The 60,948-nt window shown below is 42.1% G+C and overlaps 1 protein-coding gene across 1 annotated transcript; it reads left to right on the top strand.

Annotated features, from left to right (window-relative positions):
• The first annotated feature begins 15,161 nt into the window (after positions 1–15,161).
• On the top strand, positions 15,162–28,081 carry TMEM38B (transmembrane protein 38B). The gene is made up of 6 exons (XM_032676388.1): positions 15,162–15,345; positions 20,028–20,184; positions 22,774–22,958; positions 23,980–24,067; positions 26,057–26,174; positions 27,360–28,081. Exons 1-6 carry the CDS (start codon positions 15,240–15,242, stop codon positions 27,564–27,566), a joined length of 861 nt encoding a protein of 286 aa, XP_032532279.1. The 5' UTR covers positions 15,162–15,239; the 3' UTR covers positions 27,567–28,081.
• Positions 28,082–60,948: the final 32,867 nt, after the last annotated feature.

The raw sequence follows: 60,948 nt of genomic DNA, 5'->3' as shown, positions 1-60,948 counted from the left end.
TGCTAAGGCAGTTTGTAATACCTTACAGTACACAATGTTTCAAAATGAATGGCATAGCTTGATTAGAAAACATGCTCAAGATGTATTAGCAATGAAGTGAGTACCGGTCCAAGAAACCATTAACAGATTGTTTGGGGAGGGCCCATATGCTAGTAATCATGCACAAGCCCACATACCCCTGGACTACCTGGACCGTGCTAAAACTCTGGCACTTTCTGCTATAAAAATAGTTGCTGACGCTTCCACGTCTACCCAATCTTTTTCAAAAATCCAACAAGGACAAAGAGAGTCCTTTTTTGATTTTGCCACCTGACTGAAGGAAGCTATCACCAAACAAGCTGCTGAAGCCCAAGAGGCATTGTTCTTAAAATTAGCTGTAGAAAATGCTAACAATGACTGCCAAAGAGTTCTGAAAACTCTTAAAGATCCTACAGCTACTGAAATGATGCAAGAGTGTAGAGACGTTGGCTCTTATCAATTAAAAATGAAAGCCTTAGCAAATGCGATCATACAAGGGAACAAATATGAAAGAAAATGTTTTTTAGGTGTGGCAGAAATGGGCATTACCAAGAAGACTGCACACAGGACGTTCCAACCTACTGTGAAAAGTGTAACAGAGGCCCACAATTAGATCCACCACCCAGCCCATGTCTAAAATGTCGCAAGGGTCACCATTGGACACATTATTGTAGAGTAAAATATGATGCCAATAACTGACTAATCGTTGATTCTCCGAAACTCCATAAAAAGCAGGGAAACTGGATGCTGAGCGCTCGGGGGAGAGCTCAGACAGAAGAGCCCCCAAGGAAAACTCATTGCCACAAAAACCCAGTTCTCCTGGAGAGAGAGGAAGTAAATTGACACCCTCTCCAATAGAACTTGTCCCTGTCACTTTGTCAACAATATAGGACAATAGAATCTATGACATTTTAACTTACCCTTCTATGTTTGTTTCACCTTTGGAAACTTATTTACTCTCTGGAACCTCAGAAGTAGCAGAAGCAGGTTTAATAGTAATTCCTCAGATAATACATCAGCCTAAGAAAGATCACGTTTCAGCAAAAGTACAAGCTTCCTCCCCACCTGTTGAAATCAATAGTGAAGATCCAATTGCCAAATTATAATCTATAGAAGAATTAAAGGAAAAAATGGGAATCAAACCACCACTAGTCAACTGGTCCCAAGACATTCTCAACCAGTGCCCTATGTTAACCTGTTCAGTTTTTTCTTCCTCTGCAGGACAAGAGGTGAAAATAGAGGGTTTAATAGACACTGGGGCGGACGTAACCATTGTAGCTGAAAAGGATTGGCCTGAATCTTGGTATACGATACAGGCTTTTGCAGAAATCACAGGTGTAGGAGGAGCCCAGATTCCACGACAATCTCAGGATCTCCTGGTGGTGACAGGACCAGAGAAACAAAATGCAACAGTAAGACCCTTTATCCTGGATCTCCCTTTAACCCTTTGGGGTCGTGGTCTATTGAGGGAGTGGGGAATTCTCCTTACTTCGAGTTTTCATTAGGGGCCACTGGTGCGCAGCACCTCCCCCGCCTAAACTGGCTCTCTAATGGACCACTCTGGGTGGACAAGTGGCCTCTAAGAGGGGACAGGCTTCAGGTTTTAAAGCAATTAGTTGAAGAAAAATTACATTTGGGTCATATTGAGCAATCTACCAGCCCGTGGAATTCCCCTATCTTTTGTATTAAAAAATCATCTGGCAAGTGGAGACTCCTGCATAACCTTCGGAAGGTTAACAAAGTTATTGAACCCATAGGAGCTCTCCAGCTGGGGATGCTGTCACCAACCATAATTCCACAGGACTGGCCTATAATAGTAACTGATATAAAAGAGTGCTTTTTTAGTATCCCATTACATCCAGAAGACCGACCCAAATTTGCTTTCTCAGTTCCCTCCATCAGTGTGGCAGAACCCCATCAGAGACACCAGTGGAAGGTTCTGCCGCAAGGAATGAAACACAGCCCCTTGCTTTGTCAACGCTTTGCAGCAGATCTCCTGTCTCCACTCAGAAGACAATTTTCCAAAATGCTTTGTTACCATTATATGGATGATTTTCTCCTGGCAGTGTCAACTACAGAGGAATTAATGGAACTTTTGCAAGCAACCATTTCAGCTCTGTCAAGAAAAGGACTTAAGATGGTGGAGGACAAAATCCAAATATCCTCACCATGGAGACATCTGGGATGGCAAATTTTTCTGAGAAGTATCTCCCCACAACAAGTCGTTATAACTCCAAAAATGTAGAGTATTTGCAGGAAAATGGACTCATTATGAACAATCCACATTTTTAAGAAGCACTAGGCCTCGCTTGACAAAACTTTGGAGGTTACAAGCTGTGTGAAAACTCTTTGTTTATACTTGCAATCTGTGTGAAACTATGCAATGTTTATAGTTGTTAGCTGTGTGAACATTGTATGTTTATAGTTAAGGTATGAGAAAATCATGTGTTTATAGTTGAAAGTTATGGGAAAACTGGAGATAAAGGGACACCTGGAAAATCTTGGAAAGCCCCTAAAGGTGGATCGATGGGAGGGACTTTGGGTGGCACGAATGATGTCAGACCATGCGGACAGAGCACCAGAACCAATGAACTGAAGGCATGAGATGTGTGTACAGTCTGAGCTATCCAATCACCTTATTGTGATCACGTACCTGGAAAAAACTAAACTGTATAAAAGTTAACTCATTTAAATAATAAATTGAACATTGCCTGATCATATTGATTGTCTGTGTGTGTTTCCTGAACTCCTGTCGTCCATAAAAAAATTTCAAATTTGAACAATTTACAGAAGGTATTGGGTGTAATAAACTGGTTGGGTCCTGTAAATGGAATTTCAAAAGATGATCTCCACCCTTTGTTTCAACTCCTGAGTGGAGATCCAGGCCTGACCTCCCCCCAGAGACTCACTCCGGAAGCATGGAAGTCCTTACAGATTGTTAACCACAAACTCTCTTCCTTTCAGATCCAAAGGCACCTCCCGGGAATACCGTCCGTACAAGTCATGCTTCAGGGTCTGACACAGCCTTTCAGGCTGTTGGGCCAATTCCATCAGAACCAGACACAATTTGCACTATGGGAATGGATTTTCCTCCCTCATCAGTTTGGTAAAACTATTGTATCATTACCTGAGTTAATTTCTAAATTATGTGTAAAAGGCAGAACTAGGTGTTGGGAACTCTTAGGCGCCAATCCAGAAAAAAATTATCTGCCCTTGACTTCCCAACTCCTAGAACAAATGTGGACAATCCACTTGGAATTTCAAATTGCCCTGTCAGATTACAAAGGCCAGATCAAAATCCATCTGCCTGTATGCAAATTTGTTCAAAAAAATCCATCAAATTCCATTGAGTTATCAATCTAATTGGTCACAAGATCCAATTCCAGAGGCACGCACAGTTTTTACAGATGGCTCTGGCTGGACAGGGAACACTGTGATAGTCTGGAATGAGGATGGCACTTGGCACCAAGATGTCCATAAAGTTCCAGGCTCACCACAGCTAGAGGAATTGTCTGCAGTTGTTAGAGCCTTGATCCTTTTTTTCAGACAAATTAGTATTGTTTCAGATTCAAATTATGTTGTGGGCGTTGTAAAGAGATGTGAGTATGTCTACCTTAAAGAAATTCAGAATGAACAAATATTTACCTTATTTAAACAGTTAATTTTTTCATTAATCATCATTCTTCCCCAATTTTTATAATGCATGTCCGTTCCCATATGGCACTCCCTGGCCAATAGCTGAGGGGAATCACCTTGCTGACCATCTGGCAGGAGTAGCAGTGGTCCCCCAGTGCATGGAGCAGGCAAGACTGTCCCATTTCATCAGAATGTGAGAGTCCTTCAAAAGGAATTTGGACTTACTAAACTACAAGTGAAAGATATAGTGGCATCCTGTCCAGACTGCCAGTTACTCACACTTTTACCAACAGAAGGAGTTAATCCTCGACGCTTAGAGCCTCTTCAGATCTGGCAGACAGATGTCACACATATTGTCTCATTTGGTAAATTTAAATTTGTGCATGTGTCTGTTGACACCTTTTTGGGCTTTGTGGTAGCAACAGCATATTCTGGTAAAAAAAGCCAAGATGTTCAAAGACATTTCCTTGCTGCCTTTGCCCACATGGGAGTTCCTAAACAAGTCAAGACTGACAATGGACCATCCTATGTGGCAAAGAGAACACAGGAGTTCTTTGCACTGTGGGGAATTGAACACTGCACTGACATTCCCCACTCTCCAACAGGTCAAGCTATAGTAGAAAGAGCCCATGGGACTATTAAGACCATGTTGGAGAGGCAAAGGAAGGCAAGTGTCGGACTCACCCCCCAAGAGCGCTTACATAAAGTTACAAATGTTTTAAATTTTCTGAACAGGATGGAGAGTGAGAAAACACCAGCTAATAGACATTTTTCTTCTTCAGGACCTACCAGTCCCACACAAGCTAAAGTATTGTACAAAGACTTAGTAACTGGAAAATGGGTGGCACTCTTTCCCCTAATAACTTGGGGGAGGGGCCACACCTGTGTTTTCACAGATAAAGGACCTACCTGTGTGCCATCAAGATGGGTACGGCCTTTCAAAGAACCTTCTACGCAGCAGCCATCATCTCCACCATCATGAGAATCGTCTATCCCATGCTGCTACCAGTCTGGATGGAGCAACCCCAAGAAAACCTTTGGGTATCACTGGCTAAGGCCACTGGTACAGATACTATGTGCCTGGCCTTAGTTAGTGTTCCTAACCCATTGCAGACGTGTCTTGTGAGAATTCCAATAACCCCTGGAGAAACATGGAAACTGTTTCTGAGTCATATTTCCGGAATCGTTCCTCTAAATCCCGTTACTTTGTCACAGAGTATCTCAAGGCAGATCTTTGGCACAGCAGAGCCACAAGAGTTAGACCTCCTTGGGTCTATTCCTGCTAGCTCTTGTGTGACTTCTCATAAATACACAAATAATAAGCTCTTTAAACCTCATGATGTATCTTCCGCTGTGAAAATCTACCAAAATGCCACCATGTGGTACAACTATTCCAGCCCAGGAATAGTTGCCACAGAACATATTCCAAACCCCATGAAACTACCAGAGGGATTTTTTCTTCTCTGTGGAAATAGAGCCTGGCAGGGAATTCCTGCTTACCCAGAGGGAGGCCCTTGCACAGTGGGAAAATTATCCCTCTTCAACCCTGCCAAATTCAAACTATTGGACCAAATTAAATCTAATTATGAGCATTCTACACAGAATAGAGTTAAGAGACAGGGAGTAATTCCCTATATTGCCCTTAGATTTCCTTCCCCCAAAGAATCAAAATCAAAAGAATCGAAACCACAAGAATTGAAACCTAAAAAAGAAACTCCTACAATTTTAGGAACCCAAACAGTGCCTCCGATAATTTCTAAACAACAATTACCAGAAAAAACTTTCACCCCCCTACCACCATTACCCTTTCTGAAAGACTGTGACTCTAAAATTGAAATATGGTCGCAAATGAAAAATTTTTGGGCCTCATTCCCTATTCCAGGTATAAGTATGGCCCAGGTTTTAACCCACCTCAGCTGTTGGCTTACAAAAGAGGCTAATGCCACTACAACAGCCATCGAGGGATTGTTAGCTGACACCCAAAAGTTAAAAGAAGTAAGTCTTCAAAATAGAGCAGCCATAGACTTTCTGTTCCCGGCCCATGGCCATGGGTGCCAGGAGTTTGAAAGTCTACGCTGTATGAATCTTAGTGACCATTCACAATCATACATAAAAGTATTCACACCCTGAAAGGTTTAATTTCAGACATCTTTAAGGAAAGGGACAAGGGACTGAATGGCATTTTTAATTGGTTCCATTTTCCCCAGTTACCAAATTGGGCAAACAAAATTATTGCCATTCTTGTTGTTTCTCTGTTTACCTTTATTTCTATTATAACTTTTATACCTTGCATAATACTGTGTATTCGTAAAATGATCTTGAAAAGTTTTTTGCAGGCATTTCCCATGTTAAACAAGAAAGGGGGAGATGTGAGAGACCAAGGGAGGTTTGATTATGAGCAGTGGAAAAAAGAAATAAAGATATGTGAAGAGATCTGCGGGACCCCCGAGGACAACACCTTCTCTACATTCAGATGATGGACGGGATTGTTGAGACTCTGCAACTGTGTTCATGTTCAATGCTCATTGTATTTTTACCCTTTATTGTACCCTCTTCCCCGCTTTTTTATAAAAAATTCTCAGTGTTCTGTACTCTGGTTTATGCCCTTCTCCCTGATTGGCTTGCAAGTGTCGCATTGCAGTAACTTGTTATTTAGTAATCCCTTATTTGGTTATCACCTCCCCTTTTCCTCCTTATATGGTCTGCATTAGCATTCTCATCCCTAACTCCTTCCTAACTCCTCCCTAGCTCCTCCCTAACTCCTCCCACTTTTCCAGTACCTTCTAGCCCTACCCTTTTGTAAGTCAGCTTCTCCCCTCAATAAAGGTCCATTTCATCCTCTATCTCCAAAGTGGAAGAACCCTTATTCTCCCAGGCTGTGTCAAGAGAGGATGCCCAGTGTTGTTGGAACTAAACCACAAGTCAATAGAATGGATAAAAGTTCACCGAGGAAACATCACAGGACAGTGACACTAGGGCACTCCTGCATCCCGTGTGTCTGCTGAAGGAAATTCAAGACTGCAAGGAAAGGCATCTTTGAACACTGGCTGGATCAAAAGAATGCTGGAACTTGTTTCAGACCTGTCAACTAAGCAGCTAATGATATATCTAATGATGCAGTAGGGAGATAAAGAAGGCAATGAGAGTTCAAACCCACATTATAAATCAGCACTGCTCAAAAAGAATACTGTTAAGGAACAAGCTGAGCTAAGGAGAGGCTTAACCCAACACTGAAACCTAAGCAGAGAAGAAAAGAGATGAGCATTCAGGAGTCCAGTGACCATATCTAGAAGAGCCACAGACCTGTAGCCAAGTTCATAACTTTTGTACGGTACCTGAATTCAGCTCTATGCAAAGTCATGATTGAGTTTACTACTGCAATAGAGATACAAAGTACGTGGAGTATGTATTTTGTAGACATACAAGCTTGTATTCTGTACATACAGTCTGCACCTAAGAATGAAGACAATGATGCTGCTTTAGAGGTTGTAGAGAAGAGAAATTTTAAATGTATTCTTAAATATTTGTGAGAATCTAATCTGGTGCGAGGAAGGAGGGATCTGAGATGGATGTAAGTCAAAATGCCACTGCTCAGTTTAAAAGATACTTCAATTTCTCCACTTTGCAATCCAGATTGGCACTAACCAGCACATAAGGAAAATAAGCCAGAGTAATGTTGTGTTAAGAGATGAATGGCCACATGAACTTCCTATGATTTGTTCTCTCACCTCATTGTTTTTCGAAGTACTTTAGCAACACAGGTCATAGAAAAAACCAAAAGGAGACAAGCTGTGACCTTCTGGAGGAAGATTGTGAAAAAGAAGGAGGGTAACATTAGTGAAACACAAAGTTGGAAGGTATGCAAAGGTAAAGGCGAAGGCTGAGTATATGAGTATTGACTGAAAGGTGACAAAGATGCGATGAATAGTCAGATCCTCAGAGAGAGACAGGAGACTGAGGTGTACTAAGCCATGACTAAATGCTGAGGATGGCATGGAGAAAGCAAGAAAATTGGGGGAAAAGCAAGGAGTGACACTGAAAGAAATAGGCAGGGTTGGTGAATATATGGTGCTAGGGAGAGATGAAACAGAAGAAAATGTACTAGAAGATCAAAGTAAGCAGCGTGAGGGGGATAAAAGACTGTTGGAAAATGAGAAAACTGTGTGGCAAACAGTACAAACCACAAACATGGCAGGATGAGAGAAGACAGTAGGAATGTCCATTTCCATATGTGACAAAGATTACTATTTTCACATGACTTGATTTTGATGCATAGAGTTAAGTTTGAGAGATCTTCTTCTTAGAAGATAAATAATCTAATAATTCCTAAAACAGGAATGTTTCTAATTTCCTAATTTTGGGAAGTAGAGCACGGTTTTGAGACATACTGATGACTAAAGAAGTCCTCCTTTTTTTTTCCCCTAAGGCATCATTTTTGAATTCCAGGCCACTGTCTGCAGAATCCCACAGATCACAAAATAAAACACAAAATAAACATATCTCACATATAGCAGCAACTTCACCAGCCATACTTCCACTCTAGGTACACAGACCTTTTTTTTCCAAACACTAAATTAGCATAATCCTGCTGAAAAGTACTTTGGAGCATGTGCAAATCGGGTAGCTATTCAGCAGGTGTTTACAGTGTGGTTTTTAAAGGTCACGATAACATTCCATGGGCAAGAGAGACAGTTCAGGCTTGTGCTTTGATTTCACGTTGAGCTTTACACCCATACAACAAAGCAGTCTACTAAACAGGCCATCTTTAAATTTCTTATATGCATAGTGTGTTCAGCTCTTTTATTAGCCTACTCCCAAGAAATGAAGAAAAGGGCATCTGTTCTTCTTGTTAAAAATCAGCAAAACACAAGAAATTGTGTCATGAACACAAGTGTACCTAGCTTACACTCTAATGCCATCTGCTCACAATGTCACAGTTCTCTCAGCATCAGTAAATTTGGCTCAAGGATGAACAGGATTATTTCAGAGGTTTTTATCCTCTGCTATCTTTAAATTATTCTTGAAATATCTGGGACAGCTGGAAAATCAATGACCAATTTTAAGTTTTCTTATTTGTTACTCTATTTTTATTACACAGACTGGGTTCCCTGATCTGATTTCTCCCTGGTGGCTGTTCTGTGCTCTGCTAAGATGCCATCCTCAATGCACAGGAATCTTTCCTTGGTTACCAGCAAACTTAGAGAAACTGTTGTTCTTATCTCCTGCTGATGCTGGAGGTGGAAAACCCACCAAAACTTCTTTCTTCTTTAACTGCATGGCTTAACATGCATTTACCACTCCGGTGCTGTGAGATCCACCTCCACACTCCCTATATCTGTGTCATACTTTAACCCCAGTCAGTCCAGCCCAGCCACTCACTCACTCTCCCACCAGTGGGATGTGGGAGAAAATTGGAAGGGTAAAAGCTGGAAAACTCATGGGTTGGGATAAAGATAGTTTAATAAGGAAAGCAAAAGCCATGCAAACAAGCAAAGTAAAACAAGAAATTAATTCACTGCTTTCCATGGGGCAGGCAGGTGCTCAGCCATCTCCAGGAGAGCAGAGACCTATCGCATATAGCGGTTACTTGGGAAGACAAACCCCGTCACTCCAAACTTGCCCCCGTTCTTCCTTCTTCCCCCCACTTTATGCACTGAGCATGATGTCATATGGTCTGGAATATCCCTTTGGTCAGTTGGGGTCACCTGTCCTGTCTGTGTCTCCTCCCAGCCTCTCATGAACTCCCAACTTCCTCACCAGTGAGGCAATACAGAAAACCAGAAAAGGCCCTCTGTACAAGCCCTGCTCAGCAATAACAAAAACATCTCTATATTATCAACCCTGTGTTCAGCACAAACCTAAACCTCAGCTCCATACCAGGAACTGGGAAGAAAATTAACTCTACCCCAGCCAAAATCAGCACACACTGCTTTGGAGAGCAACACTTCGGGTGCAGTGAAGACCTCCTGACAGAGGACAGAGTACTATGTATTCGAGGACCTGACTAGAAATTCAAAATTCAGGTGGCTATTGCTGATCTGCTGTGAGATAGCACCAGTAGAGGTATCACTGCTGGCATGTTAGAGAATTTGCGTAAATCTACATGAGTTGTAGGCACAGCAGTAGCTGCAGTGTAGATGTTGTGATCAAGCACAACATGTTGCTGGCCCAAATTGTGACTTTTTTTGTGTCACTATAGATTTGTTGTGGTCACTGTCATTTTTATTTCTCTCCCTCTCCTTCTATGATCACATATGAGATAGTCTGAGTAGTTTTCACTGTATAGCAGTGAAAAGAATGCCACTCTGTGGGAATAAAACAGTACTGCAAGGAGTGAAAATGGACTGGGCTCTGTCGTTTAAAATCCTTCTAGTAACTCAGTTGCTGCATGGGCACATAGCCCTGTTCAGCGGGAAACAAAATGATGTCGAACTGATTTCTGCCACAGAATGCAGCTTACTGATGTATTATGTCTTATAATACATAAATTATCATTCTGCTCTAGAAAACAAACTGTGGTTTCTATGTCTGTACATAAGCACAACAGAAAATAAGAATTAGAATTGTTAAGGATAAGACTAGTAAGAGATCACTATGGCTAAATTAAGATCTCTTCACATAAATGACATGCAAATGGAAATGTTCAGAAAACATAAATGAGCTACAAGCACAGAGCTCAAGTGTTAGTGAGAAAAAAGGAGTCACTGAATACACAGAAGGGAAGAGGTATTAAGAATAAGAACTTATACTATGAACATGGTACTGATAAGAGGAAACTCAATGAAAAGAATGGCTTGCTATTCATGGTGAGCTGAAATTATTCTGGGAAAAGTTCAAGTGTTTGCTATCTCACCCTGCATAAACTTGTTCCCCAGAATGATTCTACAATTCCAGTTATTTCCTGAAATTAGTTCTTGGTAGGTAAAGATCAAGTTTAAGAACACCTGTGAAAGTTGTATGTTTTCAGACTGCTCTGCTTAACTTCACCACACAGTAGGGAAAACTTAGAGCCATTAATAGTTCTTTTCACCAGCATGTGGAAGTTGAATGGAAAAGACAAAAATGGTGTCTTTTTTCAGTAGGGAAACCCAGCCAAAACCTCAGAAACAAGTAAACTTAAGTTCCGTCTCCAAGGGAAAAAAAAAGTTAATATGCTGAAAAGATGAGAACAACAAACCTTAATATGGCTACATCATGAACAGTGTCAAGTTAATGTAATTTGACTTTGGACTGACCTAACTGTAGCCTTCCAATGCCTGAAGGGAGACTACAAGAAAGATGAAGAGGGACTATTTACAAGGGCATGAAGTGACAGGACAAAGGGTTTAGTTTAGATATGAGATAAAAATTCTTCCCTGTGAGGGTGGTGAGGCCCTGGCACAGGTTGCCCAGAGAAGTTGTGGCTGCCCCATCCCTGGAAGTGTTCAAGGCCAAGGTTGGATGGGGCTCTGAGCAATCTGGGATAGTGGAAGGTGTCCACCCAGGGAGTGGAACAAGATGAGCTTTAGGTCCCTTCCAACCCAAACCATTCTACAGATTTCCTTCAGCTCCTTCAAGGTAGGTAGTTTGGTGAGCAAAGAAAAGGCAAATGTCATGAGCAAAGAAAAGGCAAATGTCTTGTATCTGGGAGCTGGCAGATCTTTGACAACATTTCACTTGGGAAGCTCAGGAGCGAATCATAGAATCATAGAATCAGACGGGTTGGAAAGGACCTCTGAGATCATCAAGTCCAACCCTTGATCCACTACCACCACAGTTGCTAGACCATGGCACTAAGTGCCACGTCCAGCCTCATCTTAAAAACCGCCAGGGACGGAGAATCCACCACTTCCCTGGGCAGCCCATTCCAATGCCTGATTACCCTCTCTGTAAAGAATTTCTTTCTAATGTCTAACCTAAACCTCCCCTGGCGCAGCTTAAGGCCATGCCCTCTTGTCCTACTGCTGGCTGCCTGGGAGAAGAGACCAACCCCCACCTGCCTACAACCTCCTCTCAGGTAGTTGTAGAGAGTGATGAGGTCTCCCCTGAGCCTCCTCTTCTCAAGGCTAAACAATCCCAGCTCCCTCAGCCTCTCCTCATAGGACTTGTGCTCCAGTCCCTTCACCAGCATCGTTGCCCTTCTCTGGACCTGCTCCAGCACCTCAACATCTTTCCTGAACTGAGGGGCCCAGAACTGGACACAGCACTCCAGGTGAGGCCTCACCAGTGCTGAGTACAGGGGCAGAATCACTTCCCAGGTCCTGCTGGCCCCACTGTTCCTGATCCAGGCCAGGATGCCATTGGCCTTCTTGGCCACCTGGGCACACTGCTGGCTCATGTTCAGCCTCCTGTCAATCCAAACTCCCAGGTCCCTTTCTGCCTGGCTGCTCTCCGGCCACTCTGTGCCCAGCCTGTAGCGCTGAATGGTGTTGTTGTGGCCAAAGTGCAGGACCCGGTACTTGGCCTTGTTGAACCTCATCCCGTTGGAACCAGCCCAACTCTCCAGTCTGTCCAGGTCCCTCTGCAGAGCCCTCCTGCCTTCCAGCAGGTCGACATTCCCTCCCAACTTGGTATTGTCTGCGAATTTGCTAATGATGGACTCAATCCCCTCATCTAAATCATCGATAAAGATATTAAACAAAACTGGGCCCAACACTGATCCCTGGGGGACACCACTGGTGACCAGTCGCCAGCTGGATGCAGCCCCGTTCACCACCACTCTCTGGGCCCGGCCATCAGCCAGTTCCTAACCCAGCACAGAGTGCCCCTGCCCAAGCCATGGGCTGCCAGTTTTTTCAGGAGTATATTATGGGAGACAGTGTCAAAGGCTTTGCTGAAGTCCAGATAGACTACATCCACAGCCTTCTCCTCATCCACCAGGCAGGTCACCTGATCGTAGAAGGAGATCAGGTTGGTCAGACAGGACCTGCCCTTCCTAAACCCGTGCTGGTTGGGTCTGATCCCTTGTCCATCCTGTAGGTGCTGTGTGATTGCACCCAGGATGATCTGCTCCATAACCTTGCCAGGCACTGAGGTCAGACTGACGGGCCTGTAGTTTCCTGGGTCCTCCTTCCGGCCCTTTTTGTGGATTGGTGTGACATTTGCCAACTTCCAATCATCTGGGACCTCCCCAGTGAGCCAGGACTGTTGGTAAATGATGGAGAGCGGCTTGGCGAGCTCTTCTGCCAGCTCCCTCATCACCCTTCGGTGGATCCCATCTGGTCCCATAGACTTGTGAGGATCCAAGTGGCTCAGCAGGTCGCTGATTGTTTCCTCCTTGATTACAGGGGGACTATTCAGCTTCATATTCCTATCTACATGCTCCAGAAACCAGCTGTCCTCAGAGAGACCTGTCCTACCGTTGAAGACTGAGGTAAAGAAGGTGTTAAATACCTCAGCCTTTTCCTCATCTTTAATAACTATGTTCCCCTCCATGTCCACTAAAGAATGGAGGTTTTCCTTGTCCCTCTTTTTGCTACTGATGTATCTGAAGAAAGACTTTTTATTTTCCTTAACAGAAGTGGTGAGTTCAAATCTTGCCTTCGTCTCTCTGATTTTCTTTCTACATGATCTAACTAATTTCCTGAACTCTTCCTGAGTAGCCAGTCCTTTTCTCCATAATCGGTAGGCTCTCTTTTTCATCCTAATTTCCCTCAAGATCTCCCTGTTCAGCCAGGCTGGCTGTCTTCCCTGCTAGCTTGCCTTTCGGCACACTGGGACAGCCTGCTCTTGTGCATTTAAGACTTCCTTCTTGAAGTATGCCCATCCCTCCTGGACCCCTTTGTTTTCAAGGGCTGTTTCCCACGGTACCCTCTGAACCAGTCTCTTGAACAGGCTGAAATCTGCCCTCCGGAAGTCCAGCGTTGAGGTTTTATTGATGGCCCTTCTTGCATCCCTGAGTATTGAGAATTCTGTTATTTCATGGTCACTGTGCCCCAGATGGACTCCGACCACCACATCTCCCACCAGCCCCTCTCTGTTTGTGAACAGCAGGTCTAGCAGGGCCCCACCCCTGGTAGGGTCATTTACCAGCTGGAGCAGGAAATTATCCTCTATATGCTCTAGGAATCTCCTAGACTGCCTCTTCTCTGCCATGTGGAGTTCCCAGCAGACATCCGGCAGGTTAAAGTCACCCACAAGAACAAGGGTTGGCACTTTTGAGACATCTGCCAGCTGCTTGTAGAAAAATTCATCATCCTCATCATCCTGGTTGGGTGGTCTGTAACAGACTCCCACCAGAATGTCAGCCTTGTTGGCCTTCCCCCTGATTTTGATCCACAGGCACTCAACCTTATTGTTACTGACTTCAAGTTCTAAAGAGTCAAGAGACTCTCTAACATACAGAGCCACCCCTCCACCTCTCCTACCTTGTCTGTCCCTTCTGAAGAGCTTGTAGCCACTCATGGCAGCACTCCAGTCATGTGAGTCATCCCACCATGTTTCTGTGATGGCAACTACATCATAGTTTTCTTGTTGCACGATGGCTTCCAGCTCCTCTTGTTTGTTGCCCATGCTGCGTGCATTGGTGTACATGCACTTCAGCTGGGCTGCTGATTTCGTTCTTAACTCGGGCTTTCTGTCCTTAGGCTGATCACTGGAGAGCCCGGTTTCAATCCCTTCCCCCTTCAAACCTAGTTTAAAGCCCTCCTGATCAGCCTTGCCAACTTATGTGCTACAGTCCTCTTGCTCTTCCTAGAAAGATGAATCCCATCTGATTTTAGGAGACTAGGTACCATGGAGTTTGCCCCATGGTCAAAAAAACCAAAATTCTGACGGTGGCACCAGTCCTTTAGCCATCTGTTGATGAGTTGGGCTTTTCTACTCCTCTCTTTATTTAACTCCTCATCCATCCCAGATAGTACAGGAACTGAGGCAAATATCACCTGTGTTCCTCTCCCATGAACTGACCAACCCAGCGCTTTAAAGTCTTTTTTAATTGTCCTGACACTTCTTCCATTAATGTCCTCACTGCCAGCCTGGACTACTACCAGAACTAGTTTTGCTGAAAATACTGAAAGGACTGATGCAGAACTGGTTACAGATCTGCTCTGAGAAGGCAAAGTTAGCACAGGACTTCAAAATCAGAATAGATGTAAAGATGCATTAAAGAGTTTCTGCTGAGCCCTGACCAGGATCTAGTGTACATTCATGCCCTCAGCGACTGATAAATAACCCTCAGTGACAGCCTACGTACACATTGGTAATCCCAACTACTGATGAACTTCAGTAATGAAATACTGAAAAAGGGGGGGGGGAAGAGAGAGATAAAAGGTATCAGGGCCTGTGCGTAAGGTCTGCCAGGGAAGCAGCACCAGTGTAGGAAAGGCTCTGGGGGATTCCAAACTGTACATGGAGCAGGACTATCAGTATTTTGACCCAAAAAAAAAAAGGCAAACAAAGGACATATTGAAGATGTCTAGTGTTCTGACAGGCACAATTCAGACAGACTGTTCAGACGGGCCATGCCGGGGAGGGTAATCCCCCGTATGGCGCTGTCCCCTCGCCGCCCCGCCCCGGCGCTGACGGCGGCCGGGAGCGGCCAAGCCGCTTCATCCGGGCGCACCCGCCTTCTTTTCCTCCTCCTTCCCGGTGCTCAGTGCCTGGCCATGGACCTGTGGCAGGTGCCGCTGCTCTTCTCCCGCCTGCCTATGTTCCCTTTCTTCGACCTGGCGCACTATGTCGCCTCCGTGGTGGCGTTGAAGGAGCAGCGGGGTGAGCGGGGAGGGGGGGACGGGACGGGCACCTCCCACTCCTTCATCCCAACCCCGGTGTTCTTCCGTCGTGTCCCTGTGTTTCCCTGTGTCTCTCCACCGTGTTTGTGTGTGTCCCCTGTATCACCCGGTATCCCCAGCCCCGGCAGGTTGACGGTGGGCGCCGCTCAAGTGCCGGGGGGTCCCCGAGGGAAGCTGGATAGTCCAGGACGGTGCAAATGGGATTGTGTTCCCTCTGCATTAGTCCGTCAGTAAATTATGTCTAATTGTCTGCAGAAGGCACCGAACCAAGGTTTTCTTCCTTCCCCGAACTCCTGACGAAATCAGCCAGGAGTTTGTTGAAAACCATTTTCTTGAAGTGCTAAGGCTTTCAAAGTGTCGTGAATTAAAGAAAAAGGGCTGAAACTCGTTGAAATTAAGGTGCAGAGAAGGGGTGTGGAACACAGGTCAGTGTGTCCCTCTGTCCAGAACTGCATCAGAGGGGTGAGAGGAGGAATGCTTAACTTGTATCCTTATATCGTTCACACACCCGATGTGTGCAGGAAGTTGTGAAGGCAGTTCTGCCTTCTAGGAAACATAGTTCTGGAATCTAATGTCACTGTGCTTGTGACTTTTCATGTAGTGCCCCATAGATTGTAAAGTGAATTTGGGGAAGCTTTTCAGTCTCAGGACTTTCAGTAACAGGACTTTCTGTGAGTGCTCTCTTCTAGAAAATCTTTTGCACAATGGCTGTTAACCCCAAGCCTGGTTTTTTGTTGTCACAAATATAAGAGATTAGCCTTGTTTTAATGTTTAGAATTAAACTACTTGTGGTGTGCCTTTGGTTAGCTATAGTAACTGTGTATCCGAGACAATAACTAGGAAACTAAACTGGCTTTCAGGATTATAGTGCAAATTTGGGAGTTTCTACTTGCCTCAGATTTCTAAGGCTCTGGTTCGTTTATTGAGAGCTTGTTCTTTAGTCCCTTACTAAATGTGTCAAGGTGAATTTTGACTTCCTGCTGAGGAATTGCACTTAGTAGACTGTGAAGACTGATACAAAATGCTTAGGTACTCTAGAGTCTTCACCAAATTTCATTATTACTGCTAAAATTTTTTAAGGGTGCTGCCTTATGGCATTATGTAATGTATCTATTCCATTCAGAAAGGGACTTTCTAACATTATCATGCACTACTTTTAAACTTTCCTCTTGAATGGACACACCTAAAGACCAGGTTGAGGAGCTCTCCAGTTTGCATCAGCATATTTTTAGTGAGACAGCACTTAAGAGCAGTAGAACTGCTGTCAAAAATCTGATCAGATCCATGCCAGTAATTTATTTTTTTTTATTCTCCAATTTTGATTTAATAGCTGGGTAGTTCAGAACTTTTGAGTATTTTCTAATACTTTGAATTAATAACTGTAATCCAGGTGTCTGCATGCCGCTCTGTTTCTCACTTGTAAGCAGTTTGAACTGAGTATTAAATCATAAATAGCAGTCATTATGAAATAGGATGGATATATTATTGTGGATTAATGTTCTCTAGGCATTACCATATGTTCTTTTTGGAAACTTACAACAGTAACTATATTTGATAGGGAAATAACAGGGCAGCCCTTAAGTGCCTGGTGATGTAAGAATTATGTGGTCAAGTTACAGCCACGTTTATTTTATCCCAGATTACTGACTCATTAAAATACCAACCCATCCCCACTGCTTAAAATCAGGCTCAGTGTGGGCATTTGTACCATGGATGGGTGCACAATAACTGGGACTTTTCCAGCCCTCCTAATTAGATTTTCTTGCTCACTTTTGAGTGCTGGCAAACTACAGCAGTGACAACCAACATGTTGCTTTCCACATGTTTTAAAATAAGAGTTCTTGGTTGGTGTATTTGGGATGGCTTAGGAGTTTCTAGTTTGTGACTCCAGTCAGTTGTAGAACTGGCAATTTTCTCTCTTTGGGATGGAGGGGCAGCAAGAGGTGTTGAGGGTTGAGAATATCTCATATTTGGAAGCAATGTGCTGGTTTTGTTCTTGCCATTTTTCTATGACATGTTTCAAGTGACTTGAAAAGAACTAATTTTTTTTGCGTAGGTTTTGCTAAATCAAGTCTGACTATGTAAACCCTTTATCTTAATTAATGTTATTATGTATAGTTGAATGGGGTACTAGAAAAACTTGTAAAAATCCTCCTGGTCTGCTCTCTAGATGTGTATGTGGTATTTATTCCTGATTGCCTATTTGGAACATGTTGGAAAGGTTAAAGCAGATCTTCTCCTACTGACAGAAGTAGTTAGCTGGCAAGGGTTCTTGGTTCTTTTTTTTTGTTACTGTCGTCTAGAAACAAGATTTAAAACTATATTCAAAAATAGTCCTTGTGTTTTGAAGCCTTATCTTTACTTTCTAAAGTGTACCTTTGCAGAACTCTGCAAAGAAGTGGCTTTCTGGCAGATGAACCTTTGCATGGTTGTATGATGCCTCATTAATTCTGCAGGATGCATCAGAGGACAAATATAAATGACCACTTGTTTAAAAACATGTGACCTACTTAAAACTGAGTTTGTCTTTTGAAACGTTACACCCCAGTTGTAATTTAGGTGGCAATGCTAAGATGATCTTTAAATTAGTGTCAGCATTTTTTGCCTCATTTGCTTTTATGGTGGGTATATTCCTTGTTAGAAAGTGGGTGTGAATTGTTACATACTGGCACTTGAGCCGAGAAAATTCTAATGTTGACCTGCAGAAAAATCTTGAAGTCCAGTAGCATTTCCAGTCTCTTGTAAAATGAAAAAAAATTACCTGCTTTGTTGTGGACTTTACTCATAGAGGGCAGTCTGGTAATAATAGTAGTAATTCTTATATGTGTCCTCAAAAGTGAAAAACACTTGCTGCTAGTCGTGGGGAAGAGTGCAGAAGTGGTGATTGCTGAAAGGCAGGACAATGGATTTGGAAAGAGAACAGATACCTAATTAATTTTAAAACAACTCTGACATTTCATTAATTTTTTGGTATTTTCTTGTCGTTGCAAGAAAAGGAATTTGGTCTTTTCATGCTACATTAACGTGGCTGTGTCATCAGACAAGAACAGTTACATGTGAAGCTACTGTAGTTCTTTTGGACCAACGTATGTCCACTTAATATAATTTGTGTCTGTTTGTTTTTCTGAATGGAATGGTTGTCCGTATTTTTACTTTTTTTTTTTAATTGAGGAAATCTTAATGTAGTAAGGACAAGCCATTCATATTTTGCAAGTGTCTTACCCTTTTCAAATATGTTGGTGAAAATAGATCTACATTCAGTTATATGGGATCTGGGTGTAATGGCCCACTTTATATTTTTACTTTTGCTCTTAAGTAACATTATCAGATTTTCTCCTGTGTTAATTTTTTGCACATGAACACGATTGAAGAAGTGGTCATATGCAATACCAAACCTGAGCACAACAGATTTGGAGCACCAGGTATGAAAAATAACATGCAAAATAGTGAAACATATAACAGATGTTATTTTATATTCAGATATTCTGAAATACATAGGAGTGCTCATTTTTATAAGTTGGCTGTTACATAGGAATTTAGATAGTGCCACAATACATGATATCTGTGCCAGCACTAAAACTATAAAAATCTTGTTAATATGTTAAATGAACTGTATTGAGAGTGCTGTATGGTCTTTTATATGTTTGAGCATCTCCTTTTGGGCAAGAAGCTTCTTTTCCCGCAGAAATGCCTGAAAAATCCAGAGTTTCCCCTCTGAATTGGGAACAGATGCGAGATTTCATTTTGGGGCAGACAGAGGTGCTTTTGTGAACTTCAGCCTTTGGACTATGGAAAGTTAAACTTGTTCAGGCAAACAGAGCTCACCAGCAGTGAGTGTAAAGGGGAAGCTTTAACATTGGACTTTTGAAGTGGAAAAAAACAACTACTTGAGAATATTTTTATCTTTGATAAAGTGGTGTTTCCCCCTGAAACTGCTTAATGCTTCCCATTACCTCCAGCATAACCCTTTAATATTGAATACTGTTTTGGCATATTTCTGTTGCAATTTAAAAGGGATAATTTATTTCAAAATAACAAAATAAACCAAACTGTCAACCTTTTAATAACAAGGGAAACTTACATTTATTATTATGGCTTCAGGTAACCTGTTTTCAACTCTTCAGGAGTCAGGTGAAACTATTTAATAATTGTTTTGGATACTGTTTTCATTTTTGTCAGCAAACACAGCAAGGCATTATGAGGGAAAAGGAAAACAGTGACCCTGAATTCTTGGAACACTCAGAAGCAGAAATGGAATTTGTAGAATAACCCTCAAAATGTTACCTATCCTGTGCAGTTCAGCAAAGCCACTTCTGTGTTTTTAATACAAATTTGAAAGCAAGTGTATATCTATGCCAAGCTATTAACAATGAGACCTCTCAGCCATGCTCTGAAAGCTTTTTTTTCTTGGTAGCCAAAATTATAACAAACCAATGCACAAAAGATGTTCAGAGAGCACATTCTGTTTAGATAGCGAATGTTAAAGCCAGTGTGCTTTAACTTTGTATTTCTGAAGAGTTTTCCTGTGAAACCCTACAAATTGCTGGAGGATTTTTTCATTACCTAAAGGAGCAATGTTGGACTGAATGGTTGAAAAATACTGCCTTTTAGAAGGTGATGTGAGTCTCAAATGTTCATTTCTGTTTTTGCATCTTTTCACAGGAGCTGTGGAGGTGTCAGTCCGGAGTCCATTTGCCTGCTGGTTTAGTGCTATGCTTCATTGCTTTGGTGGTTCACTTTTGTCCTCGTTGATGCTTGCAGAACCTCCAGTTGCATTTCTGGCCAAGGGCGCAAATATTCTGCTGGCGTCTTCAGTCTGGTAAGCAGCCACAATTGAGTTGGATGGGTAACATTGGTTCTGAGGAAGATACATGTAAGCTGATACTACACCATTGAGGTTCCATGAAAATCAGTGCCTTGACTTAAAAGTGTTATGGATTTGGATCCTATCTCTTCATCCAGAGTCACTGCAACAAAATAGCTGTTAGGATCCTTCTTCTGTGGGAATAGAATGCTTGTAAGGGAGCAGTTCTTATGGGCTGTTGTATAACAAAGTGCTCTGTTGCTAGACTAGACTTGTCTTAGGTTTTTATAGTTTTCCTGGTCAAACAGCTGAAAACATTATTTTGTAATAAAGTGATTTTCATTTGCTGGTTTTTGGACACAGGTAAGTCATAGATGCAATCTAGTTTTATAAAAGTAGCTCTTGAAGGGTACATGCAAAAATTCTGGACTTTTCTGTAGCTGCGGATCCAAGACAGATCTTTTTTCTCCTCCGGTTTCTGCCACCAGACATGACTTTTTTTTTTTCTGTGTTTTGTCCCTTCCCAAGTGGATGGGTGTTGTAGTTGAAGACAGAGCTGAATGGGAAGTCAGGTATGTGGCAATTTGGCCTGTTTTGAAATTCAAAAAAAGAGCTGGAGCTATTGTCATATAAATGTGGCCTTTCAGTGAATTTAATTTATTCCAGAAAGTGATCTTTGAAGAAAAACTCAAACTTAACAAAAATTATGATCAGCACTGGAGTTTTGAATTTTAAAAGCTCAATTCCTGCCTAAGAAAGAGTCTGACCTGCTTAGAATCCTTTAGCTCCTAGTAGCTCCTTAGGTTTTATAATTGCAAATGAATTAAAATGAAAGTGTTTCTGTCTGTCTGTATATGTTTTATTAGTTTTCTGGCCTTTGTGTTGCAGTGAAAGATGACAGATTTTATTTAGACAGGGGAGTGAAATGAAAAATGTGCAATAATTAGTGCATTATTAACAAAGCTTATAGAATCTGCCTATGGTTGCTTAACAAGTGATGTGATTACAAGTACACTTGAAGAGAACATGATTTCTCTTGAACTTTACATGGTCAAATGTGATTTGCTGTGCACAAACAAAACAGAGCTTTAATGACGAGCTGTGAATGTTATGAAACCTTCTAAGCTCCTACTTTTACAAAGTTCTCTCTTCATGACTACAACGACCTTAATTCTCGGTCCCGGATCGTGCAAAATGAAATTCCCCAAGCCAGACATAAAATAAGGGGGGTTGTGCTACACTTGAGAAGTGCTCCTAAATAGTCTGTAGGACAGCGGCATCTACTGTTGGCAGAGGTTACAGCAGAAGTGCCGTGGTCGGTCTGCAGGGTCAGGTTCAATCCTATTATCAGTGCTTCAGGGTCCTAATCTCACCTCCTACAGCTGTAAATTAATTCTGATGAGGGTTGTCTGTTGAGTAGGTGGCTTAAATGGCTGTTTGCAGTAGTCTCTAAAATACATGCTTTGTACATGTCTTTGGCTTCCTATCAGCTGAAGCTTGGTTGCATACAAAGGCATCTGACTTTACAGTGAGAGAAAAAGGGACAGGAAAGGCCTTAGGAAGTCTTGGTAGAGAGGACTGAGCTCAAAAGCCTCAAGAAAAGCCCCCGTGTCTCTTTTAGAAAATGGAAAGATATCCTTCCCATTTTTAAATACTTTCTCTGCTTTTACTTAATTATTACTCTCTTATTCCTGTGCTGAAATAATCTACTTAACATAACTGAATCAAGTTACTTAGTCTTGGTTGTTCGTTTTTAATTTAATTCAGTTCTCTGTAAGAACTAAATTTCGTTTATTAAGAGATACAATAAAACAACACATAATCTAATCTTTTAAAATATACTGTCATACTAGGATTTCATTGTTAGCCATCTTTACTTTGTTCTAAAAGCAGAGATGATTGTTAAATTTTGAGTTGATCAAAGATATTGTTAAATTTTGAGTACTGTGCTTTCAGTGCTTTGAATAAAGAAATGTGCTTCTTACTGGCAAGCTGGAAAAGCTAGAATTGGTGATTACTAAGATGTTAAATGTGTTTGAAAAGAGCTGTGCATTTCACTTGGCATGACACTAACTAGTAGAGGCATTCTTGCTGAGGTTACATAATTCCATGTACCTGCAGTATGAAAGCACAGGTCAACATTTAATTTACCACCCTGTTGTAATCCTATTAAAAAAACCCCAACAAACAAAACCAAAAACAAACCCCAAAACAAAACAAAACAAAAAAAAACCCCAAAAAACCCCAAACAAAACCAAACCCCCAACCAAACATAAAATAACTCACAAAATAAACAGAAGGTTAGTCAGACACAAATTTAATAATTTGAATCATAAAAACATGGTATGCAAACTATAGAACAGGTGGTAAAATTTAACACTGTTTCTCATGTACTTTAAGAGATTCTTCTCTAGGACAATGAGGCGGTAAGGTAATGTTTGATTTTTGGTGCAAGAGCTCAAGTGTGCTTAGAAGCTTTCCAAATTTGTCCCAACATGTGTATCACAAGACAGTGAGTTATGCATTACTAATCATATTCCAAAAAATAGCTTTAAAGATTATTAAAAGGTAATTCCTTAGCAAAAATGTTCTCATGATTTCCAGGTATCTGGTGTTTTACTGCCCACAAGACATTTTCTGCCGGTGCTTTTCCTTTCTGCCTCTTCGTCTCCTGGTTGCAGGAATGAAGGAAGTGACTAGGACTTGGAAGATAACAGCTGGAGTTGCACATGCAGACAGTCACTTCAAAGATGCCTGGCTTGTCATGGTGGCTGTGGGCTGGGCCAGAGGTAACGTACACCACGTCTTGTTCTGACGGCTTGTGATTTTTTGAAGTGGTGTTTAAGTGTCTGGCCTGCCAGCATTAACTGTAGCACCATCCTTGCTGTGATGGATGTGATGGTCCTGATGAAGTCTGTTATCCCCTCAAGGAAAAAGCCTATGCAACAGTTTTTCTGTCTGGATTAAGGATGACATTGAGTGACTTGGAGGGACCTTTGTTTTATCCCTTCAGGTCTTATGAGAACTTGTAGGATGGGCAGTTGATGACAATAAAGAAGTAGATCTTCTGTGTAGCTGTTGCTAAACTTATAAACAGCATTATTTCCTCAGAGCTGTCTCTTTACACATGGCTGAAGAAGAGAACTAGTTATCTTAGTTTTTTGCGTTGTAACTATTACTCAGTTTTAAACATAGGAATGAACGTTCTTGCCTGCATGCTGTTTGGAGCAGAACTCTGGCAACTACCTTCCTAGTATCTCTATTTGTAGTCACACCATTAGAAGAATCCCTCCTGGAGGTGACTGTGCAGCTCTTGTTTCTGCTGGATTCTGTTCTTCTGTGGGAAGCAACAATATGATGATCTAACGTGTTCTGTTCCCAGGTTGCAGCACAGATCAGTCTCATTGGCCACAGTGTCTAACACCTCCTTATATCTTGTACTCTTTTAATGTAAAAATACATACCCACTTTTCTCACAGAGGGTCGTCATAGTTTATAGAGACATTCTCTGTACTTATGATGACATGATGAATGCAATCATATCAACCTCTAGAGATGTACCTTGGCAGTCCAGGCATTTGTGGTGATGAGTGCCTCAGTTCAGGTGTTGTCACTTAAAGGTAAAACTCTGGAGTTTCATGTGGGCTGTTCAAATCATGCTTGTATAAAAGATTGGATTAGTCTTTTTAAGTCTGGGCTTTGGGTGCCACATTTAGCACCTGGTGGCATGACTTTTGTTGTGAGCAATAATAGATTGCACAGTAGTGGTAGCAGTCAGTGGAGGTTTATCGTAAATCTTTGCCATTTCAGGAGCTGGTGGTGGCCTAATTTCCAACTTTGAGCAGCTGGTGAGAGGAGTGTGGAAACCTGAAACCAATGAACTACTGAAGATGTCCTAGTAAGGTTTTCTTTTAACATGTTAATTGTTGTTTTGTTACCTTCTTCAGTTGGCATTCACTTTAAGTGTTTGAGGTCTAAAAAAAAGCAGTAGAAGGTGCTTATACTCAATGTTTTGTTCTACATCCTGTGAAAGAGGGGTTGATGATATTTTAATCATTTTATGTTCACATCAGTAGAACAGCAAATGGGAGAGACAAATCAACAAAAATTATGTATCAGAAAGCAAGTATTGAGCCAGTGTGGAGTTGCTAGAAAGTAGTATTGACTCAATTTTCTTACAGGGATGTGGTCCTCTAGCCAAAATGAAAGGACAGTGGTACCAGAAGTGTATAAGTGAAGTCTGCACTTCTGGTACGTGTTCTGAGCATCATTAAAATGGCTTCCTTTGAACATTGTCACTTTCGCTTCCGGTGCTACTTTCCTCCATAAATATCAATTATTTGAGGAGGTGCAAATTGGTTATTCAGTATAGCAAAAATGTCCAGGAGGATAGGAAATGTTACTTCTCTTGCAGAAGGAAAGAATGGGAATATTACATGGCTCTTGTAAAATGGGAATTGAAACAGGCTGGAAAGACACAAGCTATTATTGTAAGTCAAAATAAGGTCACTGCAATAATTTCCTAAAATTCTTTTGATCTTTCCCATGTTACTCTCAGGTCTTTAAAAACAATATTTTTTTTAAATCTTGCTTTTCTGCAGCCACTCTTAGACACAGAATAACAGAAATGACATTTGCAGCCTGTTCTTTGGCAGTATTTCAACTTTTTGTGGATTGTGTGAGTTGTTGGCGTTTTCTGAAATTCCAGGTATTTAGAATTTATCTCCCTCTGTCAGTGCCTAAGTGGCAGTCTTGAAAGCAAACTTCCAGAAAGAAGAGGACACTGTCAAAAATAGCACTGTAAACCCAAATAACACTTGTTCTTACAGGTGCAACACCAGAGCAGTGCTTACTGACTGTCACCACTTGCATATATTCTCCTTTTCCATGGTGGATATGGCTCAAAGTAACTCAAAAAAGATCTTTAAAATTTCGTTTTTATATAAATCTTAAGAACATTAAATTGAACTAAGTTACAAAGTTAAATGGATCAAACATCCTGCAAGTGGATGAGTTGAGTGTATACGCAGAGTTGCTTTTTGGAGTTCCTGAGCAGGAAGTTGGTGCAGCAAATCTCTGAGTTACTGAAAAGACAGTGAAAGATGTGTCTACCCTGGAAGCTCTGTAATAACAGGAATGTCACCTGCACAGGTCACATGTACGTGGAGATTAAGAAATGCACAGAATTCTTCTGCCAGTGTATTGGTGCTCTCTCTTGAAAAGACTGGAACTAACCAAAGTTCTCTTGTTTTCTGGCTGCATGCCTAGCAAGGGATTTACCATCACAACCAAGATCTGTACTAGAATGGGAATCTTTGCATGTCTTAAGCAAGCACAGCTGTGTTGGCAAAACCTGGTAGCATAGGCCTGGCTCAAATTGGGCCTAAACTGACTACAACCCTAGAGCTGCTGGACTGTTACAGTGGACCAAGACCTTGACTATGTTGCACTTCAACACCTTAAGCGACTCCTTGGAGTAACTAACTACTGGAGTATAGTAGAGGAACCTGTTTTTAAGTCTAGTCTGAGTGTGCAAGCTTTATGATTTAACTCTTCAGTAAAATGTATTGGGAGAGGATGAAGGGAAGCAAGCTGATGTATAGAGTTTGAATAGAAGCATTATTTGAGAAGGATTTGCCAAATAGGAACTTGCTGGGTGTGTAAAGTAGTGCTGAACTCATTCTTGTCCATGTTACGGACAGAAAGTGTAGTAAAGTGAAAGTCTTAATGTAATTATGTCTAGGTTTTAGACCTTATTACTGTTACAACAATTTTTCATTAGTTCTATTCAGAAAAAATTCTTTTGCACAATTAAGAATATTTACTGCTTTCTAGGCCATCTTTTGCTGTAAAGAAGAAAAATTAACATTATTTGTTTGACTTCCAGCCCTGTGAAGATAACTTTGATAGGAGCAGTTCTTTTCACCCTGCAACACAGCCAGTACTTGCCAATTGCAAGACACAACCTTGTGTTTTTATACACCATCTTTCTTGTCATCTTGAAGGTAAGAATTTGGAAGTGTTGCAAGTAACTGAATAATAGGAAATATTTTATTTAGTTATTAGAATGCGTGCTTCTGGGTAGGAAAGCCAGCTCGTAGTAAAGTCAGAAAACTGTATTTAGTCTTCTCTACACAAGCAGAACAGAAGACCTATTCTGTTACTGGTACTGTTCAATGTATGGGGAGAAAAAAAAAAGAGAAAGAAGTCAGGAATTTTGGCACCCAACATTTGATATTCCAGGCTTATATGTCTTTAACCTCAAACAAAGCTTATGCTTGTTGAAAGAAACAAAGACAAAGTTCTTTGTCTTTTATGTGTTTGCAATACAAGCCAACCAGACTCTCATCTAGCTTAAAGTATTTGCAAAACAAGTATTTAGGCAGGAAGAGAAAGTATATCAAAACCAGTCTGAGGTAACTGTATATGCTTTTATAATAAAATAGGCACTCTTGAATTCTTCAGTCCCTCCAGTCTTGTTCATTTCCAGGATGATGCCTGTCTTCAGGATTATGAGCTAATAAGAAAGCACAGTCTCTGTTAGCAGAAATCTGTCAATTTTAAGAACTTCAGAGCTGCTGTTGAACAGATCAGAGACTGACTGAAAGTGGTGGTTGCTAGTCCTTTCTGTGAAGTAGCTGACAACTTTAGTTCTACAGACGTTGCTTTAGGGAGCCGAGACTTTGAGCTAATGTTCATGATTCTTCACCTAAACCAGTAAGGCATTGTTGAACTGGGGATGCTGGGAATGGAGAAGGAAAGGAATATTATTCTGGAACTGAGAGATTACAGCTCTCTTCAGGAACTGGCTGTCAGAGTACACTGAAGTGACTAAATCCTTACACTGAAGGTCATACTGACAGTCAGGAACTTGAGCACCCACTTAATAGCAACCCACTAATAAAGCAACAGTTGTGGATCTGGCATAGTCCTGTAATAATGTCTTTTAGAAACTTGTCATGTCTCTGAAAGCTGTAGAAACTGTTGCAATATAAACTTGTCCAGTACCTGGATCTATAAAACAGTGTTTTCTGCCCTGATTCCAAGTTATGTGTCCTAAGGAATTTCTACCTAAACCTATGAACTTTATGGAACGAGTATGGCTGTCTGAAATTCTAATTAAAGTCTGGTTGTGCATATATGTTTAGGTGCTTACACATTTATTGTAACTTGATCCTTGTTCTTCTTAGGTAAAAACGATGTTGACAAGATGTGCAACTTCTCCACTTGCTCCCCTTGAGGCTGCATTAGGCCATGTGCTTTTTGGCTTGCGAAAGGCACCTTCCAAAGTGAAGGGTGAAAGTGCCACATCTTCCAATCGCTCTTCAGTCTGTGACCGGCCCTCTGAGCAGCACCACGATGGTGTTAAGAAAAGACAAGCAAAGAAAACAGAATAAGTGACTTGAAATCCTTGATGGTCTTGACCACTGAAGATGTTTTAATGCCAGATTAGGCTGGCTGAGGAGTTTCTTTAAGGAAATGCATTTGTGAGGAGAGAACAGGACTGTGTTGTGGTTCGCCTTTGGAATATGTTATGTAAGCTACTGTTCCTATGTCTGAATGCCCAGGTTGGATTTGTAAGTTAAAACTACAGTTTTTTATATACTTACAAGTTTACTAATTTTTGTATTCGTGATAACTTAAGGTGCTCACACGCTAAAAGGGTAGTTTTGAAAACGTGAAAATCATATTTGTTAATTTTTCTGATATTTCACTTGTTTCACCTCTTCCTAGCCAGCAGTTCTTATGTTTCATTTGGATAACATTGATTTGTACTGTCAAGTGTTCACTGTAGCACATCCCAAATAAGAAAGTCATCATCTGAGTAAGGCATAATCACATTGCACTGTGTAAAATCATAAAAATGTACCACACTAATGCCTTTAACTAGAAGAATGACCAAATTATTGTTGTAATTCACATTGCACTGGTCTAGGTTTTCTGCATTTACTGAAGTGTTTTTCAATATTTTTATATTTTTTAAAATGAGAGTAAATTACTGGCACTTTAAAAAATCTTTACAGTTAGCAAATAGAAATATTCGATATTTTTGTTGTTGGCTTACTTTGACACTTACTTTGCAAGCATTTGATATGTAGGTGTTTTTCATGTTACATTGGGGATTTGCATGTGGTTTGTAGTTATCTTTCAGTTCACCTGAGACTAGACATCTCTGCCTGCATTTTTGTCCAAGCATATGCACTTTTTTCTTTTCAAAGACAAACTTTCTTATAAAAAAGAAGATTGGACAGTACATTTGCCTTGTTCACTTAGCACCCTGGGCTTGAAGACAGGGATGAGGAGCAGAAGGAAGCCCCTGTAATCCATGATGGAAGGGTCAATGACCTGCTACACCACTTAGGACACTCAGAGTCCATGGGGCCAGATGGGATCCATCCAAGGGCACTGAGGGAGCAGTTGGAAGAGCTTCCTGAGCCACTTTCTGTCACTGACCAGCAGTCCTGGCAAACTGGGGAGGTCCCAGTTAACTGGAAGTTGGCAAATGTGACACACATCTACAGGAAGGGTTGGGAGGAAGGATCTGGGGCACTTCAAGCCTGTCCTTGGTGCTGGGGAATGTCATGGGGCAGATCATCCTGAGTGCCATCATGCAACATGTACAGGACAACATGGGGTCAGGCCCAGCCAGCCTGGGTTTAGGACAGTCAAGTCCTGCCTGACCAGCCTGGTCTTCTATGACAAGGTGACCCATCAGTGGATGAGGGAAAGGCTGTGGATGTGTCTACCTGGTCTTTACTAAAGCCTTTGACACATTTTCCCACACCATTCTCCTGGAGAAACTGGATGATCATGGCTTGGATGAGTGCCCTGCTCACTGCATAAAAAACTGTCTGGATGGCCCAGCAAGTGGTGGGGAATGGAGTGACATCCAGTTGGGGCCCCTCACCAGGGGTGTGCACCAGGACTCAGTGTTGGGGCCAGTCCTGTTTAATATCTGTATTAACAGTTGGGATGAGATCAAGAGTACCCTCAGTCAGTTTACTGACAACACCAAGCTGGGCAGGAGTGTTGGTCTGCTGGAGGGTAGGAAGGCTCTGCAGAGGGATCTGGACAGGCTGGATTGATGGGATGAGGCCAATTGTGTGAGGTACAACAAGGGGAAGTGCCAAGATTTGCACTTCAGTCACAAAAACCCACAGCAGCGTTCCAGGCTGGGGGAAAAGTGTCTGAAAAGTTGCCTGTTGGAAAAGGACCTGGAAGATGCCAATTGACAGCGACTGAACATGAGCCCAGGTGTGCCCAGGTGGCCAAGAAGGCCAAAGGCACCTGGGCAGTACCAGCCATAGTGTGACCAGCAGGACCAAGGCAGTGACTGTCGCCCTGTGCTGGCACACCTCGAATGCTGGAGACAGTTCTGGGCCCCTCAGACAAGAAAGACATTGAGGGGCTGGAGCATGTCTGTATCAGGGGTGAATTTATGCTGATACTTTTGGTCTGTGTTTGGCCCAGCCAACTGTAAAAGTTTTGTTCTTTCCCTGCCAAGTTATGAGAAAACAAGCACTGATAAAACAGGAAATTTGTCCTTGAAGAGAGTTCTTGTATAAACTATATTTAATTGGTATTCTGTGATTGGCTAATTGTTCTCCAAGGTCGCTTGAAGGAGAAATTGAAGACTATAGTGAAGGAAACCCCCAGACTCATTTGGGAAAGACCCCCCCCCCAGGTGCAGTATGCAGGCGCAGGGAAAGCCATGCCTGCACAGAAGAGATACACTTACATAACCAAGGAGGTGGGACTGATAACCTCTGGCGGGGCGGTGCTGGCCACACCTGCCTAGACAGATGTAATCAGTTAATTGTATAAAAAGCAGTTAGCTCTTCTTGGGTAGGTAGCAAGCTTCACATCAAGGACAATGCTGCCTTTTGGCGGGGACGGCTGCCAATTTGTGAACTTAGTGACTCTCCAAGGATGCAGCTTCTGCTATTGGTAATTATAGGCATGCTAGGTCGGTAAGATAACTTTATGGGCAACAGCTGGCTGACTGGGGAGGTCATGCTGGGGGCTTATTTCTGTCTTCCTTCTTCCCTTTTGGGTTTGTTCATTTTGTTGGCCACCTCTTGGTAATAAATATCAGTTTCGTTGAGCTTCCAATGGTGTCATGGTTTTAGATTCAGTATGGTCCGAACCTCTCCCTAACACACATGTCCAGAGAAGGGATTGGAGCTGGGGAAGGATCTGGAGCACTAGGAGCAGCTGAGGGAGCTGGGGGGTCTCAGCCTGGAGAAAAGAAGGCTCAGAGGGGACCTTCTTGCTTTCTACAACTCCCTGACAGGAGGGTGGAGCCACATGGGGGTCAGGCTCTGCTCCCAGGGAACAAGGGACAGGACAAGAGGAAACAGCCTCAAATTGTACCAGGGGAGGTTTAAGCTGGATATTAGGAAAAATATGTTGACTGAAAGCATTGTCAAACACAGGAACAGGCTGCCCAGGGAAGCAGTGGAGTCACCATCCCTGGAGGTATTTAAAAGCCATGTAGATATAGCACTTGAGGACATGGTTTAGTGTTGGGCCTGGCAGTGCTGGGTTAATGCTTGACTTGATGATCTTTAAGGTCCCTTCCAATCTAAACCATTCTATAATGTCAGAAGCATGGAACTATTTATTAGCATTTGCTGAAATCTTGCTTTCTGCTGGTTGCATCTTTTTTTGCTCATGATATAAAGCATTTCTAAAGGGGATACACTTCATAACTGAGAACTCTGACATTTTAGAGATGTTACATTGCATAAGAATATAATCTTTTCAGAGGAGTCTTTCATTGATGTGCCAATTTTTAGAATAAATTATTTTTATAAAATTAGATTATTTGTCTTCAGAGAGTACTGCTCTGAAGAGTATTCTTCAGCAAGAGGGGGGTAGGTTAATCTTCGTGCAGGGATGCCAAGAACCATGTGGAGAGAGATCTAATTTGAAAAGACAAAGTTCTAGTTCCAGGTATATACCTAAATTTAGAAAAGCTGTCACCAGTGCTGTGCTTAGAGAAGAGAAAAAGAAAAGAACACCAAAGAAATTTCTTGTGCCTGTCTAGTCACATTTTCATGGTAGTGACCAAGACCATTGAACTCAGTTTGAAATCAAACTTTATAGCAAATGTGCTGTATCTTGAAAGCTAAAATTACTATTTTCTTTAACACTTAAGAATTAAAAAAACCCACAAACTCTTCAGTCAAAGTAACAGTATTGGAGTATTCACTTGGTGTTTCGTTTTTAGTAGCTTGATATCAGGGATGTATGGACTAACTTGGTGCTGCCAACTAACTAGTTAATGATCAACTAGTTGTTAAGAAACACCAGCAAATGATGCCTGTCCGTGGTTTTTAAAACTGGTGGATGGTTTTTTGAAGAGGTGTAATTGTGTATACTGGATCACACGCTGGACTGAACACCTTAAAAGTAATACACATCACACTAAAAATGTATTTTGTTGTGAGACAGAACACAAGTTATGTTGAAATAAATCCTGTTTTAAACACCATAAAAACAAACCTTTTGTGTTTTAAAGATCTCACAGGCTTCTGAAGGAGGAGTGCTTGAAAGAACCTCATACTGAATATTTACATGCAAATGTTCTGAGAACTACATTTTGTAATGCAAAAAAAAGATAAACTAGTTGCTCAGGGTTTAACCTGAATTTTGTAGAAGGCTTAATACACTGTCCAAGATAAATAAAATAAACAATACTTTCCTAGCTTTTGTGCGGATGGTTCTCTGTCTCTGGTAACATTCTCTGCATGAGAATTCTGGTAAGAATTTCTTATAACTGTTCTGGTAAACTGTGTCAGATGCAGCACAACTGCACACATGAACTAGCTGGCTGTATCTAATTTTGTCATTAGCTTGATAAAATTAGAAGTAGCTGCCTTGTACCCTTCAGAAGTTGCTTTATCAGCTTAGTTCTTGGGCTGGAAGGGCCTATTCCTGATTAATCCAATTGTTGTTCTGAATAATTTGAGTACACTTCTCTTAAAAAGAAATACCTTAATATGTGCTTCAGGAACACAACCAAAGTTTCTTGAGATGATAAATGCTATTTGTTTTCCTCTTCTGTTTTTTCTCCACTTCATTTTATTTTTTAGAAAAAAAGTGGAAATAGGAGGATATCATGCAAACAGTGCTGTCATCTGCAACTTGATTCTTCAGTGTATTATTAGGCAAGACACACAGTTCAAGAATTCCAAACATCTGTCTTCTGTAGGAATCTGAATCTGCTCAGCATAAGGGCAGTGCTGAAATCTAACATCTTCCAATAATCTAGACAGTGAATGCAAGCTTTACTCAGAACAAATACTCTTAATTTATAAGGTGAATCCTCATTTCTAACGTCTAAGTGAAGTCTTACAATAAGTAGCAGCAGAGAAACAGCATTTGATGCTCAGATGAGAATCAAAAACGTGTTGTAAATAGTAATTTGCATTTGTTCTGATAAAACCGCTCCATTAAGCAATCAGATGCCTTTTGTGAAATCTGTGAAATTGTTCAGCAAGGAATAGATAGCAACATGAACACTGATAGAGAAATACATTAATATTCCCAGGCAAGAACAGCCTATTATTGCACACACTGATGTGCAAGTGGATTTTATCTCCAGTCCAGAAGTAGACTATGGTGATCAAAATATAAGGAAAATATATATATATATATATAAGGAAAATACTATTTATGATGAGGGCAATGAAACACTGAAACAGGTTCCCAGAGAGTGGTGGATGCCCCATCCCTGGAAATATTCAAGGTCAGGTTGGATGGGGCGCTGAACAACCTCATCTAGTTGAAGATGTTCTTGCTTCTTGCAGGAAGACCTTCAGAGGTCCCTTCCTGTGGGAGCCCAAACCCAGCTTTCAGCAAAAGAAAGCTCAGCTGACAAACATCTCGTGATTCAAGAAGTTTGGACCCTTGTCCTGTTGATGTGCAAACCGAAGATATAAACCTGGCTCCAAGAAGAATTAAGAAAGGACTTTTTGAGATGATTGTTAAAACTATGTCTAAACCCCTGTAATCCCTCTATCCCCCATGTAATCCTACTAGAAGAAAAATTAACTATTTGGAAACTGCAGTAAAAACTTGTGTAACTCCCCAATTAACATAGGTTGTCCCCTTCATTAACATATCCAGCCCCAGATGCCTTTAAAATAGTGTTCTCATGTTCAATAAACGATTCCAGTTCCCCCATACTGGAATCGTGTCTAGCTTTTATTTTTCAGACTGCCACTCCTTCCCACCCAAACTATTCTATGATTCTTTGATTCTGTGAAAAAACAAAGCTTATTCAAAGTTGTTGATGAAGGCTGCTGTCAAGGTGGTTGAGACAGCCTTACTGACCTTGGGAGCTGATAGGGCCACTACCATGTAATTCTTATGAAAGCACCCTAAAAGCAAGAAACTTTGCTGTCTTTGGCTGAAATTTTATCAATCCTTCTGACACATTTTTCTATGATAAATTAAATAAAAGCTCTGCTAGTGGTAGTCATTTCAATCAGAGTCCCCTTTGGTTTGGTCAGATTTTCTCCTTCCTGTTAAAAGATGACCATTATCAGACAGTTGAATGTCAAGGCTGTATTAGCTAGTCTTGTGGATTTTTTTTTTTTAGTTGAGTTTTTTTTGACCCAATTTGAAATAAGAAAACTGAAAGATACTTTTATCCAGAGCTTTTTGGCACATGTTCTGTTTTCTGAAAATAACATCCATTTATGGTCCTGAGATGTTTAGGAATTACATGGAAGTATTTCTGAGTGTCTTTCAGTGAAATCGGAGCATACCTTTAAGGTACTTAACAAGAAGGTTATTCATCTTGCTGAGCAAGATGAAGATATGAATTTATATGGTGCTACAGTCGTAGTAGAATATCAGAAAAATCCAAGATAAAGAAATGAGTTTTATATTGAAGAGAGTACAGTTTCATGGGAACTGCCTTGTCACATGAGTGACTTCTTCAGTTCAGATGTTGTTTGTATGAAAACTTGGCTATCTTTACTTACCTGTCACCCATCACGCACAAAGGCCTTGTCCTGACTCTCCCAAAATGAGCTGTTGTCCTGCAAAGGAGGTGATTGATGTTTGATTTCTAGCTCATGAAAGTTTAAAACAGCAGGAGAGATGCTGAGTGCTTGACTTGAAATTTCCAAGTTGAGTGAAGGGGAAGAGCAGAGCACGGGAGCGAGACTCATCTCCCTGAGCAGCTGCCTTTGTATGAGCTAAGGCATGTTCTTTGGCTTCAATGCAGTCATCCAATATATTTTTAGTCCCCTTTTATTCAATATAGCAGGTGCATGTTAAGGAAACTTTCCTGTCTGAGCGTTCAGATGCTATTCTTGGTAGTCACAGTCCCATCACCCGAGACTTTCAACTGCTGGGACTTAAGCTCCTTCACAGTGGGTGGCTCATGTAATACATTGAGCTCATAGCAGACCCTCTCTGAGAACCAGCATGCCAGGAAAAACGATCAGCAGAGAATTGCCCTTTCAACAACAGCCTCTTCCATAAGGGTTTGTAGAGTTTTTAAATCAATCTATGTGTTAGACACTGATAATACGCAAAGGAGAGCTGGTGACCTTATGGCCAGACTTCAGTCTGAATTTGGAAGCAATGTTCCAGTAAGTTGTGCATCTTCTCCTGTAACTAGCACACATGTGCTTTATATTTTTATTGTTTGTTATGGATTAAAAAGCTCATGATCAGGTTGGGTCTTTCTGAATTAATCTCTCCAAAGTGTAAACCAGATGTCCTAGATTTGGTTCAGAAAGCCGGCTATGGTTTAGAACCGTCTTGCCAAAAGAACAGTTCCTTAGAAATAAAATGTGTTGATGACTTTTTTCCTTCCCTTATCTTTACCTAAACCTCTTGCTTATATCAGACTGAAGTTTTATTTGAGTAAGGTTGACAGGAACTGGAGTTTAGAAGAAGCTGAAACACAAAGGCTGTTAAAACCCAAAGTTTCAAGGCTAGTATCTATTAAGTAAGAAGATACAAATGCCAAATGCTAAAGAGTTTACCAAAACTCAATAAAAATGTAGTGGTAATACTTCAGAAAAGCAGTGAATTTTCAGAAAACAACCCCAGGCATTGCTGTTGAGGGTATCCACTGTACACAGATGCAGGAATCAAGTTCCTATATCGTACATTGCTATGTTTGTGTTCTTGTCCTCAGATGCAAATGTAATGAAGCACAAGGTTAATGAGCTTCAAATCAAGTTGAAGCAAGAACACAGGGAGTCAGGACGAAGTGGAGTAATGCCTGGGAATGCTATACAGTGTGCTATTACTATAGCAAGAGAAGGGAACCCAGAGTGCTGTCAGAAATTAACTAGGAATATGGCTCTAACACTACTACAAACCTGATGTTGCTAAGAGGTGACATGCTGCATTTCTGGGTCTGCAGCCAGTCTATATTGATATCTATGAAATTAGAACATCAATGCTGTAAGGAAAAGCAATGATTAAGAAGGTCAAGCTGGGTAAGACCCCTGAGCATATGTTTGTATGTTTGCAGCATGAACTACAAGAATGTGACCAGGCATTTCAAGTTATTGATGAGATGAGCTTCTGATACCTTTAAAGAGTGCTGATTTTTAATTATTATTTTTTTTACCTAGGCTGAAATGATGTGGAGAAGAGTGGGATTACGAGTTCATTGATGCCACAAAAAAATAAATAAATGGGGGTGTTGAAAATGATACTCCCTAGTAAAATGCATCCTTGCTTCTTGGTATGCAGTGCTTACATGAGGCAACATGGAATTTAACCACCCCTAGTGTGGGCTTCTAAGTGCTCATCCAGGGCATCAAAGCAGTGCATCTACCAGATCTTCTTTACTATGAAAGGAAGGAGCAAGAAAACTAATAGAAGTTATGAGTTGTCTTTGGCACAGAGAATGACTGACTCTGTAAATCAAGACTGCTGGCTCAAAACAAGCAGAAGAGAGAGGAGAACACTGCCTTTCACAAAGGTCTGCACAATCACCTTGAACCTGATGCACGTGGAATGATTTTTTCATAATACAGCAGTTTCAAGTGAAACTGGTAAGTAATGGACACTGAGCAAACAGCAAAAAAAAAAAAGCCACTTGAGTTGCACAGTGTATAATTAAGCTGTGGAACTCGTTGCCTCAGGTAGAAGTGCTAGAAATAGAAAGCAATTAGATACCAGTTCTGACTCAGGCAGGTCTCATAGAGTTTTGTCAGATGGTGGAGAGTATTTACAGAATGGCAGAATTACTAAGGTTGAATGGGGCCTCTGGAGATCATGCAGTCCAACCCCCCTGCCAAGGCACCTGGAGCAGGTGACACAGGACCATGTTCGGGTGGGTTTGGAATATCTCTAGAGAGGGAGGCTCCACACTCTGCCTGGGCAGCTGTTCCAGTGCTCTGCCACACTCAATAGAAAGGAGTTTTTCCTCATGTTGAGTGGAACTTGAGTGTTTTAGTTTATGGCCCTATGAGTGCCTTGGATAGTACGTGTCTGACCTAGTCTCAGATTTTCTCTAGGCATGTACCCTTGGCATCTACTTCTGGCAGACCCTCCTACCCAGGGAAAGGCACAGACAGTCCAGGGAAATTACAGGGATCAGCATATCTGGAGTGTGAAGGATTGGCTTCACCCTAGGAAATCCACCTTCCATTACCATCGTGTCTCCCCTGCCAGGAAAACAAAAGGCTCATGGGCTTGGGAGACCATTGGGCTGGTCCTGTGTTGCAGTAGGAGTGTTTATATTTGCTTCTGAAAGGTGGGCCCTTGTTTTACTAGTGTTTCCTCTCTTATAAAACAGAAGTAATTTTTTTGCTTCAGTGCAGTTCATTCTGTTATTTGTAGAATGCTTTCAGGTGCTCCAATGAAAGGGTATTCTAGACAATGAATTATTAGTATTGAGCAGGGCTGCTTTGTTGAGGGCCTTTTTTCCAGCTGAAAATGGGTTTGACTGCAAGGAATCATATTTTTGCAAGAAAACTATATTGGTGAAAGTTGTTTTTAACTCTGAGAAGCAAAGAGAGACAATAAAACTATTCTTGTTTTAAAAAAATGAGATTTTTTTGGAGAAGTGGAAATTATTTGAATTAGAAGTAGTATTATTTATGAAAAACTTATATAATTTGTCATGGAAAAATGGTAAAACACTTTAACAAAATTAATAGTTTTTGGAAAAAAGTAATTTTCCCAGTTACATTCTATTCACTTGCTCAGGTTTAGACAGAAAATTTCCTTTGAAGTTGTCATCTCATTTAGAAAGCAGACTTTGAGTTTAGTGAAAATTTTCAGCAAGTATCTGCTCTGTGTGTAAAAAAGCATCCACTTTTTTTTTCCCCCTCAGGACAGATCTTTAAGAACCATAATACTACAGTTGGAAATTTTCTGTGATGATACAGTATTTTGAAAGCTTTAGTAGTGGGAGAGAAGTTCTTACCTATCAGGTTGTGGTCATGTGCTAATATAACTGATGACTTGCCTTGGTGTTTAAGTTGCAGATAAGAGCTTTATTTTAATACTCTGGTCATAAAACAGGTTTTGTTATTTTCTGATGTCAGCCACATTAAAATAAGCATTGTTCTTCTGTTGGAGAGCCTCAAAAATCTTCAGGCTGACAAAAACCCCAACAATTTAGTCCTATTTACAGCAGTCAGGTCATTTTTCCCTTTCAGTGTCAAGCTGATGCAAGAAGTATCTGTTTAAGCCTATCACATTGTACTATTAATAGTGAGAGGGTATTGATTTTTTTTTTTTTAAACTTGTATGAACTTATGCCATTGTGCTTCTCATTTTATAAGAATGGAGCATCTCAAACAAGTGGGAAAAGCTTCTGTTTATCTGACTTGTAGTTGGTGTTACTGAAACATAAATACTATTGAAAGACAAAGCAATATAGGAAAAGTGTTGAAATGGGCACAGGTGCAGTGCTGAGCTTCTCCTTTGATAGTGAAGCCTCAGTGACCAAGAAGAGCATCTGCAGCAGAGGAATGTGAATTTCTTTATTCTTTGGTCCATGGTGCCCCACTCAAGGGTATTTATTACCTGATGGTTCTCGGGGCTGTAAAGCCTGGTAACCACCTCCCAGTGGAGTCAGGGTTGGAAGGTGTGTTTAGCGTTGGCTGAACACAAAGGTCAGCCTAGATATGAGCAGTGAAAAGCCATGGGTCACCCAGCACAGTTCTCTTGGATCTAACTGGAGTACCTTACTTCTGTTATATTTTTCTTGTTATGTTGATCAAATCTGAACTACGAAGGCTGGACTTGATGATCCTAAAGGTCATTTCCAACCTAAATGATCCTGTGGCTCTAAGAGAGCACACACCTCTCCTTTACTTGCTTGGTGTTATTTTGCCTCATATTTTTATGATTGGTTAGTGGATGTGCAGAAGTTTTCATACAGCAGGACTGTTCAGCATGAAAAGTGTGGGTCAGGTGCCTCCAAAATAACCTGTAAAAGGGCCTGAATGCTGTTGTTGACCTGAACAGGTTTGCTATTTCCCAAAAAAACTCTTTGCCAAAGGAATTACAGATAAACTGTGAAAAAGTTTGAATGACCATTACTAATTGTAATGGCATTCACGTAGCAAAAACACTGTCCCTGTGTGCCCCCAAACCACTTAAGATGTGTTATAACTAGCAAGATCAGACAACGCAGCTCCTGTTTCCAACTCTCTGTGTTTAGGCATTGGCAGTGCAGTGAAGGGTCTACAGACATCCATGCTCATTTAAAGCTTTAGCCTGAACATTTGGTAGAGGATACTTGGAAAGATGCTGAACACATTTGATGTTTTATTCACCTTGGGTGCATGAATTTCCAAAGCTGATTTGATAATCTTGGCCTGCAGATCCCTTACTGAGCATATTGTCTGAGGGACTGTGTGTCCTTAGCTCACAGTCAGGTGAGAAGAGGTTCTGGGTTCTGCGTTTGCACGTGCCTCTGCTTTTAGAAACAATTTGGGAAAGTGGAAGAACGGTTCTATGAAGCCATTACACTCTCATCTATACATGGTGTTTGGGCAGATTTTAAAGCCTTTATTTCCTCAGCCATGAAATCTTTTTTGAGTGGTTGCATTTTGTCTCGTAAGTGCTCTACTCAGGGCTTTTCCAACATGTGTTTACAAGCCTCTATGGATGTGCTTGGCATAATAATTCCTGTCTACACTTTATTGTGAACATCTTGCTATTCATAGGGTTTGGAGAGGGGAGAAGCATTTCAAGTGGGATGTGACATCCACTCCCAGTGGCATGGACCAAAGCTGAATGTCTAAGTCTTCTTTAGAAAGTGTTCCTCTTTCTAAAGGATGGACAATAAAGACATGCTACTTCCATCAGCATATACAACTGTTCCCATTTTACCCTTTCTCTCTGCTCACTGTCATCATCTGAGATAGTATCTAACCAAAAAATAAACTAACCTCCTCTGTTTTTTATTTGCAGTTTGCGTAGTTAAATGTGTTTCAACTGATGAGCTATTGCTTGTTGAGCCATGACAAACTTGTCCACACTCTGACTAGTAGTTTTTTAATTACCTGCTAAATTATATTGTTTCCACCTTCCCATGGTTATTTTATCTCCTTTGACATTCTCATTACAAAGCAACAATATTGTAATTATTTTTGAAAAGAATGAAATTACTTTGCCTGTGAGACATTCAATCTTAGCAGCTCTAACAATGTACAACTGTTGGGTGACACGCAATAGTGTCATCCTGCAAATTATGAAAGAAAGGTACAAAAGGAATGTGACAGTAAAGCCATGAGCCTGTAATCATACACATGATTTAAGAAGGGAGGAGTCATCTTGATGTCATCTGAGACAGATGTGAACCTGAAGATCACTGTGTAGGGTAGGACCATATAGGTGTTGAATGTGGTGGTTGAGACTCATGAAAGGGATCAAGTAATTTAATTACCCAGCATGGAAGGTATTACATTAGCACACACACACTTAATTAGGCCAGCATGGACCAGAATAGGGGAGGCATTATCAATGGAGTACTACTCCATCTGCAGTGACCAATACTTGTCTTCCAATGCTCACCTCCATAGCTGAGCATTCCCAGCCCTAAGAAGCTGGAGTTATGATTGTCAAGGTGTAGATTTTGCTGAGAAGCACGATAGGTTGTATATGTGCCCTCTAAACTGGGCAAGACCTGTGAGGGAGATGCTGAGCTTAAGGTTGTGGAGAACATCACTAAGCTGCTCTCTACATATAGGGAGGTAATCTCCATCCTTGTCTTTGCGGTTCCAGTAGTCACAGTATCCTGATGCCTCAAGGGGAAGAAGAACACACAACTTGGTTCCTTGTCTGAGCAGAGTGTTTCTCCTTGTGAGCTTTGCATCATTGTGCTCTCTGCACACATAGCCATGATGGTGTCCTTTAGTTTTCATATTTGAAAATATATTAGGAAAAACTTACTGGTTTAGACTGATTCTAGATTCTAGATTCTTCTGCCTTATTCTTGTGTTTCTGGCCACCATCTGGGGTCTTCCTATTGTGTTCCCATGGCTCTGAAAATCCATGTTTTTGTTCGGTCATTTCCAACCTTGGCCTATGGGCCATAGTAGCGATAAAGCAATGATAAAGCAGTGTAGTCTGCTTTATCAGAGTAACATCAAGGTATCCCTGTCAGCCCTGAAAACAGAGAGCTTGCTTTAGCTTTTTACCTTGTCTGCCCATAAGCAGTTGTTAGAGGATGTTGCAAACAAGTGGTGGTGGAGCAAGAGAACCCTGACACTAAACAGTGAGAGGTATTCCAGATTTAGAGTGTGAGGTGCAATCCATTAGGCTTTGCCCTAATACTTTTTAAGTGCAGCAGCTGTGGTGCTGGAAGCATGCCCATTGGAATTTCAGTGTGTCACATCCTGGAGCTGTAGCGGGGTTTGTAGCTGTTCAGATGCCCGTCTTACCTGCCACACGGTCACACCTGCTCATGCTGTGCTTCTGCACGGCTCCGGGGGACATCTGGTGGAGAAAGCAGTCCTGGCATTCCGCAAGGAATTTCGCAGAATCCAGGATGCAGCGCAGTCCAGGCAGCATGACAGAGATGGCAGTAACAGCTTGCATGTCCAGCAATTCAGGGAGCAAGATAACAAAAAACTAGGAAGTACGGAGGCAGAAAACTAATCCAACGTCACCAACTGCCTAATTGTGTGGATGCACTTTTTTCATACACAAATACTACCCTGGTTTGAAAAGTAAAAGTGTATGTTTAGGCTCATGTTTATGCAACTAAAAAGTGCTTCTTGACCTGCCTTAAATGGTCACGGGATCTGTTCAGAAATTGTAGGATCTTTTGTTTCTTTTGGTAAAAGTGGGGAGTGAGCTTTTTTCTGTATTCCAAAACAAATAAACAGCATTTGCTTTGAAGAAGCTGTGCTAATCCTAATTGGTTGATGACCTAGTCCAAAAGCTGACAGATTTTTCTTTTCTTTTCCAAAACTAGGAAAATAGGATGACCAAACAGCATGCAGGTCCTTTTCTGAGGAACAAAAGCCTTGCATTTCATGTCCTGCATTTAAGTTTTTACGTAAGTACAAAACAGGTAAGTTAAAAACTATCAACAGTAATGTAGATCTAGTAGATTTGCATGTTTATTTAACTCTTACTGCCAAGGAAGAGGTTTGCATTAGAATTGAGACATATAAATTACATGTAAATTACATATAATTTATATTTCTTATAAATTACAATTTATCTTTCACATAGCAGCTTTGCTAGTTGAAATATGGTCAACCTGTATCCAACCATGTATGTATGCAAAAGTTCTGTTTCTTTCACTGAAATTTAATGGAGGATAGAAATCTGCACTGTCAGAACTAGTTGAAGCATAGCCAAACATCAGAGACATTCTACAGGACAAGCATCAGGCTTTGGAACAATCCCCCACACCACTGTTTCAACTGAAGTCTTCTCCTGACAATGAGCATCTGGGTCTGAAAATGGCCTGTCTCCAGTATCCACTGTGCATCCCTGAAACTGGCAATATTATAAAATAAACAAGCATCTTCTCTGTGCCTTCATGTATGCATACAAAATTTGCCATGGTTTAAGTCTATCTTTTGGGAAGTTCCAGAGGTAATTGTCTGGAGTTAACTTACAGGGAAGTAAGGAATTAATATTTCAGCAACTCCTGGGCCAATTCCATGACAGTACTACAACAGTTGACTGCCTCACACATCAGCTGGCCTTACTCAGGTGAAGCAACTCAAATGCTTTTAAAAGCAGAGTAGTTATCATGCTTCCATTGCTTCCTGCAATGAAGTTCTTCTGGCTAAAAGGGTTTCAAGGGAATGAGTGTCTTTTTTTTTTTCTCTCCATCTGGCTCTATTTATAGCTTATGAAGGTTGGGAAATAAATGACAAGAAACTGGGAGAGGAATGGATTTTAGGACTTTGAGCTAAAATATTTTGTCCAAGGGAAGCCTGAGCTGTTCTTGATGGAAAGGGCAGTCTGGTGGCAAAGCTGTGAGAAGGAGCTGTGTGCTGTGCTTAAGGTATACAGCTGCAAAGGGAAACTGATTAGTTTCAGGAATAGATCTTCAGTGGACACATAGGGTTCTCCATCACTTTCAAGTGCTCATGAAGGTATCCAGAGCCTCTCTTGAAGATCCCTTTTAGGTATGAAATTTAGCAGCCTTTATGGCTGGATCAAGTGCTCTTTATCCTCACTGATAATACTTGTAGTATGAGAAAATATTACTCAGCATCAGTAAGAAATATTCAATTAAGTAAAATTAAAACTGTGTTACATCATGATGTTTTTCCCCACAACACACTTTCCCATGGTCATTTTATCTACTGGTGACTGAATCCCAACTGGAGCAGGCTGGCACAATTAATCCAAAGACCTTGAAGTCAAGGTGATTTAAATGGACAAGAGATCTTTTTCTAAGGTTATCAGTTTAAAGATATCTGGCACTTGGTCTTCAGACTGTGAGCTGTATAATCCCTGTCTTGGTAAGGTCAGCAGCAATGTCTTCACTGACTTGAGTAGAAGCCCTTTGAAACATTTCATCTTCTACAGCATACAGCTGTGTGTCAGTTGTGATTATTCCATTGCTTGTTATTCAGGTTTTCTCTTATTTCTTTCTGATTTTCTATAGAAGGTGAAATGGTATTTCACCTTCACTGTTTCATTTTTCACAAGACTTAATTTGAAATGCATTGGTCTTATTTACAATTTTTAACACCACACATTTCTCCTGTTACTTGTAATTTTCAGTTCCACAATCTGGGCTGGGATGTAAAAACATCTTTCCTAAAAGTATGGTAGTACTTCATCTGGGAACTCTTTGGAGATAATGTCCAGTCACAAAATCTCAGCGTAGATACAAGGTTGCTCAGAAATTGCATCTGGAAGTTTTATTCCTTATAGATTTTTTTAATAAAAAAGGTAAAAAGGAGTAAAATATCTAAGCTTGATTATGTTGTACGAATTTTCCTGAGCTATTGTTTTTTGGGTTTGAGATTTTGTTTTAGAATCATCCTTCTTCTCACTTAAAAAAAAAAAAAAAGGTAAATCAACAAACTTAAAACATGTCTGTGTCACAAGGCTATTTTTAATTCAGCTGACAGGGCTGGGTGATCCCAGAGAAGACAGAGAAGGGTGGAAGGGTGACAGAAACTTTCTACTGCTGTTATGTCACTTGGAATTGCATGTGTTCATGAATACAGTCACTTTAGGTACTGGTGATCCTTCCTTTTTAACTTTAGAAGAGGCTTTGGCCCTGTGTCACTCTCTTTGGAATGGTTGTTCATGTTGTATCCTGCAAGAGTGAAGCATGTAAGTGTAATAAGTAATATATATGTATGCAAAGAGTATTTGACTTAAAACCCCAAAAGATATACCTTGTAATCTTTGAATTATTTAAAACAGAGGAGCAAGTGATGATTTCAGTTGCAGTCAGCTGGGTAGATAGTGTCACTAATCAAAAAATTTGGCCTAATGCCTGTTTATTGTGATACTTGACAGTTTTGACAAATTACATAAGCAAATATTCTGGTATTTTTCTTGGCAAACAATATGAATACCACTCTTGCTTTATTCTTTTTGTCTCAGCAAATACTTTATGGCGAGTATTCAACATTAAATAAAATATGAGGCCAAGTACAGTGCAAAACACATTAGGTCATGTATTTTGGCATTCCTCTAGTCTGCAAGGTCTACCACAAGCTTGGTTGAGCTGTTCATGATGCTGACAGTATTTCCCATGCTGTAGAAATCAGATATCCTTTTCCCTTTGTACACAGAGGTGTAACTTGGCTTAGTGGACAGTATGTGTGGTACACTACTCCTAGACTTGTCTGCCTAACCAAGACCTGTGTGTAAAAATGACACATGTAAAACTTACATGTTTAAAATATGCCTTTGTTAGGATTTCTTAAGAAGCACTTACATTTACTTCTTTTTACATTTACTTCATTTGCATTTACATTTACTTCTTAAGAAGCTTCTTAAAAGCATTTACACCACTGTTGCATTCATGTGCTTTATTCCCATCCTGTCTTTGCCCAACATCTAACGCTTTCTACCTTTTGTAGCACATCCTTAACACTAAAGACCTTCCTCTCCTATCTCCCCTTCCCCACTGTTATTGGTGGCTTCGATCAGCTTAAACAACCATCAACTGCCCCGAGTAATGAGCTCTTCTTGGAAGATCTCCCTGGGAAATATGAGACTTTGGCTTCTCCATCAGTATTTAGTTCTGCAGAGGATGGCTCTGGCATGCGTCCTTCAGTTATCAAAGCAGAAGTCAAGGGGTTTTGTTCATGCTGAAGCTCCTTTTCCAGTAACACCCTGGGGATATGAAAAGCAACCTGCCTTTAAGTCTCCTTTGATCGTGAAACTCCTGCTAACTGATTGATAAATGGGAGGTAGTCGCCTTAATATCTCCGTGGATATGACACTTGATTCTCAGGAATTACTGTGTGCTGGAGTTTCACATGTGCCATGTGCACAATACATCTTACTCTTGGCTTTCCAGTACCAAGCTTAATGAACCCTCATGACCCTGATGACTATTGTACTCCACACACGTACTCAGTTGTTTTTCAGCATTTCTCAGAAATGCTTAGATGTCAAATTTACTGGAATCAGTGGAAGGACTCTATCTAGCAGCATGTACTCTAAATCAGTGGTGAAGACAGGAAGTGTTTACAGACAACCTGAGAGATGGAGCAATTCTGCAGGAGGTTCCTAACATGCTCTTGGGGGGGTCTGCTAACAGACCGAGTTATTGTTCAAAAGAAGTAAAAAAAAGTACTGCTAGAAGTACTTTGATAATGCTTTCTGTAATTAAAGTTTTTCATTCACTTTTCTCTGTGCTTTTCCTATTAAAAAAAAAAAAAAGTCAACATTTTCCTCTTTACACCTGATCACTCCCCATCCATTTAAATGAAAAGTCTGTGAAAACAAACTCAATTTAAGGTAGAGATTGAAATGTTTATGAATGGAACCATGAGATGTAGTTACTACCTTAATATGGACTCTCTGTGAAAACTGAAGGGGCCCTTTTCAGTCCTGATATGTGCATGCCACAAAAATTCAAAAGATACAAAACTGCATGTATCTGCTGCAGCACTTTCGTGTATTTACAATTTTAGTCTAGAGCAGCAACAAGACACTGACAAATTCTTGTTATTTATGGAATCATAGAATCAATTAAGCTGGAAAAGACCTCTGAGATCATCGAGGCCAACCTATGACCGAACACTATCTTGTCAACTATATCATGGCACTATATATAAAAATAAAATTATTATATAATTATTGCATGCTTATATAGTATTATTATATTATACATTATATTATACATTTATGTATTATTATATATTATTATTGCCTGTTGTATATATAATATATATATATATATACTATGGTGGGTGATGGCTGTACCTGGCCATATATTTTCACCCAGAAGTCTTGGAGAACAACATTGGAATGTCTTGTCCATGCTACTGCCGTCCTTAGGTAATCATCTAGAACTGAGCACCAAAGGGACTCATCTGTTCTATCATACTCAGAGAAGAATCAAGCTTCCTTAGTGCAGGTGGTGACATGACAGAATACTCATATAAACCTTTCTGCTCTGTGATGTTTCATGATGTGGTACAGAATTTTGAAAAGAAATAATGTAAGAAACATCTCAAAAGATGGACACTATCAGAAATTATTTCCCTGTTATCTCTTGATATTAAGGATATGCTCTAACAGGGCAGTTGATTGTTGACAGTTGCAAGTGTTGTCTTGATTTAAAACAAGCAAGACTGGAGCACTGATACTCCTCAGTCAATGCTCTTATTTCTTCAATGGTTCTGGATTAAAGCTAGAAAACTGGCTTTGTTTAAGCCCCCCTCTAACAATTGGCAAAGTTTCTACTTGGCAAAGTTTCCCATCCTGATCTCACCTACTGTGGCTTTGTTTTAGAGAACTGTTCTTATGAATTTTGCACTCTCTCCTTCCCCCAAAAATTGTCTTTTCTGGATGGCAAATGATCTGCCACAAAATCTTCTTGTGCCCATAGACAGTATAGGTGGCTCTTATTTATTCTGAAGCTCAGAGCTGTTCCTTCTGCAAGACAAACTCATATGAAAAAGTACACCTAAACCCAGTCAAACCAAAGTGTCTGGTGTACAACTGGTACCACCTTTCCCTCTGGAGCCGTGCTGGCTTGATTGTAGATGCTGGAATGAAGGACACCATGTGTGAAGCCATCCAAGGCAGAACAGAAAAGCTGCAACACTTTGATCACCCTGCATGTTGTCACACATGATCTTTTGGATAAAATGGCTAAACTGGGCACCCAGGTGGCTGAGAGTGAAAAGGGACCATGCACCCAGAGTGCTGTGTCCAGTTCTGGGCTCCTCAGCATAGGAAAGACAAGGAACTACTGAAGAGGGTCCAGTCAAAGCTCACAAAGATGATTAAGAGACTGAGGGAGCTGGGCCTGTCTAGAGAAGACTGAGAGGGGATCTCATTAATTCTTATAAATACCTCCAAGGTGGGTGCCAAGAGGATGGTGCTGAACTCTTTTCAGACTAAGGAATCCTCTTTTCAGGACTTGGGAAGTGATTTTCCCCCTGTACTGGACACTGGTGGGGCCATGCATGGAGCGCTGTGTCCAGTTTTGGGTCCCTCAGCTCAGGGAGGACATTGAAGAGCTGGTGCGTTCCAGTAAAGGCAACGAAGCTGGTGACGGATCTGGAGCACAAGTCCTATGAGAAGCAGCTGAAGTGGCTGGGGGGGTTTAGCTGGGTGAAGAGGAGGCTCAGGGGTGACCTTATCACTCTCTGAAAGGAGGTGGTAGCCAGGTGGGGGGTTGGGCTCTGCTTCCAGGGAACAAAGGAGAAGACAAAAGGTCATAGACAGTCTCAAGCAGCTCCAGGGAAGTTTTAGGTTGGGCATTAGAAAGAGTTTCTGCACAGGGTGATTATATACTAGAACAGGCTGCCAGGGGAGGTGGTGGAGTCCTCATCCACGGAGATGTTCAAGGAAAGACTGGACGTGGCACTCAGTGCCAAGGTCTGTTTGACACAGTGCCTGGTCACAGGTTGGGCTCAGTGCCCTCAGAGGTCTCTCCCAACCTGACTGATTCCGTGACTCTGTGACCTGGCGCGGGTGGCGGAGGCACGCAGGGGGCGGGCGCGGGGGCGCGCCCGGGCCTGGCCGGCGCCACGTGGCCGCGCCGGCGCCGCGCTCCCGCCGGCAGGTGGCGCGCGCCCGCCGGCGCTGGGGCACCGCGCGCTCCCGAACCCGAGGCCGCTCCCGCTCCGTGTCCCGCTCCCGCTCCATGTCTCGCTCCCGGCCGGCCGGCCGCCCGGTGCGAGCCGCTGTCCTCCCGGTGCCGGAGGAGCCGCGCCCGCGCCGGGAGCCGGTGCCGGCTGTCCACATCCCATTCCCTCTCTCCATCCCCCCCTCCCTCCTTCCCTTCCTCCTTTCCCTTTGTGCTGCCCGGGGACCGTCGATCCCGGCGTGCGGTGATGGCCGCGGTGCCGCCTGCGCGGCACGTGTTTCGGAAGCGGCCCCGCGAGGTGCCGGAAGCGGCGATTCCAGTCGGGAACGCGCTGCTGAGAAAGGCACGGTCATCATGGTGTCGCGGAATCACTATGGTTGGAAAAGGGCTCTGAGATCATCAAGTCCAACCTGTGACCCAGGTTGACCAGGTTGACCACCTGGTCAATTAGACCATGTCACTAAGAGCCATGTACAGTCTTTCCTTGAACACCTCCAGGAACAGTGACTCCACCACTGCCCTGAGCAGCCCATTCCAATGTCTAATCACCCTTTCTGTGAAGAAATTCTTCCTGATGTCCAACCTAAACCTCCCCCGGCGCAGCTTGAGGCCATTTCATCTTGTTCTGTCACTTGTTATCTGGGAGAAGAGCCTGATCCCCACCTGGCTACAACCTCGTGTCAAGGAATGATAAGGTCTCTGCTGTGTCTCCTTTTCTAAACACCCCCAGCTCCCTCAGCTACTCCTCACCAGACTTGTGCTCCAGACCCTTCACCAGCTCTGTTGCCCTTCTCTGGACATGCTCCAGCCCTTCAATGTCCTTCCTGAATTGAGGGGCCCAGAACTGGACACAGCACTTGAGGTGTGACCTCACCAGTGCCCAGTAAAAGGGGAGAATCACTTCCCTAGTCCTGCTTGCCACACTATTCCTGATGCAGGCCAGGATGCCATTGGCCTTCTTGGCCATCTGAGCACATGCTGGCTTATGTTTGGCTGCTGTTGACCAGCACCTCTAGGTCCTTTTCTGCTGGGCAGCTTTCCGGATGCTCTGCCCCCTGCCTATAGCACCACAGGGTGGAAAAAACCCACTGGCATGGATCCTGTGGCTCCCCGAGTTGTTTGAGGTTCACACAGCAATTGTGTTCTTTGTATTCTAATAATTTTCTCTTTGTTTTCTTTTCCCTTTTGTGTAGATTTGATTTCCTTACACTAAGTTGCTTCCCATGTTGCGACAAGACTCGAAACACTGATGCTTCTCCTTCAAGCTTGTCAGTGCTCCATACTGTATTATATGTCATATCAAAATTAAAATCCTTATTGACAGAAGGAAAAGTGGCAGCAAGACTTCAGCCCTGAACAGGAGCAGAGCAGACTTCAGGCTGCTGAAAGTAGCTAAATGAGTAAAGTCCCCTGGGAAAACACTTTTGAAGGTACTGGGGTCCAGCAGTGCTTGTCACTTTTTAAGCACTATCTCCTAAAAGCACAGGAGCAGGCAGTTCCAAAATGCTGTCAGTGAAGCAGGTGAGACAGAAGGTCAACTTGGCTGAGCAGGAATCTTCTTTTGGAGCTACAGCAAAATAAGAAGGTGTGTGCCCAGTGGAAGCAAGGTTGGATGACATGGAAGGAACACAGAGACGCTGCTTGCTGCTGTAGAGAGAAAATTGGTGTGGCCAAAGCCTAATCAGAGTTGAAGTTGGCCAGAACTGTGGGGTGCAATCAAAAGAGGTTCTTTTAAATAAGTTAATAGCAAAAGGCAGTCCAGAAATAACGTTGGCCTGTTACAGGATGGGGATGGTTACCTCACAAACAAGGACAGAGATAAGGCAGAGGTGTTTAATGCATACTTTGCCTCTGTCCTCAACATGATGATGGATCAAGGGGTTCAGTGCCCTGAGCTGGAGGACTATGGCTGTGAGACTGATGAACTCTCAGTCGACTCTAAACTTACGCAGGATCTGCTGCTCCAGCTGAATCCCTACAAATCTATGGGCCCAGAATCCTCAAATTGCTGCTGAAAACCACTGAAAACATTGCAAAACCTCTCTGATGATTTTTGAGTGGTCTTGGGAATCCAGAAGGGTCCCAACTGAGTGGAAGCTGGAATCTGTCCCAATTTTCAAGAAGGGCAAGAAGAATGACCTTGGAAAGTACGGGCCTGTGAGTCTCACTTCAGTGCCTGGTAAAATGATGGAGAAGATTATTCTGGGAGGTTTTGATAAACACCTGAAGGACACATTGGTCACAGCTAGCATGGCCTCATGAGGGGAAAGTCCTGTTTGTCAAACCTGATATCCTTTTACCGCAAAGTAACGCACCTAACTGATGTAACATTTTTGGATTTCAGTAAAGCTTTTGATCTTGTCTGACTCTGGATCCTTCTGGACAATCTGTGCAGCCCACAGCTGGATAAACACATCATGTGGTGGGTGAGCAATTGGCTCATGGGTCAAGCACAAATAGTTATAGTGAATAGGGTGACATCAGGCTGGTGACCTGTCACTAGTGGGGTTCCACAGGGCTCCATCTTAGGCCCAGTTTTCTTCAATGTCTCTATTAATGACTTGGATGGACTTGAAGGAATACTAAGGAAGTTTGCCAGTGATACTAAATTGGAAGGACCTCTTGACTCCCTCAAAAGCAGAGAGGCCCTACAGAGAGACCTTGACAAATTAGAGGGCTGGGCAATCACCAACCATTTGAAGTTCAGCAAGGGAAGGTGATGGATTCTGCACCTGGGATGGGGCAACCCTGGATGTACACACAGACTGGGGAATGACGTGCTGGAAAGCAGTGCCGGGAAAGCGACCTGGGGGTCCTGGTCAGTAACCAGTTGTTCCTGAGTCAGCAGTGCCCTGGCAGCCAGGAGGGCCAACCGTGTCCTGGGGGGCATCAGGCAAAGCATTGTCGGCTGGGCGAGGGAGGAGATTGTCCTGCTCTGCTCTGACCTGGGGCAGCCTCACCAGGAATATTGGGGAAGTTTTGGGCACCACGATATAAAAGAGATCTAAAGCTCTTCGAGAGTGTCCAAAGGAGGGCAATGAAGATGGTGAAGGGCCTTGAGGGGAAGCTGTGTGAGGAGCGGCTGAGGACACTTGGTCTGTTCTGCTGGAGAAGACAAGACGGAGAGGAGACCTCATTGCAGTTACAACTTCCTGGGGAGGGGAAGAGGAGGGGTAGGCACTGATCTCTGCTCTGTGGGGACCAGTTACAGGACTTGAGAGAATGGCCTGAAGTTGTGTCAGGGGAGGTTTATGTTGGATGTTAAAAAGAGGTTGTTCCACCAGAGGGTGATTGGACCCTGGAACAGGCTCCCCAATAGCAGTGATCACAGCACCAAGGCTGACAGAGCTCAGAATCCAATTGGGGAGGAGCAGAGGGTATGATACTCTCAGGCACATGATGTGACTCTTGGGGATTGTCCTGTGCAGGACCCAGAGTTGGACTTTGATGGTCCTTATGGGTCCCTTCTAACTCAAGATATTATTTGATTCATTGATTCCATGATATTTTAATCCTGCACTTTTTAAAATCTTCCTACTGACTGTGTCAGGGACCTTTGGCTGGTCTGCACAAGCAAGCGTGCACACTGGGAAGAAGTTACTCACACAAACACCATTATTTTTTCTGTGTGCATTACACACATGCACACATGCTGTAGGTGTCCTGAAGGGGAGTTCTGCTGGGGCGAATGAAGTCCTACCCCTACTAACAAATTACCAAGTGAAGAGCTTTGGCCTACTGAGATTTCTTCTTCACTCTCGCCAAGAGAAGCCCAAACACCAGGCATGTATCTGACAGTCTTTATGCTGCTTTTGGGATGTGGTGTTTTTAAGTCTGTGAATTAGCAATGTGGCTGGGTTTTTTCAGTTCTGCAGAGTGAGGTTACATTGGTAATGCCACCTGTCACCCACAGTGTAACCTTTTCATTGACATTGTCTAATAAAAGTATTCACAATAGTAGTACTTTCTAGTCATCTGGGTTTAGCTTGTTGTGTATTGGCAATGTATGATAGTCATTCCCCCAAAAACCTGATTTGTAAATAACTAGAGTCCCAGACTGGAGACTTATGGAAGGAGATGTTCACTTCTAAGTGCATGGCAGTCTTTACTTATTCTTAATGACAAATTATTAATATAATACAGACAAATACATCATTTCAACAGCTCCTTGTTTTTTGCCATTCTCTCTGGTCTTGTCCTTGTAAATTCAATTTCACAGGCACAATCTGTAACGCAGGAGGTGCCAAGTGTAGCCTTCTTGTTTCACAGGATCCAGCTAACTGTCTGTGTGGGATTAATTTAAAGAGTAGCACAGGCAGCAATGAAAAAAACTTGTGTTTTTCATACACAGAAAAAAAAGGGTGCTTCTCAAGTAGCCTCCCCCCTGTAATTTCTTGCAGGGTTCTAGAAGACCATCTACTTCCATGCTTCTATGCAAGCTGGTTCTTTGTGAACTCCGTGGAGAAAACGGTCATGAGTGTGGTCTTGCTTTTGCAGTTGAAGTTTTATATGTCAGGCCCAGATACTCAGTGGTGCTGAAACCAAAGGCATCTGAATACCTTTGGGGATTTGGACTTCAGTTCTTTACTGTGGTCTCCGATTAGCTTGGGCTATTAACTGCAGTTTTGAAGATTCTCTGTGACTTATGCCAGATAACTCATCTGTGTACATACCTGCTGTAGGAAAAGGAGCTACCTAACTTATTGCCTCTGCACTTCCTCCTGATTTTTAAAGCAGATGCAGGCTCTATCCTGAAGAATCTCCCGGAGGTTCCCCTGTGGAAAGCCTCTGTGTAGGTACACATCCACGAAATATCTGTGTGTCAGAAACTATCCCCACAGAAAATTTGTTCTAATTGACACTGCAGTAGTGATCAGGGAGGGCTTGGTGATTGGTGGGACTGAACTGCATTTTGCCAGTGGGATGTCTGTGCATCTGGAGTTCACATCTGCAGAGCTCAGATGCAGAGATCTGTACATGAAGCTGGCAGAAGAAAGGAGGGGTGAGCACAGCTGAGGGTGTGAACACAATTAAAGCTGAAGAGAAGGGCATGGCCAAAGAGAAAAGTGACTGTTTCCTATCAGCATGCTGTACTCAGCACCAGATGAAGCAGGATCTGAGCAGGGATTTGCACCAGGGCAGAAATCAACAGGGAAACAAAGGCTACTTTAAATTTGGTGGCAAAATTATAAGCTTCTATGTGTCTGCTCCTATTCAGGTCCTACAGGCAGATCTCTTGGTTCCAGCGTGTGACAAGGCATGGGCACCCTAAGGAAGTCGCATGCTGAGTGAGGGACACTCTAAAGGCACCTAGCTGGAAGCTTGCAAATGCAGGAGGTTGCTTGCAATCTCTCCCACTCTCTGGACTGCTGGTGGTGGACTCAGGGTTTTGGACAAGCAGTTCCAAAACCCTCTCCCCAAGAAGAAATGCTTGTGGTTACTTTGAAGTGAGCAAACAGAAAGCACCCTTTTGCAGAGTAGCAGGAGCAGGAAGATGCTTTGTGCATAGTTCAGATCCTTTTATTTAGCAAGGGAATAGCCAGTGTACTCATCTTGGAGACCTATGTAGGGAATGCAAAAGGTCCTTTGACCGTGAGAAGTAGATATGTGCCAGACTTGCAGGTGAGCAGATGTGCTGGTAAAAGTCACTGGCTAGGGTCACACGTGTTCTGGTTGAACAATAGTGTGTAAGACAGAGGAGAGACTGAGACAGCCCAAACCCCAGCTTTCCCAGGTGTGCGCTTGCCAGAATGGCTCATTTGATGCATGAGTGCATTTCCCTGCCACTTCTGAGGGGCAAACTGAGCAGCCTGCACTGACAACTAGAGGATGTGGCTGTAATGGTGACAAGTATTTGGCTGCTGGCCTTTTTTTTTTTTTTTTAGAAAAGGTACAATTAGTACCATAGATAACATTCCTAAGTGTCTCAGAGAGCACTTTGCTCCAGAGAAGCTTTGCCTTTTACTCTTTAGAATCTCTAGCCGTAATGTTAGGAAACAGTGTTGGCATGTTGGCAAGTGTCCTGCTGCTAACCTTTTTCAGGAGTATTCTAAGTTCATGCCACAGATACTGGTGGTGATGGGCTGCAAGTAAGTGATAAGGCATTAGCTGTTTTTTAGGTACCTGGTTATGTGTAAGATTTGACTATTTTAGTGTAAGTAGGAGGAGAATGTTTTTATGACCTTATAATTAGCACTTGTGGTGAGAATAACAGCCAGACTTATTGAGTCATTCTGATAGCATAGTTTCCCTTTTTTGCATTGCTTAATTAAAAAAAAAAAAAAAAGAACACTTCAGCATGTTTTATAGCACAGCTTTGAATAAGCAAACAGACAAACCTAATTTCAAGAGATGATCCAGAGCTCTCTACTACTGAGATTTCTTGGTGACTGAAGTGTCTCTTAAGAAACTGAAGAATGCCGGTGGTTTGGCAAAGAGTGGATTGGGCTAAGGCCACAGAGATGATACTCTGGAACATCTTGGGGTGTTAATTAGAGAAGCTTGGAAGATCTGAGAAAGATCAATGAGTGAACAAACTGGTAACGGTATGCCAACATGCTACAGTATATCCTTGCTGACAGTGACAGTGAAATGTAGTTCTGTTCACATCTATTGACTGTGAGTTCATGGTGCATTTACCTCCTTCATCTCCCTTACACATTCTTTTCTCCTCTCTTCATTTCCGATTCCTTCCATGATGTACTTGTGACACAGTCATCTCTGATCATTTTCCCAAAGACTGGGATTTCTAGGAAGTTCAAGGGCAGTTACTTGCCCACCTATCAGTGATTTTCAAAAGATGTGACAATCCCACTCTCCCTTTTTTAGAGCATTTGAGTTACCGCTCTCCGCTCTCCCTGAGTTCTACTGCTGGGTGGCCATTTTTGTTTTCAGGGTCTAATGACTTTGGTCACTGTTTGCTGTAGCAGCCCTACACCTAAGTCTGGATGTCAAGGCACATAGTACTGGAAGTGTGCTTATATTTAAAATTCTCAAGAGGAGGAAAGTTCAGACAGGGCCTGGAGAAATGTTGGAGGACCTCTTGTTTGTGTTGGTTTTGAGATACACTTTGAGAAGCTGGGTGCTGAAGAAGAATGCTTCTGTTGAGTCCTGAACATTTCTTTCTGAGACAGAACTTGGAGGCAGTCTTCTGTCTCCCTGCTTAGGTTTTTGTCTGATAATCCATAGTGCATCCCAGGCACTTGGTTTATTTGTTTTTCTGAGGAGAGAGACTCTCTCTTCCTTGAGTCATATCAAAAGAATCACACTCAGCAGATGGCTGTCAGCAGTTGCTGGGGACTGCAGACCTACATGATGTTTTATGAACATAAACATGCACCACGCTGAAGCTTACATACTTTTCCCAGAAACAGGGCTTTCTTGTTGCCTTCTTTTTTGGTGGGGGTGAGGTGGTAGGGTGGTGGAATTGCCCTCTATCACCCCAACATCCGATGGTCGGTTTATCAGCTGGTGTAAATCATTGTCACTCCAGTAATGTCAAAAAGAATGATGTCTGAACCACACTCATTTACATTTACCATCTGTCTCCTTTGTTTTCTATGTGTGTCTCTGAGGGTGGGGCTGCAGGTCTGCTGAGGGAAATGGGAGGTGCAAAGGCATCTGCAGACTGTGAGTACTCCTCCTCCTCCTCCTCCTCCTCCTTGTCCTTGGTTGTGTCTACCCTTTACTGTCTGCCATCCATTTCACATGGTTTCAGATCGCCCAGATATTTTCTGGGCTCAGAGCTTCTGGAATTTTCATTGCAGCCAACATGCTGGTGTGCTGTGGTATCGGGGAGCCTGCATCTGAGATGCAGTGAGAAGCACCACCGTGATCTCTGAGGCTGGAGGCTTTACTTTACTGGCTTGTGAGAGGAAGACCTGGAAGATGCACCGTTTTTCTGGAAATAAAGAGTCCTGCCAAACTGGTGATGATGGGCTTTACAGTTTGTGTGCTTTATTAGATTTTTAGGCCTCCTGGTCTTTCTGCACCGGGGAGACAGAAGAATGAGAATGTTTTGACAGCCCCCAACATGGCTGTATGGTAGGTGAGAAGCTCACCCCATGTAGATGCTTTGTGGGGTTGTGCTACCACCATGGGTGGTAGGCAGAGAGCAGAGAATTACAGATCCCCGACAAGAACAGGGTGGGGGACTCAACACCTTTTGAGGCAGGTGTACTCTGTCAGCAGTCAGTGTCATGTGAACTGACCCTTAAAAAACACCAAAATTCTAACAGTAACACCAGGCTTGGAGCCAGGTGTTCCCCTGTAGGGTTTTCCTGTTTCCACCCTCATCATTCTCTGCAACTGGCAGGATAGAGGAGAACACCACTTGTCCTCTCTGCAGTGCCTCTCGATTGCCCTCAGGCTTCTTGCTGGGAGTTCATTGCTGCCCACCTGAAGAACCAGAAATGGATAATAACAGTGGGCTGCACCAAACCAGAGGGTTTTCTGGTAACTTCCCTTACTCAGGGAGGAAACACAATTCCCAGGGTGGTGGGTTGGGTCCAGTGGGCGTTTTGGGCCCTTTGTTCCTCTCAGAAGGGAGTAACCACCAACAGCTACCCTTCTTGCTTCTTGACTGAGGGGGTGTGGGGGAGGTGGGCTGACTCATCCAAGGAAGTTCCTCCAGCCTGGGTAGACTTTGGTCCAATTTGTTGTGTGCCTGGCCCTCAAGTTCCAAAGCCTTGTACCCATTGTATAAAGACACCTGAGAAGGTGAGAGAGGTTGGGGGGGGATTCATCTGCTATGTCAAGTAGAGACCTGCTTCCATTCCTCCCCATTTCTTTGGTCCCCTCCTCCTGCCTGCTGGCAAGAGAGTAGTTGATCCTCTGCTCCTTGTGATGCAGTTGGCTGATGCATTTGCCTCAGGTATGTCAGAGAATGGCTCCACCAGTCAGTCTTCTCCTCAGGGTTCCTGATACTTCTTAACCTTCCTACCTCCCTCTGCCACCAGGCTGAGCAGACCATCCATCCACCTCACCTCTCTGTTGCCACTATCCCCTCTGAGACAGAGCTTTTGCGCTTCAGCACTCAGGATCTGGGGTGTCTTGCTCAAATCTTAGGATTAACTCTCCAGTCTAAAATTTTAGAGTTTTTCTGGAGATAAGCCCTGATATGTCCATTTTCAATTTTTCACCATGCTCAGAGACAAAGCAAGGTTCTAACAGGTGAAAACCTGTTAGACATTATGCTTCTAACATTATGCTTCTAAGCATCTCCCAGCACTTTCCAAAGCTGCATTTTAGCCACATCAGCTTTTTTTGTTGACAAAATGAGATGGAAATCATGATTCCCCACACACACACACACACTTCTGTGTGCTCAGATGACATAGCTATTTAGTCTCTTGCAATCCACTCTTAGTGATACTCATGAGAGGTGTGTGAGTAACATTTGGGAGAGCTGTTTGATGTTGTCATTTGCAATGGTAGTCACAACAGAGATTGTGAAACAAAGGACTCTGTGTGTTTTACCAAGAGAAGCACAGTAACAGGTTGTATGAGAGTTGTATTGCCTTCCATCAGAGATGACTTGAAAATAAAGTACTTTGATGGCAATACTGCAAATGTCTGCAGGAAACCTAGCACAGCCTCAAACACTGTAGTTACATAGCTGTGCAAAAAAGTACATGAAGGGAAGAGCTAATGTGCAATACTTCTATTTAAGATAGAGGGAGGAAATAGAAATTGTGATAGCATGCTATTTCAAGTAATAATAGAATGAACTTGATGTTTACATGGTGAATGGATCAATACTAATTCTGTAGTCAGGGCACATACAGTAGTTTGAATTATACAAGTGATAGATGCACTTGGTGTAGCTGAAATTTCCACCCTGCAACATTTATTTCTCACTGTGTGTTAGATGGAATTTTCCATCCAACTATCTGAAAGGATTTGCATAAGAATGGTGATAGAGCAGTATTCTTTAATGATGTGCTTTTCTTTGTTAAACTTCAAAAATGTCTACAATGCATGATGAGGTTCGGATGAATTGCCAGGCTAATGCTTTTATATTTTCTTTAAAGAGCTTATCTTCACTGTGTTGTGGGAGTTACTTTATATTGTTGACATAAAGGCAGTGGCAGTAAAACCGACTTTGTGGAAACCCTGGTAGGTGCCCCCTCCTCCTTTACCTTTAGTTCTTCAGCACTGCTGAAGGAGACAGATCACAACACCCCTTACTCAACACCTGTTTGCCCTACTGTTAACTCGCCTGTGCTGCTCCTGTGGTGCTCTACAGGACATTACTCACGGCTGGCTCTGTGTCATTTTACTTTTAAAACAATGGCCCTCTTGGCATTTAACCTAGATCAGCCCAGGCTACTGCAGTGTTTGTAGAAACTGGGTCATAACCAGGCTCTTCCCAGAATGACATCTTGATTTAAAAGGAACTCGGGATTAAACCAAAGGTGAAAATCTTCTGCCAGCAGTGATTTTTACAAAATGATAGAGAAGATAATTTGTTTTGTTCTTTCAGTCACTTACAACAGAAGTCTAGTTTTCTTAAAATATGAGGGAAAAACTACTTGAAACTGGTGAATTTTAGGAACGTAACATGTTGAGAAGCAATATTCCCTTCCTTGGCCATTGGCCCAGTGAGTCACCTTCTGACCTGCACTGTAGTGAAGCTATTTGGAAATCTTCAATGGCAGGAAAAATAAGCAACACAAGTGACTGCAAGGTTTGTCATCAATTACAGTTGCATGTAGGGTGCAATGATTCCACTTTCACAACAGCTATTAGAGAGAGTGCTGCTAATTCAGCCCTGAATCAAGACTTCTGTAGCACAGTGTGAGTGTAATGGAGAAAAGATTTGGATTTTGTTGGGTTTGCTTTTTTGTTTCATATTTACCTTAACTGATAATAGGCATTAGTTAGAAAGAAATTTAAGTGGAAATTATAACTTTTTCCTGATGATCTGGACTCTGTTCGGATATTGGAACTCGTGTCAAAATCACTTACATTTTCTTTTGTTTGTGCTTCTGAAACAAAAATAGTAGCTGTATATCCTGTACATGAATATTCTAGCTATACATGACAGCCCAGCACATCCCATATGTATGCCTTGGTTGTCAGTCACATCCACCGGACAATCACTCACCTTCCTGTGTTCACTTCTTCAGCCTATCTTCCTCTGCCTCTTCCAAACTCTAGGATAACTCTGTAGTAAGAGGAGACCATAAGTTTCTAAGCTAAAAGAAAGGAGGAAAATTTTTATATCAAATATATTTCAAAGCCAACATTTCTCACAGTGTCTGAAAAAATAATCAACTAAAAATCAAAATCTGCACAGTGGCTTCCTTTGTGGTTCCCTGGAGAGGGTGGTGTTTTACTACAGTGCAGTGCTGCACATGTGCACATGGACATAGGTATTCGTGTGTGTCCATTTACAGCTATACTCAGTGTGTATTTATTTATGTGTTTATATTGGCATTTATGATGTAAGATCACAGGGTAATTCAGGTTGGAGGAAACTTTGAGAGGTCTCTTGTCCAGCCTCCTGCTGAAAGCAACATATTGCATATTTATGTGCAAACATTTGTTTAAACTATGTTTTTGAAAATGTGCTCATGCTAACATTTAAACCAGGATGTTTAAGACATAGCATCCTTAAATTTAAACTTGTAGTTTTAGTGTTCTGTTGAATTTTTTTTACGAGTGACAGATCCTCACATCTCTACTCTGTCTTGTGTGTAGCCCCTTACCACAACATGTCTCTTGTCTTGCCTCTGGAAACATTTCATCATGATGGCACAATGTTAAAACTTGGCATCCATTCTGTGGGTTCAGGGAGGGAGGATGTCTTAGGTGTGAAGATTCTTGTTAGAGGTACTGGCACTAGGATGTACACAAAGATGACCTAGTGGACTAGCTATTTTGGAGGAGGGGATACCAGCGCAGTCATTGATGCTAGAGCAGAATGCATGTGTTAAAAAAAGCAAGGTCAACCTTAAAACACAAACAGTTCTCTTTGCTTGAGTGCTGTTGTACTTTTTTCCCCTCCTGAAAACGTGCAGAGCTGGTTTCTGCAATACTCTTCCATTCACATGACAAAATAATGCCTCTGTGGCTTGGTTCGTCCATCACTTCCCATTCCATGTATGCCTGTCCCACAGGGTTGCTCTGCAGTGTTGGGTGAGGTGTGCAGGTACTGGAATAGCTGTGTCTTCTTGGAGTAGTGCATCCCAGAGTCTGTGTCTTGTCAGATGTCACATGTCTGACCAGCATTGCTAGTTCTGTCTGCTAAAATGGCAGTGTGCTTAAAAATACCTAAGCAGCTTCAAAGAGCAGCCAGCTTGAGAGTATGAGATGAAGTTGCATGCGCATCTCTTGCTGTATTTTACACTCTACTCTTAGTTGCTGTTCTGCTACAGCCCTGTCTGACACCTCGGCATGCCAGCTGTACTTGTTTTACACAACAGCCAAATCCCCAGTTATTGCAATTGATGTTGTTTTGCCATTTATACCTGTTTTCTGGCTGGGAACTTGGAGACATCCCCTTTCCCCAGGCGTGTGCTGCGTGTCTCTGGGACAGAGTACTCTGCCATGGCTGGAGAGTCCTAGAACCCAGTATTTATTTTGTTTTATACTGCAGGTGAGCAAATACCTGTTTTGTGGGATGTGAGAGGAAAGTATGTCCCAGGCTAAAAGACAGTTGCTCCAGATTTAACTGGCATAGTGGGGAGGGGTAAGTTTATGTGGAATTGTGTAGGACAATCTCAGCTTGATGTCTCAGCTTGATGTCTCTTTGCTTTCTGGATTTTGTGTCCACCCTACAAACTATTTTAGTTTGGTTTTGGTGTTTAATTAACAGGTGTGGTGGGATGGAGAAATAACTACTGCCTTTGCATGGGCAGAAGACGTGGTTTTTGTAAAGCTGCAATGGTGAAGATAAAGATTTATAACTGTGCAGGAAATAAAGCCTACAAAATTATTTGAGAAGCCATACTATGCAGGAGAAATGTTACAGGAAGCATTAACCTTCCGTAAAAAATTCCTTTACCAGTGAGGAATTTATTATGTAGCTTTTGTGAGAGAAGATATTTTACCTCAATCATGTT

The sequence above is a fragment of the Chiroxiphia lanceolata genome, chromosome Z (assembly GCF_009829145.1).
Source record: "Chiroxiphia lanceolata isolate bChiLan1 chromosome Z, bChiLan1.pri, whole genome shotgun sequence".
Classification (NCBI taxonomy): domain Eukaryota; kingdom Metazoa; phylum Chordata; class Aves; order Passeriformes; family Pipridae; genus Chiroxiphia; species Chiroxiphia lanceolata.
The sequence above is the reverse complement of the archived record's forward strand: the minus strand, read 5'-3'. Positions and strand labels throughout refer to the sequence as shown.

Excerpts from the sequence above, each read along its gene's own strand:
- TMEM38B (XM_032676388.1), top strand. The coding sequence starts at position 15,240 with ATGGACCTGTGGCAGGTGCCGCTGCTCTTCTCCCGCCTGCCTATGTTC. Across the intron at positions 22,959-23,979 it reads GGCTGTGGGCTGGGCCAGAG|GAGCTGGTGGTGGCCTAATT; the intron begins GTAACGTACACC and ends TTGCCATTTCAG. Across the intron at positions 24,068-26,056 it reads GAACTACTGAAGATGTCCTA|CCCTGTGAAGATAACTTTGA; the intron begins GTAAGGTTTTCT and ends TTTGACTTCCAG.